The sequence below is a fragment of the Dreissena polymorpha genome, chromosome 2 (assembly GCF_020536995.1).
Source record: "Dreissena polymorpha isolate Duluth1 chromosome 2, UMN_Dpol_1.0, whole genome shotgun sequence".
Classification (NCBI taxonomy): Eukaryota; Metazoa; Mollusca; class Bivalvia; order Myida; family Dreissenidae; genus Dreissena; species Dreissena polymorpha.
The window spans coordinates 59,087,948-59,152,930 of NC_068356.1; the positions used below are offsets into that span (position 1 = coordinate 59,087,948).

At 32.5% G+C, this 64,983-nt stretch overlaps 1 protein-coding gene across 1 annotated transcript; it reads left to right on the forward strand.

The window, feature by feature from the left end:
* Nucleotides 1-13,296: 13,296 nt before the first annotated feature.
* On the forward strand, nt 13,297-54,760 carry LOC127867201 (uncharacterized). The gene is made up of 11 exons (XM_052408245.1): nt 13,297-13,578; nt 18,596-18,737; nt 20,546-20,654; nt 20,986-21,044; nt 22,240-22,342; nt 22,680-22,738; nt 24,109-24,208; nt 26,539-26,570; nt 27,938-28,005; nt 46,618-46,723; nt 50,229-54,760. Exons 1-11 carry the CDS (start codon nt 13,297-13,299, stop codon nt 50,309-50,311), a joined length of 1,143 nt encoding a protein of 380 aa, XP_052264205.1. The 3' UTR covers nt 50,312-54,760.
* Nucleotides 54,761-64,983: the final 10,223 nt, after the last annotated feature.

Sequence of the window (64,983 nt, forward strand, 5' to 3'; positions counted from 1 at the left end):
TAATGACGAGTTTTATTAAATATATACATACCCTTACTATGAAAACGGTTTGCTATAATCACCATAGACTTCCGTTCGACAATCTGTCGCTCTGTCCACCTGTTTGTTCGTCAGTCCGTAGACATAAACTTGTTCAAAAGCATTTTTTTCTACATTTTTCAGCGTACACCTTGCAAACATATTGGACGACGCATGTGTATAACTATTCATTATAAAGGTTAGGAAAATATTAAAGTAACAAGCCACATTTGTAGACGATACAGACCATGTCTGAAACAATACCAATTTAGTGTTCATTCAATAGTTTACTTTATAATATTAAAGTTGCTGTACATATAGGGCACACGTTTAAGTTATTGCGTCATTTAATGACAATTGTTAACACGAAACACATTTACAGAACATACACATATCTGAAATAAAATTAATTTCGGTTTCATTAAATAGTGTGCTCACCCATTTAATAAAATATTGAAGTTGCAGTGAATACACGGCATACTTTACGTGCTTGCGTAGTATAATGGCAACGGTCGCACGTTTGTAGATCCCCTTTTTATTGTATTATTGTATGACACACCACAGACGATAAACCAATGAGGCTCATATCTTGTATATACGTTTAAACAAGCACATATCTCTATACGACACATATTATTTAAAACAGCATATTCAAGGGATCTTAAAACACAAATGTACAAGGAAAAACGTTGAAAGAGCATCTTTTATATAACGAAAATAAGTCAATGAATTACACATATTTCCACACTACAATAATAACGAATGTCACACATTACCTTTTATTGGATCGTTTACAAATGTTAACTCATTTAATGTATCAAATAATATCTATTAAGGGGTTCCATAAATAGGGCGTACCAGAGATGCAAACATATGCCGATGTTTAATTTATTTATGGTAACGCGAGTCACTAATTCTAGTGTTACATTCTATGTGACTTGTAAAAATATCCGGACTGCTTCACTTTATTACATTTGCTGAATAAAAATAAAAAGTGTTATTTACAAATAAATAATACGAATCGGTAATTGTTGCATTTTTATCGTAGATAGAAATATATGTGTAAATATTGAAGCAATGTACGAAATTGTAAATTTGTATTTATAGTTTTGGAAAAAAAGTACCAATTACATCATGTGACATCGATTCATTTTAAAATTATATTTGTCCAATTTCATGAAAATAGATTTATGCATTTAATACTGGCTGGTTTACGTGATACCTACCTACTGCTTCAATGACTAATGTATAACACAATTAAAATGAGTATCGAATCTGAAAACTTAATGAACAAAGCTTATGTTTTTTCCTGTTTACTCTCGTATATAGATTGTCAACAATAAACATATTAATTCTTGTTTCCAACTTAGCTGCATATCTTTCAGCAGTTGCGTATTTTTGCTTGAGTGACATTTCATTTCCATTGATTTTATTCACTGCAAAGTTGAAAGTCTTTTGTTCGTCGATCGGTAACGTATAAAAATAGCCAAAAGTGCCTAATCTAACAAGAAGGACAACTCACTCGTGATAAATCACAAGGTTATCTATGTTTTGCCCTATCGAAAGCAAAACCTACTTCAGCGAACATAAACATTAAAAGAAAGCTAACAAGTACAAATTCTGTCGGCATACAGTATGTGAAAACAATCTGATGTTCGAGGACACACAAATTTGTGCAAACATACTAATAAAAGACAGAAATGCAAATTTGGGGATATTCGAAAACGTCATTAGGAAGTTGCCCTCTTTGTTTCTGCTTATTTTCAATTTGGCGAAAAAACAAAATATCTACATTGTAATTACAAAAGGTAATGACAAATAATTTGAAACTAATTATTAATACCAAGCAAGCAAACACACATCTTGCCGCCATCTCTATGATCTCGTTCTTATATCGGTCCGGTATCGGCAACTACATATGGGCTGTTATCGATTTTCCCATCGGCATATGTTCGGCCCAATATCGGCAAGATTATCTATTGGGCCAGCGTCGGCCAGTTATAAGTGATGGTCGCATAAATAAATAGTTAAAAAACACAATGATAATTGCTAATACTGTGAATAATCATGAAAACATTCACAATTTCAACAGTTTACTTTTGAAAAACGGGCATTTAAAAAGGACAATTAATAGCAATTTACTAACATGATTCTATATTTTCACTACAATGAAGTTTTTCTCGACAATATATGAGTTTTTGGTTGATCGCATATAATATCAAGAAGGCCCATTGCCCAACTGGGCAAAGTTGTACATCAGTGTTACAAAGAGAAAACATATGCACACACATGTATCATACATTATTTGCACAAACAGTTTAAATATTTCAATTATAATATTTATAATAACGAAATAAAAAGCAAAATATCCCCCCCTGAATTTACTATGGACAGCAATTTAAAGTAGGGCATTACAATTTAATATTTCGAATGGCAGTTTATGATATCAAGATTTTTTTTTATATATTATTGAATGTTCAATGCATTCACACATTTATAGTTGTCTTGAATTATCGTTTATTTCAAAGTCTTATTAGAAACCTTAATACTAATATTGTCGAATACTTCTAATAGTTGTTAAACACATTGCTTGTATGACAATATGTAACAAGTGTATAGAGGATATTTGTTGGATTTAGTGAAATATCGATTTTAATTCACGAGTGATCATTGAAAATGATATGTTCAAGAGTGGCGCAGCGACGATTAAAAATATATATGTTTTTCTATGATCACGAGTCAATTAAAATCAATATTCCACCAACATTTTTTTCATTTTATGCTTTTACATGATTATTTATGTATTTTTGCCATCCCGAAAATATATAATTCCCCGTTGGGCGCCCCATGTATGTTCATCGGAAGCTTAACCGAATGTTTTAATAAACATTCCATGCAGAGTAATCGCTCTTATTAACATTGGCGGTGTCACAATGGGGAAACGAAAGATATCTTAAAATAGCTCCGGTCAAAGAATTAATGAACATTATACTGTTATGTTTCACTTTTTATAACAGTGAAATATCAGATTTAATTCACTGATATTTTGCTATAAACCATCGGAAAGCATAAAATATATCATAATATTCTTTATAGCAATGACATGCTTATATACTGATGTAAACGCCTTCTGGTAGGCAACACATTCTATACAATAGACAGTCTTAAAGCAAACAAAGTTACGATCTTATTCAACTAATAAAATAATCGCAACCATGTTTACTGTAGTATTTTCACGCCTCTTTCAGACGCTCTATCCTGCACGAAAAAATTAACAGTCGTACTGTTTACTTCACTAAATTTTATAAGATAAAAACATAGCTTTTATTGCATCCTTGTTGGGACAGTTGTCGAAGTATAATCTGCAGCGAGTTTGTTTTTGCAATTTTAAAATGGCAAACAATGCATGAAGTCCGCGTTTGGGTCCTTCTTTATAATAAGTAAGTAACACAATATATATGCGGTACATAACAAACATAATTAAAATAACAAGATATATGCGGTACACAACATATCATAGTACATTTAATTGATGATACAAAGGTAGTAAACAATCGAACCTGAAAGTAGTGATACATATAACAGCCCCATTTTTTAAATAGTCCTTGTTTTTTGATGTAATGAGCTCGATAAATTTGTATATATTTGCGTTTTGTCTGTAATAAAATAGAATATAGTTTGATCTCAGTTTCGTATATAATTTATATTTAATAATAAAATAAAAAACTTTTTCAAGAGTATTATCAAAATAACCTTTATTCGATCTAATGGAATAGGCGTATGTCATGCCGATCTACCTGTCTCAATATTTAATCTATGTGATGACATACATAATTTTGATAATTAATATACACTTTTTATATGGCAAATATTCGAGGTTGGTTGAAATTAAACAAAACAGCGATATATGTATAAAAATGTGTCCTTTTGAGGCAAAATTACGATTAAATACAAAAATAAACAACAAAATGCTGCTGACATATTCGATTTATAAATTGTAATTCGTTTAAAAATAACTTTTAGATCCCATAAACTCTCAAAATCAACGAATAGTTCGTACAATATTTCAAAAAAAAAATTAACACGTAAACAATCGGTGTTACTTTTAGCATAACCAAAAATGACAACACAAGATGTGGTCTGGTAACATAGATTTAACGAGATAAAATATTCTCGTTTTTATTTTTAATCGATCGCACTGTCCGTCTGTCCGTCCGTCCGTCCGTCACACTTTGCGTTTAGGTTTCTTAAATTGCTAATAACTTCTATGTCGCTTCAGATGTAACTTTCATATTTGGTATGCATGTGTATATGGACAAGGCCTTTCTATACGCACTCAAATTTTGACCCCTGTGACATTGACCTTTCACTTACGGTCTGCGTTTAGGTTTCGAAATCTACGTTTAGGTTTCGAAAAATGCTCATATCGTCTATCAAAGCGTTTATAGGGGACATATGTCATCCTATGGTGACAGCTGTTGTTTAATATAACGTGTTTAAAAGTATCTTTATGCTATTGAAATGACTTAACGCTCTAATATTTAAGAATATATATATGAAATGAAAGAAACAGTATTCTAATGCAATACAAGTCAAAATGTTTAGTGCATTAGTTAAGATTTAAATTGTAAACAATGTTAGTTGTAAATATGAACACAATTAACAGTCTCATAGAAAGTTAACTGATCATCGTCATTTTCTTCGGCCATGGCTGATGTCATCGCTGATAGCTTGGTTCGCTTTTTGTGCCTACCCTTAATGTCACTGGCATTTCGGAGCCATTCTTGTATGAAAAACTCTGTTTCACTGTTCGATGTGGTCGCAAAGACTCGCTTTACGACTGCTGAAAAAGTACACGTTTAGGCTTATTAATTATCATTTACATGTGCTTAAATATCCTAATATTTACTAATGTATTAAAACAGCAAATTCACTTAGTGTTCCAAGGACAAGTATTATAGTTTACGATTCAAATAGTCAGTGTTATTACATGTTCATGTACGGTTTCAAAACATCAAATATTATTGCAGTTTGATTCATATAGCCACCAGCCAAAAACACATTATTTAAATGATCTGCATGAAGACCTGCATCCTGCTGCATAGTATTGTATGCTGTAAAAGAGTTGTCTTACGTAGAAAAGGGAAACACAGCCTCATCGACTGAAAGCACATCTTTTCGTGCCATTCCCAGTTAAAATCTTGAGCCAATTTGATTGCAAGGACCCCTGGCATCAGACGCTTGGTCTTGAGTTTTACAAAGGACCCCAAACATTGGATAAATAGTCAACTTGCGAGAAACAAATATATAAAAGTTAAAAAAAAGTTATTGTACAAGCTTTGAAAACTTTGAAATAGTCAAATAAGAAGATAATGTTCATATTCGTACATATCATTTCATAACACGAGTCCGACAGTACATACCATCATCCGTAATGTGGCTTTATTAAAAAGCCTGTGCTCAACTTTCCCACTTCCTCCACATGCTTCACCGAGAGATCGATTTCTTCAGGAAGTTCCTGGCGCTCACATGTCCGTGAATTTGTTGAATCAAGGTGACCAACTTTTTCTTTATCTCCCGCTGGTCTTGTTTAACCACCTCTAAGCAGCGCCATATCGATATATTCCTCCCTAAAATGGTTGCATTAAACTTACCTTTTTAATTGTTTCTATATGCATGTTACTTATTTCATGAACTTGTAAAGAACCTGTTGAAACACTTTTTCTCCGTTTTGACCAATTAGAAGCCACTGTATCATTTATGTTGCATTGAAACAACGAAACAATACAAGTCTTAATATTATTTTAATTCTATGCACATTCAATTTAAGTGAGTGTACACATACAATATAACAAAGTATGGACGCGCGGTAAATTGTACTTCGCGAATATATATAATCAAGTTATAACCCAAATTTTTACGTTTCTTGAAGTATATATGCGCATAAATCGACGTTCATAAATTAAGTTTAATATTATATTAAAGCTTACTTCTTTTTTTTCACTTCTGTATCTGATCTTATAAAACAAGTTTTAACCAAAAAATCATTTTTGATTTAATGATGTTGATTATTTGCAAGTCATAGGCACTGCCATGGGTAACACATGGCAATTAGTTATTCACCATTACTTATGGGCAAATTTGAAGAGAAGTTGTTAGAAAATTGCCAGCTTAAGCCTATTATATATGTTAGATATCTTGATGACATTTTCATTATTTGGAACCATTCCGAAAAAGAGGTAATACATTTCCTCATAGAAATTAATAGTTTTCATGAAACAATTAAATTTACATACAATTTTTCTAAGAAAAGTGTTGTTTTTTTAGATTTTAATATTTCTAAGGATGAAAATGGTTTCATTCAAACAACAGTTCATGAAAAGAATACTGACAGAACAGAACAGAACAGAACATAACTTTATTCAACTCAAGTTACAATTGCAACACATGAGTATACGGAAAAATATAGTCATATAAACATAATTTTCACATGACATGGTTAGGTATGATCTACTTCGAAAAATAACTAACATACATTTTTTAAGGTAATAATTATTAAAGGAATTGGAGAGGGAGTGGGTGTCCAGTTTATTATTTGACTAGTTATTGGACTTTTACCTTGCGTTATACATTAAATGTAAAGCAGCCTCAAATATTGAAACAAACTATAGGTTATTGAAAAGCGCGTGGGGAAATGATTGACGGGTGTAGTAGACTTGGTCACGTGATTTAATCGGGTCAGCGTATACTGTCATCAATATATTGAATATTCTTCATGCTATCCTATGTCTTGTAAAGCTAATATTCCATTTTCACAGGCTAAACGGTATAGTAGGATCACTTATAATAATGATACCTATACAAAAGAACTGGCACATCTCAATGATATTTTTATTGCACGTAATTACCAAAACAAGGTTATAGACAAGCGCTCAAAAACCGTCAATGCTTTCTATAGAAAATGCACTAGAAGTTAGTGTTAAAGAGTCAGCTAATATTCAAATCATCCCATTTGTATGTACTTAAAACCCTTCGCTGTCCAATAATGTGAAAATTCTTAACAATTACTGGAATCTGCTTCAGTAATCTCTTAATGAGAGTGTGAAACAAGTATATAGTCATAAGCCATTAGTGGCTTTCATAAGACCCAAAAACTTACCGGATATCTTTGGACATACAAATCTTAATAAAAATAGAAAAACCCATTAAGTTATGAAGTGCAACAGAAAACGATGCACACATTGTAATTATATTACAGAAACAAATAGTTTTACCAGCTTTACATTTGGTAAACAATTTGCTATTGAGAATAACTTAAAGTGTGCATCATCTAGTGTTATTTACTTAATAACATGTAAAACAAATCTAAAACAGTATGTTGGTCAAACTAATAAAAATGTAAAGAAAGAATGAATAAACCATACATTTGACATTAAACAGTTTCCAGACAGTCTACGAATGCATCAGATAATTTTAATTCCGCTGGATATGGCATTGATATTTTTTTGTTCCTATTGCAAACATACAAAATAACTGGAAACGCATTTTAAAAGACAATTCTTGGATGCATTACCTAGGAACTATAGCTTCCATAAGTATGAATTATAAAGTTCTCCTCTAATTTTCTAGTTTTTAAGGTAGTTTTTACTGGTTCATTTAACATATTCGCATTCAAACTGCAGTTTTCCAGTAACTTTGTATCATAACTGATCATACTTTAATAATCAAGTTAATAAGAAAACATATACATAGATCAACTATATGCTTTTTATAATGATATTATATATATTTTTGGTAATAATTTATGATATTAATTTTAACGCCAAATAGTATGTTACACTTTGACGTTGTTGCACTTGAAGTCATGTGATTGCGACGTCATTTCCTTTACTTTCTTACAAATGTTTTACTCCTGATGAAGGTCTTTGACCGAAACGTTGAGTAAATTGATTTTAAAAAAGATCGAAGTTGTTTCTCTGTTTTCTATGATTACATATAAAAGCTTACAAATACTTAACTTTAACGTAAAAACCACCCCAAGACAAAACTCAATACACATGTTTTTGTTCGAAAATCTCATAAAATTTGCCCCCAGAAGGTAATTATGAACCGCACACAATTATCATTTTGGAACAATCACTTGTAGAAGACATCGGGCCGATTGCCGATGTACCGTTTTGCTATCGATATATATCCGTAACTTGTGTGCTGGTATGGCACTCAAGGCCTCCCTATTGATAATAAAGATGTTTTATTCGTTTAATGCTAATTATTGGACTTTGCAATATGAGTAAGTTAATGACTATACTATTTATTTAGAGGCAGCTTATGTACCATGTATTTTCTGAACAGATTCTAATTCTATCTTTATACGAGTTTTTAGTTCCTAAAAGTTCGACAGGAAACACGACACACGACATTCATACGACAAACACTGATTCGACGACGCATGGCTGTCATTACCGTTTTTTCGATGTAGATTCTCGTTTGTCGCGTTGCAATTTCTTGTGTCGCGTTATTTGCAGTGCGTCGCGCTCTGGCGAATATAGGTCGACGGTCGACAATAACAAGATAACTGCGCGATATATTGTCTATTGTATTTGTTCGCTATCGTGGACAATGTCTTGAATCGAGCTCCTCATTTATGAGACGACAGCCGATAATTGTACAAATTGTACTATTGTTCCGCGTTTTCTTATTATATACGTTCATTGACAGCGAGTAACCGTATATTGTTCTTAGACGCGATCATGTACGTGCTGTACGAAAGAAAGGAACGGTGAATTGTCTAATTAAGATAGAACTGACGGGAAAAAAGTAAGTGCGTTTGACGTCTCGACCAACTAAACTTAAATTCTAGATATTCAACAAAGTTATACCTAGGAACTCAAAGCCAAACCGTTCTCCTTTTTCTTTAGCTGTATTTTATTTATATACTATTTTGAAATGCCTACTACTTGAGCTTTACTTTATCTATAGACCAGTGGATATTGTGAAAACCTACTGCTTTAGCTGTACAAAAAATCAACTACAAAGTGCACATCTAAAATACGTTCAGTGCAATACATGTCAATATATGAAGTGTTGGTAATTCGTTGTACGTGAACATAATTTTATAAAATCGTTAACTTCGCAAAGATGCAAACACAATTGAAGTAATTATTGTAAAACCTAGACATACAAAAACATAACTAACTTATCAAACAAAAACCCGAATCAATTTTGTTTTACAATTTAACTAGAGAAAAGAACAGGGCTGATAACACACAGTTCTTCCTGTAAGAATCGCATGACACCGTTGTACAAACAAAGAGGTGATTTGGGAAATAAATTATTGATTTAATATTAAAGTCAACAGCATTTAAATTTCAAGATAGGAAGGTTTACAAACTAGATTCGGGTTATGCAGATTTTCGGTGATCTTGCAGATCTTCTTATCAGTGTAAAATATTTAAACAATTTACCATATGATTAATGTTGGGAAATACCTACTACTAACATACCAACTGTTTTAAAACTTACTGCCTCCATGCCTAGCTGTACGCCTATTACTGACTGTCTGTATGTGTTTCTGCTTGCATGTTTGTTTCTCTGTCTGTATGTCTGTTTTTTCTGTCTGTGTTGTTGTCCCTCCGACAGTCCGTCTGTTCGTCTGTCTGTATGTGTGTCTGTCTGTCGTTTTGCCTGTCTGTTTTTCTGTCCGTCCGTCCGTTAGTCTGTCCGTCCAGTTCGTCCGTCTGTCCGTCTGTCTGTCTGTATGTCGTGCGTATGTATGTATGTATGTATGTATGTATGTATGTATGTATGTATGTATGTATGTATGTATGTATGTATGTATGTATGTATGTATGTATGTATGTATGTATGTATGTATGTATGTATGTATGTATGTATGTATGTATGTATGTATGTATGTATGTATGTATGTATGTATGAATGTATGTATGTATGTATGTTTGTATGTATGTATGCATGCATGCATGCATGCATGCATGCATGTATGTATGTATGTTTGTATGTATGTATGTATGTATGTATGTATGTATGTATGTATGTATGTATGTATGTATGTATGTATGTATGTATGTATGTATGTATGTATGTATGTATGTATGTATGTATGTATGTATGTATGTATGTATGTATGTATGTATGTATGTATATATGTATGTGTGTGTGTGTGTGTGTGTGCGTGCGTGCGTGCGTGCGTGCGTGTGTGCGTGTATGCGTGCATGCGCGTGCGTGCGTGCGTGCGTACGTATGTACGTATGTACGTACGTATATGTATGTATGTATGTATGTATTTTAATTTAAGCTATATTATAAAAATGTTATTATATCATATGTAAATAAACACAAGTTCATCGGTCTTGACAGTCTTCTACAAATGTTCATGTGTTTTATATTCCGGTTTTCACCCGCTGTATATAGTATTAGTCTTATATTATACTGATATGGTCCCTCGTTTTATATATGGGGCTATTACGATACCTGTGCCGGGGACAACACTTAAACAGCAAAATCTTGGTTTATTGACTACTTAACGTTATATTGTATCCAGCGTAATAATTGTTATATATTTATTGCGTGTTAAATATTTTGAACATAATGAAAAAATGTATATATTGAATAGTTGGCCATTGAATATGAGTTCAAATAACCGATGGAATATAATTTTGACCTTGCTACCACCTAGTTCAATAGTATATGCTACCGATGAATATTATATTATATCCAGCGGAAATGTAGTTAATAACAGTATATTATTACAGACTTAAAATAACACGATATATATATATATAGGCATTTCCAAGCATTCGAGCAATCAATCAAGTTTGTATCATTCCCTTCAAATTCCGGTGGTCCATCAAACCAGAGCAACAATTCAGCCGATAGCTCAATCAAAGACACAAGAGCCAGTTTGGTCATAACACTAAAAAAACCTCTGGGAAGACGAATAACACGACTATTTTAAGAAGGCTGAAAAATGGTGATGTTTCTATTTGGGTGAGCCTCTTAACACCGCAAGAAGTTACTCTGTCAGGACCAATAGAGTGGCTTAGTTCTGTTATACTTCGATTTCCCCTTTTTATGTTGTTATACTGGGATTTCACCTTATTGTGAACTTATCGTAGCTAACTTGATTAACCGGTTAAATGTTAAACATTGATTTCCCCCATGTCGTAATCCGGGATCTTTGATGTATATCATTTCAATGTATATTGTGTCGGGAATTATACTCGTTGGCAGTTCATTGTGGTATGATGCGTGTGAGAGATTTTAAACAACACAGTCTGTGTGAGGTAGTCCATTTTATTCTCTGAAAAAGTATCAGATCACGCACAGCCCAGTTCGCCGTGCGCGTTTCTTAAATACTATTCCAGTGACACGTGGAAAGACTTGCGATTCTGATTAGTCGGTTCTTCGAACGAACTCTCTTAATTTGGAAACCACGTGATATTATATTTGCATATACTTAACATCTGTAAACTGACCCTATCCTGGTGCTTCCGTCTTTCTATGACTAAGAAATGTTTTTATACCGAAATACGTTTACCTGCACTCCACCGAGGTTATCTACCTGTTGCGTGTTAAGAAATTTCCACATAAATTGAATCGAAAACAATTGATTTTAAACTAGCGGTGTTTTCGTTTTACCAAAACAAGGAAGAAATTATTTAACGGATAATCTTCAATAAAATTAATTCCTTTATTGCAGAAATCAATTTTGATTAAACGTTGATTGATTCATTCATACATTGATCTTTCATGATACCAACACATGTACTATTTACATAGGTTTTAAGCATTTTGTTTTACGTTTATACACGAAATATGTATGAAACTTACTGTTCATTTGATCTATGTATACTACCCACGCCTTTTAAATATAAACAGTACTAGCATTTAATTATAAATGTTGTTTACATTTAAAGTGACTATAAGTTTAATTCTAATGACTGTTGCCCTTAATATCTGAACAAGATTAAATCATTCTATTGAAACTGTGTATATCTACAGATTCTATACGATTTAATAACAAAAAATAAAAACATGAATTTTGTTTGTATTACAGTTTAATGGAAAAACAAGCTATGGCTGCAAAAAAAAACAACAGACAGGTAATCAAACGCACAAATCATTAACAAAGTAGCATGTATTGTTCCGAATGAGACAAAGTTAAAAATACATTAAGCATTATTTTACGTTTGGAATGAAATATTAAGTTGGTTTCCATACATACGCTTGCATATTTCCAGTAAAGAGTACTAGAGGTAAATAAATCTTGTTTTACCTCGAGGACTAAACGAGATATTTATTTAATTAACAACTGTTATTGAAATGAAATATTGTATGGTTATTTTTTATTGAAAGGAAACAGTTTTCAACATTAACGAGATATATTAAACTAAAGCTCAATCCTAAAAATAACATGTTTTTCGTTTTAAAGGTCAATGGATCGTGTATTGATAATATCGAGTTTGCTAGACAATACATGTCTTTGTCCCAGCTTAGTCACGGAAATGTATCAATCATTAGTATATAACTGATAAACTTCAAATACGAGCTAAACAGACGTTTCTAACAAAATATACAGCTATCAGTGTAAGCATATTTCGGTTTAGTGTTAGTTTTTAAACTGTTAAAGGATATACTTGTTCAGTAATATAATATGCCTTTATAATACAAAATTTGTGAAGTTTAATATCCTCCATTTGGGGAAGATGACTCTGTTCACTTTCAATGTATTACATGTAATCGAATTATTTAATTATTTTACAACGTCGGTTTTTTAAAGTTTGTTTTAACAGTACATTATCAAGTATAGCATGCATATATGATAATGATATGGACAAAAATTCGATTCATAATTAATTCTACAGTCAAATTTAATAATGATAAGCTGTTGGTATTTATCAAAGGAGGCAATTTTTGTTGGACAATTATAATATTATTAACTTTTTACAGCATTTCAGCTCTGAGCCATTTGCTTCAAACCACAGTGGTCCTGAAAGTCAGTTAAGCGATGCAGTCGCTAGCTCAACTAAACCCAGAAAACCCACAAAAATGCCTAAATTAAACATATTTGGACTATTTGGAGCTAATTGGAAAAATGCAGTACGATTTTATGAAGAAACTCAATTAAAAATAACAGCTGATTCCGGCTGTTTATCAACACTCACGAGAGCTATTGGATCAAATGAAATCATAGGACTTGTGTGGGCTTTTAAAGTGCCGCTTTCTTCAAAGCAACGCAGCCAACTTATGCTTTACCACATGTTTGTTGTATTTGAGACAAACAAATGGTGGTGGACCATAGAAAAACACTCTGATGTTATAACAATTCAGCGCAGCCGTATAGCGACGAACGTCAAAGAAGTTTGCAAACAAAAAAGTCGCATTAAAGGCCATCGTCGTATGTTTAGAGGTCGTGGCACTTGTAGCGTAAATGAACTTCTTGACTGGTTGCATGGCCAGCTTAACAAAAAGTACAATTTTATGAGACGCAATTGTCAACATTTTGCAACCGATGTTTTCATGAAATTAACGGATACATGGGTAATGTATGGGCTTTATTAATTAACAACATTTCTGCATGGATTTTTTCTTCATACAGTGGAGTCATAAACTATTTGAATATTTTTATATCTTAATATATTCTATATAAAACAGTATTTATACCCATTGTTTTGTAGAATCGTATTATCTTCATCGGGGCTAATTTATTGTTACACCAAAATGTCAAACTTTTAGTTTGGGTATTTTGGGAAAGTAACTAATGTTCGTCACCTGTGTAGCCAATACTTATATTTTCGGGATCGATATATAGAGAATATATGGCATATGACTTTTGAAGTTCATTTGGTGTTAGACCCGTCTTATATGGCGTACGAAAAGGTGATGCTTACCGAAGTATTTCAGGTCCTTTTAGAAGCATGTTGTTTGCACTATTTGCGTATGATTGAACATTGCAGAGCAGCATTATAATTTCAAACATGAGCGTAATAAAATTGTGCTATCGGTCAGGGATAATTTTGGAAGTGGGCCGTGTCAATTAGTGGTATCGGTCATGGGTGCTACATGTATAACCCTTAAAATATGTGGTCAGTGCCTATAATGTAATTTTGTACTAGTGTCATAATACATTATATTCTCGGGTAACCTTATTTGACACTGTCCGAGGGTTTTCTCAGAAAGTAAAGATACACAGATGGAAATACATGCATGTTATCCTATGTTATCTATTTTTTTAATTTAATTGTGTATAAATTAAAAAATACGGGTCTCTGGCGTGGGGATTTGAAGGACTTATATCAGCTTCGGAACAATTACAGAGATCATATGCAAAGACTGTTTGTTGAACTAATATTCCTCTTGACTTTCTCATTTAGCATAAAGCCATTAAACACATGATGTATGCCTAAATCAATTCACGGCCGTTATAAACAGCCTTAAATTGGAATTTACAATAAGTAACCACGCATTTATAATATTTAACATGTTGAAAATCTTAGGTTTGCCAACACTGTTTTCAATAAATTATCAAGTAGGTTAAAAACAATTTTGAATTCGAACGGATAAAATGTTTAACAATTTCGAATTCGATGAAATGTTTTCAGACCGCCTACCCTATCAGTTTAAACAGTCAAATGTTTACTATCGGATGAATCTTTTTAAGATTATAGTAACGCATTCGCTTGTTAAAGTTGATGTATACCATACTCTTTGGCAAAGTGATCATTTGTACATGTGTGAATGAGCAAATATTAGTCACGCTTGTACTGATTATTGTCTAAACCCAATTACTTACTGATATTCTCAGAACAGCGACGTCGAATCAAAATTGATTTCTGCAATAAAGGAATTAATTGTATTGAAGAATATCCGTTTAATAATTTCTTTCTTATTTTCGTAGTACGAAAACACCGCTTGTTTGAAATCAATTGTTTTCAATTATTATTATGTAATAATGGACTAGATGTGTTACATATCTTGGCTTTATACCTCTGATGATGAGAGAAGCACCAGACGTATTTCAAATATTTATTATGACATTTAACACAAATTTTCATCAGACTCATTTGACACCTGTTAAATCGGCGGACTGACTGTTGTGATATAATTGTTTTCAATGTTTTTCCAAAATTACTTCTGCAAATGTGTGTCAGTATGTCGCCCGCATAAATCACACGACTTACTTATCATTTAAGTTCATACGAGGATGTTAAATGTAAAATTTATAAACTGTCAGTAACTCATGCTAGATTAAATGTTATAAGTAGGTTGCTAAAATGAGAGATAAACATTTGTACACAATAATACAACAAAACACACACAACAAAGAACTAGGGTCACCTCAGAATGATCGATTAAAACTATGTTGTAATCCAGTTTTAGTGAGCTCTGAACCTCACACTTGACCCAGAATAATTCATTTAAGATTTAAGTTTAAATACAAGTTTTTCTAAAAGCATCACAATTCAGATTAAATGGCGATAACAGAAAATATGCTCCAATTTAAAAAAAACATTTAACTGATAAATGTGCAGATAAAAGAACAAAAACCATAACTATCTGAAACACGGAGAAATTAAACTTAATACATACACTAAGGAAAAACCGCAATGAGCTTCAAAATGGCAAAATTATGTTTGTTTATTTCAATTAAAAGACACAATTAATATTACAAGTAAATTGCTTTAAATTAATAACATTTTATAAAGAATTACCGCACTGTTATTTAATATTACGTTTTGTCTTATTTCTAACTTCCCTTTTCATTTAACAAATCTTTAAATTCATGTTGAAATGTTAACCTTTGCTTGATAAAATGTCATTATCAAGAATAAGATTGCTGTCTGCATTGTATTTTTTATTTATTGAGTTCAAATGTGAAAATATAGTTAATCCGTCTCAAGATGTTGGCTTGTTCGATGTTTAACTTTACCATACAATGACATGTGAAAATAATAAAAGTAACCTACCAGTAGTGCTCACCTATACGGGCTAGAGTCTGTATAATTACGATTTTGACACAGTAGTAAGAATCGATATAAATCTGTAAAAGATGCTTGATGGATTGGAATCAGTAAATGCAGTTCTGAGACATCGGGAATATGTTAGTTAAAATTCTAGTGTTTATTTGCGTTAATATGTTGCTGATAAAGTCTCCACACTATTCGAGGATTACTTTGAGTGAAACATTAAGTTGGTGTATTATTTAGGTGACCAGTTGATATAAGTTTCATCATAAGATATAAAGAGTATATTGAGAAGTGTGCTTATAATATTTGTTAGTTTGTATTGTTATGAAACGTCAAATTAAATTGCGAAGTATTAAATACTTTAGAACAAATAATGCAAGTCTCTTGAAACTTTGTAAATTTCTTTTTAATACAATTATAATTTAAAGTTTTAGAACTGTAATGAACTTTCACTTGTTTCGAAATCGCTGTCGCTACATATGTTTTTCGAGAATCTTTAAATCTCCAGAAAATGCGTTCAATATCAAAGAATTATTGAGGTCTTTTATAATGTACTCAAATCATCTGTGGTCTAGAGGTAGTGCGCTGGTTATTACATCATTAAGGCCCTTGGTTGATTCCCGCCGCAGGAATAGCATTTTATTGAATATTTTGTGTTGCGATTATTATAAGATTTGATTATTCCAAAATTTATTATAAAGAAACGAAAATACATTTTAAGAAAATTAATAACAGTTCGAAAAAGACCATTTATTTCCATAGTGAAGCTATCCAAGTCTTAAATATAGTTGAATATGTATTTTGATTTCCACTATTAAGGTAAGTAGTTCTAACCTGTTCTGCGTAGGTGCCAATTACGTGTTTTATTCGTTACGCTTTGAGTTGACTATGAACTAATCACCATGTTTACATCAATATTCAAACATATGTTTGCTAAATTGAACTATTGTATATGGAAAATAGGTAATATTTATAAAACATTCTTAGGTGATCAATGGGCACTGAGTAAACTAAAGTATTTCGGGCCTGATTGGTTTGATCGCAAATGCCATTCTACAGGTCAATCTTACAGCTCACGATAGTTCAATATGAATAACGACATGTTTCGAAATTTCATGCAACATCCTAATTCTCAAAGGTAACATTATCATGTGTGGCAATCGTGATTGCTCTTGCTAGTGTAGCTAGAACTTAAAATGCGTTCATTCAAAAATGAATATCAAATTTTTTATATTTATAATGATTTTATTCCTTCTGCCCTCTTTTCCAATGATTTAAACAACAGACTCATGACTTGAAAATGTTTTTGCTTTCTGATCTTCCGAGTGGAGAAACCAATACATGTTTCTTAAATTTTTGTTATTTCACCTTTTAAAGATATATACCAAATAACTATTGCTTGATCTATATTAATGTTTATTTGAGAGAAATGTGTAAACAAATGGTTCAGAAATGGGAAAATATATTGAAAATTCGAAACTTGGATTGTGTGAAAATCTGTAATTGTTCGGTTTTTTATCTTAAACTTTGAGTTTCGACACCAATTACATTGTAAATGAAAAATATCGAATAACAGAAAATCCAAGCTCCGTATTATAGTTACTTGCTTTATAAGACCTTATTGCTTTTACAGTTTTCTGAAGACAATTTAATGAATTATTTTGTTGAACAGCGTTGTAATACAAATTTAGACCACGATGTTCGTCGTGTTTTACGCTACTAAAAAATGTAAACAATAATACACGCAATGAATTTTTGGTATTGTTCCATTTTCCATAAAGTTAAAAGCTTGTAGCATAGCTTGTTTTATTCGTCGTTGTTACGAAATTAAGTCAATCATGGTTAAATATAAATTGCTCATCAGAGTTAGGAAAGGCGGTAAGTGAAACACCGAGTATAGATGGGCGTCTATAATCGATCCTGCTGAATAACAAATAGACGTGTGGACCAGCTACGGCACATGATCTTGCTAAACTATTGCATTTGTATAATACAATATAACTATGACAACACGCCGCAATTAATACACTTGTGTAATTACATGATTTTTATTGAAATATACACTTGTATCGGTGAAGGTAAATTATGCGACTATCTTTCGGTAAATGTGTAAATGCATGTAGATAATTCACATACATTGGTATATACAATGGTCTTGATACGTGATCTCTATAATTTAGCCACAATAACTTGCATAATGATGTAAAAATATATATCCAACGGTATGTTCATATGTTGATCAAGAGCTGAATTGATGCGATAGGCTTACTGTATATACCCATGTGGAACGTGCACTAATTAAGTAATCCATTAATTATTGAATCAAACACACAAATAAACAATGATTGAATTACGGAATACAACAAATATTCCATTAATTAATCATCGACCGTCCTGCTCCTCTGATCGTACTGGCAATGTACCTGTTTCTTATTTTATGTGACGTCTGTAATCATGCATTTCGTTAAATTTTTTTATCTTTTTTTTGCTTTCAAATCCATGTATATCTTTAAAGACAACGTTTTTTATTTTTTATATTTATTCAGCGAGGTTAAATATGTTATGCCCACACGTCATCATGTTGTTTTTAGCGGGGATCGACGGAAATCAAAGAGTTTTTTGCAATACTCGTTAATCGAAGTGAGGAAACTTTAGACTCCATTTCATCGTTCTCTTCAAAATCCGGCAGCGAATTTCAGTCCACAACCTACGCCGACCTTCGAACCGGAACAGGTAACAGACAAATATCATCATAAACATTTATTACTTTAACAACTGAATACTGAAAACATAAATTATAGACACGCGTTAAAGCTATTGCATGGCGTGCAAAAATGTGCAGTTTTATGAAGGGACAACGCCTTCCTAAGCATTACTATCTCACAAACAACTTAAATATATATTTAGATTGTCATAATTTAAGAAGATATGTTGCTTGCATAATCAATGTATGTGTAATTGCCTATTTTCAACGATATTTAAGTCATATGCATATGTTGAAACTATCGAAGCGTTACAAACTTTAAAAAGTTATCCATGTAAGTTAAGGATTATTTTAAACCAAAGAGGAATTGTGTGTGATTCCTAGTAATGTTACCTTTGCTGGTATATACATTATTTATGTTATAACTGACGTATTGATCAACATTGAGACAAATGCATTTTTCCTATCTGTGGGTAGGATGCATAGACACATTTTTGATAACTATTTTTGTTGACATTGCAAAAATGCTTCAACCAAACAGAACCAATTAGAATACCATGAACATCATGCCTGAAAAAAAAAATATTGAAATTTTACAAATAATTACACAATAATGTGCTAGTGGAATTAAAGAAATCATTTTAAAACAAATATTGCTCATTTTGAAAAACAGTATGCCTTTTTATTATTTCCTAGTTGCATACATTTACACATACTACACATTAAATATTTTATGAGGTTATATAGCGTAACATGTTACTACTCATAAGATACGTGTTATATTATTAAATAGTAAACATCTTACTGTAGTTTGAATCAGTCTCAACTGTGCAGATCCATTATAAAGAACTTATTCATTTAGACAATGAGAATTGCGGCAAAAAACTGCTTGTTTCATAGGCTTACATATTTTTTATTATTTTCTCTTTTGATTGAGTACTGTGTTGAAACATGTCGCAATCGGTGTTCGGCCAGTTTTTTTTTCTTTTTCGTTGTTTATATAAAATAAAATGCATACAATCCTGAATTAGGTACGTATATATGAGGAATTACACATTAAAAATAAAAGTTTTTATACTGCTGTAATAATTTGATATGGAAAAAGTGTACACTTACAGCCTATGCTGATGGTAAAAGTATCGAGCTTATTTGAACTAAGATCTAGTTATTGTTCACATTCGTATATAGATCTTAGGTCTTTCCGCAATATTTCGATATTTTTGTTGTATGTTGTGATTTTTTTTTGTTATGGTTTGCTTTTGTTCTTAGAAGCAATTTCGAATAAATGCATACTGTCGAATTACATTATAAACAGAAAACATAAGAAGTTTTCAATTGACACTTGCATGCTAATTAAACTCAATTTCAAAACTGAAATATCGTCTATGCTTGATATATTTATAAGAAACGATATTGAGTATAGGCTCAAACAACTGAGTTAGAATCGTGTGCATTTCATGTATGAAACGTGTGGAAAATTAAGTTTAATACCAATACTTTATATTAATGGTAACGACGTTTATGCATACACTTAACGTTATTGTCCAGACTGTTTAAACACCATTGAAATAACGAAATATCCAATTGAAGTCTTATAATAACCGCACAAAGACTATATCAGCTAGAATTATAATACAATCAGGCGACCTCGAACTTCTAAACGGTGGCACACGAATCATGTTTTCAGTTCTATTGACGTGTGCGAAAAACTATGACGTTATTGGCGCGAAATTAACATGCGCGCAAATCAATGACGTCATTTGTTTATTAACAATTAGTACGTTTATGAACAGTTACATTTTAAATTGCATAAATTACATTGATTTTCATTTTGCAGGCTTTCATCCGGAAGCTTCAAGTACCCCGGTCCCAAACGACGAAGATACTCATGATACTCATGATGAGCATGATGATATGGGGTTACTAAACCTCAACGAAATAGTGCGGTAATTGTTTATTTTCTTATTTGATCCGCACTGTAAGAAGTTTATCTTCCAATCACATCAATTTAAGAATTCTCAATCTCAAATCAAGAAATCTGATATCAATTATCTTCAATAGCAATTAACTTTTGATTCTAACTTTTAATATGGTCTATTGTCGATAAGACTGCAAACTGTTTCAATTATTTCCGTTTTACTTTTATATATTGAAAAATAAAAAAATCAGTTACATCTATTAAGCTACCAAACAGTATATGTCAAATTATTATTGTTTTTCACATAACCTTTTTAATCTTTAAATAAATATATAATTAATATAAAAAAATATTTATAGGGAAATTTCAGAGGAAAGCGAGACACCCGGTTTAGATGGAATAGACGTAGCTTTGACGAGTATGTTTGCATTTCTTTTATATATATATATATTTATATATTTATATTTTTATATTATATTTATCTATTTATGTATATATATATATATATATATATATATATATATATATATATATATATATATATATATATATATATATATATATATATATATATATTTATATTGTTATCTATCTGTGTATTACTTCATCTATCTATGTATCTGTAAAAGTATATGCCTATGTATTTATATATCCGTGTATTAATTTATATATGTAAACATGTATATATTTATATTTATTTATCAATGTGTCTGTATATCTCTTCGTCTGTGCGACCGTCAATCGGTCTGTCCGTTTGTATGTCTGTCTGCCGCCCGCAATTGAGAAAATGATTGATAACAAATTTACAGTACGATATCCACCAGTCTTTTAAATGTCTAGTACCGGTATGTTATTTGGCGTACAATTTTTGGCACATACCGTTTAAATATTCAAGTTGTAACATAGTTGACGGAGAACACAATGACATGATAAACTTAAACACAGTCCAATTCTGATTTCCTTATGTTTTATTTCTGCTTCTTAAACTGAACACAGCGTTTTCCAATGTGAGTACAATATATAAGATAAAAGCGGAGACCCCCAACGGTTCCGCCCGCGAAAGCAAGCAATTATGCGCCTTCTATGTTCGGCTGCGCGCCTAAGGCTGGCTATTTACTAAAACGAAATGCATACATCAAACGGTAAAACTGAAATATCTTCTATGCTTGATATATTTATAAGAAGTGATGTTCAGCATAGGCCCAAACAACTGAGTTGGAATCGTCTGCATTTCATGTATGGAATATGTGGACAATTAAGTTTAATATCAATACTTAATATTAATGGTAACGACGTTTATGCATAAACTTAACGTTATTTTCCAGACTGTTTATACAATATTGAAATGAAGAAATATACTACTCAAGTCTTATAATAACAGCACAAAGACTATATAAGCTAGAATTTTAATACAATCAGGCAACCCCAAACTTCTACACGTTGGCATACGAATCACGTTTTCAGTTCTATTGACGTGTGCGAAAAACTATGACGTTATTGGCGCGCAATTAAGATGCGCGAAAATCATTTACGTCATTTGTTTATTAACAATAAGTACGTTTCTGAACAGTATCGTTTTAAATTTCATAATTTAAATTGATTTTCATTTGCAGGTCTTTATCTGGAAGATGCAAGTACACCGGTCCCAAACGACGAACATGATACTCACGATGAGCATGATGATATGGGGTTACTGAACCTCAACGAAATAGTGCAGTAAGTGTTTATTTCCTATTTGATCCGCACTGTAAGAAGTATATCTTTCAATAACATCAATTTAAGAAATCTCAATCTTAAATACAGACATCTGATATAAATTGTTTTCAATAGCAATTAACTTCTGATTCTAACGTTTAGCACGGTCTATTGTCGATAAGACTGCAAAATGTTTCAATTATTTCCGTTTTACTTTTTACTTTTACACATTGAAACATAACCAAATCAATGACATCTATTAATCTACCAAACAGTATATGTCAAGTTTTTATTGTTTTTCCACATAATCGTTTTAGCTGTTTAAATAAATATATAATTGCAAAAAAAATATTTATAGAGAAACTGCCGTGGAAAGCGAGACAGTCGGTTTAGACAGACTAGACGTAACTATGACGAGTATGTTTGCATTTGGTATATATTTCATATATATCTTGTTATCTATCTGTGTATCACTTCATCTATCTATGTATCTGCAAAAGTATATGCCTATGTATTTATGTATCCGTGTATTTATTTATATATGTAAGCATATCTATGTTTCTATTTATTTTAAATGTGTCTGTTTGTCTATCGGTCTGTCTGTCTCTTCGTCTGTGCGACCGTCCATCGGTCTGTCCGTTCGTATGTCTGTCTACCGCCCGCAATTGAGAACATAATTGATAAAAAAAAATTAAGAGTACGATATCCACTAGTCTTTTAAATAGTAAGTACTGGTATGTTATTTGGCGTTTATTTTGTTAACACATGCCGTTTAAATATTCAATTTGTAATAAAGTTGACGGAGAACACAATGACACGCTAAACGTAAACAAAGTCCAATTCTGATTTCTTTACTTTTTATTTCTGCTTTTTAAATTCAACACAACGTTTCCAATGTTAGTACAATATTCAAGATAAAAGCGAAGACCCACAACGGGTCCTGCCCGCGACAACAAGCAATTATGCGCCTTCTATGTTCGGCTGTGCGCCTATGACTTGCGATTTACTAACACGAAATGCATATATCAAACAGTAAATCTAAAATATCGTCTATGCTTGATATATTTTTAAGAAACGATATTAAACATAGGCCCAAACAACTGAGTTGGGATCGTCTGCATTTCATCTATGAAATATGTGGAAAATTAAGTTTAATACCAATACTTAATATTAATGGTAACGACGTTTATGCGTAAACGTAACGTTATTGTCCAGACTGTTTATACACCATTGTCATAAAGAAATATACTATTGAAATCTTATTATAACAGCACAGAGACTTTATAAGCTAGAATTGTAATAATATCAGGCAACTCCAAACTTCTACACGTTGGCATACGAATCACGTTTTCAGTTCTATTGATGTGTGCGAAAAACTATGACGTTATTGGCGCGAAATTAACATGCGCGCAAATCAATGACGTCATTTGTTTATTAATAATATGTACGTTTATAAACAGTAACCTTTTATCTATGTATTGGATCTCCAGAGGGAGGAAATTATTAAAACTTCACACATTTACTCTTTTATTAAATATTTCGGCCAAAGGCCTTCTTCAGTAAACGATTATTAAGACGACTTTACATAGCGTTTTCTTCTGTCGATAAATAAATAAATAAATAAATAAGTTGTTTGTGAGATAGTAATAATATAAACGCTATGTAAAGTTGTCTTAATAATCGTTTACTGAAGAAGGCCTTTGGCCGAAATATTTAATAAAAGAGTAAATGTGTGAAGTTTTAGTAACATTTTAAATTGCATGCGTTAAATTGATTTTCATTTGCAGGTTTTTATCTGGAAGATGCAAGTACACCGGTCCCAAACGACGAACATGATACTCATGATGAGCGTGTGTTGGGGTCACTGAACCTCATCGAAATTGAGCAGTAATTGTTTATTTTCTATTTGATCCGCACTGTAAGAAGTATATCTTTCAATCCCATCATTTTAAGAATTCTCAGTTCCCTATCCGCTAGACAACATGTTTCTAATTCTTTAGGGTTCGTTATCTTTTCCTGACTTGGTCTTGCATAAAAAAATCAAATGTGCAACATAACCATGTAAAATATCAACATCAAGTGCGTGCAATTCTCTGACCTCGCCTTTTAATTTCAGGAATCGTTTAAATCTGTCAACATCGTTTTTTTATGTTGCTTTATTTCTTGCTCTTAAATACGCATTTTAATAGTGCTAATGTCCATGTCCTTAAAGTCTTCATTGAGTTAAGGAATTGGAATGATTAAGATCTTGATTAGAAGTGACATCATCAAGTGTGTCGTCAAGAACCCCTGGGGCTATCCGTACAATTAAATAAATTCTGTGAATGATACGTCTTGAACAATTTGACCTGACCTTTGGGATTCTCTCTTTCCGCTGTCTTCATCCCGTTTTTCCCGTTTGCTGCTTCGTTTGTAGATTTAAATGAGTCGTCTTCCATTTCATTAGATTATCCTATAAAATGTTAAATGTTATATTATCAATATTACCTGACATTTTTTTGTCTTTTAAGACTTATTTTATTTTTCTGTATTTAATCATTTAATCAGTTTCACTTGTTAAATGTTTAATTGAAGCAGACGACAGAACTTCAGTGTGTAATAGTGATTTTTATTTATTTATTTATTTATGTCAATGAAACAAATTTGATAAAATAACAACAACATCAACATTTTCCTTTCTTTTTCATTTGGTCAATACAAATCTCATTAAATATTAACTGCTCACATCGTGTACACTACGTTTGACCTTTAACTAGAGGTGAAAAGCCGAAAAAAGTAGTCCCTATGTACATGTGCTAGCCGTTGGATAATGGCAGGGTGTGAAATAAACCAAATCTGTATATAACAAGTCGTAATTTGTTATATTAAATCATCTAGCTTTACGATTAGAGCTTTTATCTTTTGTAAGATATGATACATTTCTCTTTTCCGGAGATATGTGAGATGTTTGTTTGTGTTTAAGAATATGTATTGGGTCAACCTTTTTTAATATTTGTATTGCAATTAAATAATTATATCGTGCTAAGATATATGCATGAATGTGCGCATGTACTTTGTAGTTTTATATACAAGTATGAATCAATGTTTTGATAAATAAACCATAAATATTTGTGTCAATTATCACTTTGACCCCGAAACAATTGCTAGAAAAAATGTATTTTAAGTGATCCTAGTAGAGTAGAAGGTAGTTTTAACTTATCAAACAATTACCAAAATTGGACTTCCGGAAAGTGTTGTTTTTCTTAATTTCCTTTTCGGAGTAAAACAAAAGCAATATGAGCAAATCTGTATCCTCGACCACCAACTGTGTTGTGCTATGATGGGATCACTCCACTGCTGCTTTAACAATATCACTGTCTTTACACCCTGTTGACAGAACGACAGGACATCCTATTTTAGTCAAAGCTGTGCTGATTAGAAAAAATATGCCTGCCTTATTTTGTCACGCGGCAAAAAGTTTCCCTTTTTGCATGAGCATTATGTCCTTATTATTGAGGGACATAACTTGTAAACAAATTCTTTTATCAGGCACAGGCTTAATCAGGACACGTATGCTTAGACCCAAATAGAGCAATGTAGTTATAATCTAATAAAGCTTGAACACTATATGCTGTCTGAAAAGGTGGTTTTGTTACGTGTGGTTTTATAGGATTTCTTTGAGATGCTTTGTCAATAAGGCTTATTAGCCTCTTCAGCCAAGTTAAAGGTCTATACTCATGTCAAGTCAAATTACACTGAAGCAATTGTCACTTGGTAGTTCGATGTTTAAAAACATATTGGAAATACCTTACAATAGCACACTTTCTCAATCAGAACGTTTTAGTCAGCAGATATGCACATGTGCTATTTGTGTGTAAGGCCATTTGGACGAAATGTTGAATTTCTATGTTGCGTAAGAGACTAACATAATTAGTTATTATCTTCTTTGGTTCTTTGCCCCTGTGACCTGGGCAAAGACACCGGAATTACCAAATGTGAGTGGATACTTACATGAACATAGTTATAATCATAAGCAGATTTTGGTGACCATCTCGGTGGCCATCTCGAATGTTACCACTTTACGGAAGTCCGATTTTGGTTAACTTTTCATATGTTATAAATGGCCTCCTGCCCTATCAGAATTAGTTAAAATACCTTTTGTAAGGATTTTATGGGGGTTGATAGTGTGTTCTTTTTTCATTTATCGACCCGATAATAAGGATACTTTTCATTTATAGGAAAACTACCGAGGACATTGAGGAGTACTTTTGTAAGTAGACAACATCACTCTGAAAGTATGTTTACATATATTTCTATCAATCAATTAAGTTCATGTTAGTTTAACCGTTTTATTGTAGCTCGATTGCATAGAAAGCCTGAGGCTTAATTGAAACGCTCTCGAGTCCGTTTTCTGGGAGTTGAAACAGTACTTGGTGAACGCTCCCACATTAGGGGTCGAACCGATCGATAGGCGGACAAGTATCCACTACACCACTGCGACCGAAGTTCATGTTCATCTATATATGTATTTTTTTCTATGCATCTAGTTTATGTAGCAAATGCATATGATATGTGTATATATGTAATCATGTATACATACATATATATGTACCTATTTATGTATGGACGTGTATTTTTTATGTCTTTCTGTCCGTCTGTCCATCTGTCCGTTAGAATGACATTTTGTCTGCCTACGTAATGGAGAAATTGATTATATATCAACTGAAGAGTTCTTTTTTTCAAGTACCGGTAATTAATTATGCATACATTTCAAGAAAAATGTATGCAGGTGCAATAATCAACTGGCCGAAGCCCTTAATACATGCAAACAAATTAGGTTTACGGTAATCGGCGCTTATGACTATATAACAACAAACAATTCCACCGGTGATGAAACGATTGGGCAATTATTGATCGAACAGCGTGTATATATACTAAAGCTGTTGAGCCCTCTTTCACATAGCGATATTTACACACACTTAAGTGTCACTCCAGTGTGTGTGATCAACACCAAAGTGCGTAACGCACTATAGTTTTAAACACCGACGTGAGTTATCATGGGAACTAACTTTTGGATCAATCAAACTATGGCAATAAACACCTAAAAGCGTTCGAGGTTTGGAATTAGTTATTATGACAACAACAGTTTGAAAAAAATGGGCAACACTTATTACCTGCTCTTCCATATAATTACTGAATTGTGGTTACCGTAGTTAAATCTTTACTTTGATGTGTTTTTTTTTCATTTTTATTTACTGCATATGTACCTTTTTTGACCAAACATATGTCCGACGCAATATCAAACAATTTCGTTAAACAACGAATGTATTTAATAAGATTGATTAAGAAAGTGGGATTCATAATCGATTTATTTCACAAAATATGTGTTGTACTTTGTCTAACAGTAACATTTACCCGACACTCTCCTCAACGAATTTCAATACAATGTATTCAGATAAGTTTAAAGTTAGTTTCAAATAGAATAATAATGTGTCGGACACACATTATTAAAACGTTAAGTGGTGTTATGTTATATAACCTCTTTTTATTACAACTAGAGTGCAAATTTGAGGCGTTGGTTTGTGAAATCAACGCCTGGGTCGTTCACTTCTAAATGCGGAAATGACATACCTTCAGGTGACGAAGATGAAACCACTGGAGATGTTCAAAGTATTCCTGCTCGTGCAGATGAGCGTACTGAACAAGTAAGTCATTTACAATTATTTTAGGTTAAGTCGTACATTCGATCAAGGATATTTGCAATAGAACCAATGTTTGTTTAAGATTAAATTGGTTTTCAACTATTCCGGAACTATTGCGGAACTTCAGCTTTAGTTAATTTAGATAGCAGAGTTAATTGTACACATTACCAACATAATATTGCTTCATCAATAACCAACCGTAATCTATTTGTGTTTTTAAATGCCCGTTTATTTGTACGAATTGCGGCTATGGCATGAAATTTTAGTACTCATGTTTTGACGACATTGCGCCAGCAAGAGGGATGTTTAAGGTAAAGCAAATCCGAGAAACACCCGTTGTTGTTATCGTCCTTGACGTATGCATAGTATATTTAACTGTAAGTAAAAAACAACATTCCACGAATATTTGGATTATGACTTTGTTTACAAACCCTTTCCTTAACTAAGTTAAACAAGAGTGCCAAAGGCCCTCAGGCGGTCGCATTCCAATAGTAATGGAAACTTCTATAACACCTTATAGACATCACATTTCACAAAAACATGTTTGAACTCAGTCCAGAAATAATTACAACACAACATTGCTAAAATAGTATTGCTATGTAGCCAGATCAGGGTAATTGTCCATTCTCACTGCGGCCATGATTGTTTATGGACTCAAACCATATCTCACTTGTCAAATAAATATTAATACCAAATGTTCAGAGCAAGTGCCACGCAGATTAAGGGAAACAAAAAATAATAAGCTTTGCCTTTAACAGGTGTTAAATTGCCGTAATAAAACGGTTGCTTTTCTGTCTAATATAGTATAGCTTAAATGATTAACACCATGAGGGTAATTAAAACTATTTTGGAAGATTTGTTTCTTAGAATTATTGACATACTTTCAGTTTCTGAAACTTATATGAGCTTGCGTTGCATGTGCGTAAAGTGTCATCTCAGATCAAACTGTGAAGTCTGGTATAATGGGAATCAAAACCTACAAACTACTTTTATAGCCAAAATTTCAACAACACCGAGGAAAAAAGCAGGGTCACAAAACATCATCAAATTCTTGAAAGTAAAGCCAAGAATCAGCTTTATCTCAGAACATTTAGTTTCAGAAATAATGGCTGATTTGAAAATAATCTAATCATACATTTTGTCAAGCTGTCAGATAAGCATGTTTGTTACATCGACCATTTTACAAATTTATTTTTGGTATTTTTGTCTCACGTTGGTCACACATTCTGTTTGTAAGTTTGGCTGGACTGTCTTACTGATTTCTGGATTTCTGGAATTTAATATTACATTTCTTGTTATATTTACTCGGAAGCATTGGAATTACCCTCACAAAATATTTCAAATAAGGCTTGTATGACTTATAAATAATTAGCACTTGGTTTCTTAAAATAATGTTTTTGTTTAGGATTTATACCTGTTTCCGACATTGTCAAGTCCTGGTATCAAAAGAATTAGGTAAATGTTTGGATTCAATAAAAGTCAGACTATGCATAGACTTCCGAAGAACGCCAAAGATAACATACACTTTGTATACCTCAAATCTCATCAAATAAGCACGCTGTAAATTAAAGTCGCAAAACTGTCATAAGACTATTATTCAAATATTAGTATAACAGGTTACCTGTGCTGTCAGACAGTGTGTATGGAGAGTAACGCTTTTTTCTCGGAACAGTACAAACATTATGTCATTGTTTAAAATTAATATAGAGCACCGTGTTCTCAGGAGAGACGAAAAGTCACACAAACAAAATAAAAGGGATCTTTTCATGGTTTTGTAAATTGACAAAATTGAAAAAAGTTGGTTCAGATTCGCAAATTTTCGGTTTAGTTATGATATTTGTGAGGAAACAGTATTACTGAACATTTGCCATGGTCTAATATAGCAATCATATGCATCTTTTGACGATATAAAAAACCTAAAAATTATAAAGCGTTGCAACGCAAAACGATTGAATAATTTGGAGAGTTCTGTTGTTGTCGTTTAAATTTGTGAAACTACGAAGATTACTTATATAACGTATACAATACGCAGTTTATGTATGATTGGCAGGATAGCTCAGTTGGCTAATGCGTTTTTTCTTCAGGATTCCGGGAGTCACTGGTTCGAGTCCTGCTGCAGTCTACTTTTTTTCCTTTTTTAATTTTATTTTTGATTATTTACTGGAGCTTTTAAAATGTAATGTTTACAATTATCATTATAAAGCAATTAATGACAAACTTCAAAACATGCCAAAATCTGTGAAAAGGCCCCTTTAAAACATAAATATGAGTGTACGAATTGTATTTATAAGCCACACAGGTGGTCAAAATTACAACATCGACTGCCAAAAACATATAACTGTATTGATCTGCCAAACACACATGAATACTTACTGTGTTTGAACAACAGATCTGTTAGCCTACAGTGATAAAAAGTTGGATTTTATTACATGTAGATATACCTAAATTAATTAGTATTTTTAAAGTAATATTCATGACATTGAAAATAACACAACCATACATATATATTTTTAATATTTATATCGACTCTGTTGATAAACTGTCATATGCCTATGTTTTCTTAATCACATTTTATTAAAAAACAATAAATACATTTTCGAACAGTTTTAAAGACAGTGGGCAGATATTGTTACTGAATGGGCTGAAAATTCAAAATCAATAAACCAATAAATATTTAACATCATGAAGGTATTAAGAGAGTTCTTTTCACATAAATGGCCTAAATTCAAAATGTAAAATTACAAGAGTATAAAATACTTTCCTATCCCTTTGTGTAGACCTATTTAAACAGTATCAGTATGAATTCATGTAATAAGTTACTATACAATATGTTTAAATGTTACTCTGAAATACCCACATGCCAAACAAAGTGGAATAAATACTTTTCAGATTATTCCATACAATGGAAGGTAGTCCATGAACAAGTGTTTACAAAAACGAATAATACATATATTAAATGGTTACACTCTATGATTATCTACATTATATTTGGAACAAACTCACTCGTTTTTCCAATTCGGCTTGTCGGATAGTAATATATTCACCTTTTGCAAAATGTCAGAAGAATCAATTACCCATTTATTCTGGGATTATAACATTGAACAAATACTTATGAAAGATATCTCTGATAGCTTAAAAAACGCGCATATACAACAAGAAATACATTGCATAATGTTCCTTCCTGGAGATACAAATTAATATGGCAACTGCTTTATTCTTTTCCTTGAAGTTAAAAGTACATTTTCGAATGCAAACGGAAAGTAGTTATTCAATATTTTCAGGGATTTAAGGCTAGCCTAAGACTAGCTTTAAATATTTATGCAAACACAACACGTGAATCGAGTAAAGGACTTTTTTGGTCAGTAATAAGAGTAATATATAATTAATAAATTGCATCAATAACAACCAAAATACTGTATTAAACTCTCATTATATATGAAATGTGCACATTTTGTTTACTTGAACAAATTTCACTATGTTGTTCACATATTGATCATACATTTAAAATTGAATGTTTTGAAAACTGCACTCTTATTGTAAATCCAAACTTTATTATTTATGAACACTAGCAAATGATACATAATTGGGTTTTACTTTTTTTGGAACACCTAAACATAGTGAAATTGTTGTGTTAAATCTAAAACCTTTTTCGTTGAGAAGCTTTTATCATTGTGTTGTACATAAAGAGTATGTAAGTAAAGGAAAACAGGTAAAAGGTTAAAATAATGTATGGTATTAATTCAAATTGTGTAATGAATTTAATAATATAGTAAAAACACATTACACATGGTAGATTGATATAAAATGTGCATGTCTTTATAAATAATGTTTTGTTTTTTTTTAAATATTTTTGGTGAACAAGAGTTGTTTTGAAAACATGTAAACACTTGAAGCAAAATAGACCCTGTTTACTATTGACCTTTGATGTCTGTACTTAAAAATTAGCAGGGAGCACTCTTAATGAAATGTAACTAGCATACTAATTTACAGCTATGTTTAGTGTTACCAATTGCAAACATAAAAGTTGTGATTGAATCTTAAAATGACTATCAAAATCAAATATTTAAAAACGTGGTCATTACCAAAAATATAATTAACTCAATAAATGTTATAATTTTTAATTGTTAACCTTCTTTAAATGAGCAATAATGGTACTGAAAATGTATGACCTTCAATTATAATAACCATCATAATCACCGTAGAGGTAATGGACAATCCGTTGATCAGTGAAAACATAAACAGGATGCCGATGCCGAATTTTGCTTGACTTTATTTCAAACTATATGTTTATGCAGACACCTCTGCATTATGGGAAATTCATGGGTTAACTTTTAAGTCGCACCACACATATTTTAATATCGAAGATTACTGTAAGTTACCACGTATAATAAGTAGTTATAATACACAATTTTGTGTGTCTTAAACATTGATACAACCTATCATGGCTATTAGTTTGCGAAAACAGCATTGTGTAATCGTTGATTTGGGGCCATTGTCCAAACATCAACAAGTTGGTATCAGTAGATATGATCAGGATAGAATTAGTTATTGACAAATTTTGTGCCTGTATGTCATACATGATGAAATTCACACACGCCAAAAGCCAATATTATCAGGATTGTCCCGCAAAATTTCATTTTACCTAGTTATTCATACATATCAATGAAATAATGAAATAGTAGTCGCAAATACCTGATAATACAGACTTAACTCATTTTATTGATTCATAGGACAATTACACACGCAAGCTTCATTGCAGACGTAAATAGCAGTCAAACCAAATACAAATATTTTATTTATTGGCACACTGTAGTAATGTATCCAGCTGTTTGTTGACAAATAATTGAGTCTAATATTTCAAATCCTACATCACAATTATGATAAGATCATTTTTGTCAGTGATTTCTACTGAAACCTCAAATATACGTAAAAAACAAATGTTATGCAAATCTTAAAATACATCATAACAGTGTTTAACTGTAATTTTAGCTACTTGAATCATTAAATTATTTGTGTGTTGTTTGCTGTGGTGCCTAGATAAACAATGGTATCGGACACTACATACCTCAATTATCTTATTTTCTCAAAAATAGGTATATAAGAGAATGTACTAAGCCCGACGATCAAGTAACTGGGGGTCACACACAACTGTGTATATATAAATATTTTTTTTTTCAAAGAAACATCATTTGTTATTTTCAAAACATGCTGAACTGTGTAGTTGTCGATACCGTGTTTAGAGTTTTATTAAACATTATCGACCAAAAATAAAATGTTGGAGATAATAAATATTTTCGCCATAAAACCAAGAATACATTACTAGTATTGAAATTTGCGCATTTGTTCACAATACTTTAATTAAGAGAAACAGAACATAATAAGCTTTTCCTTTAACAGGTATTAAATTGCCGTGTTTAAAAGGTTGATTTACTGTCTATTAATTATAGTATAGCTTAAATGATAAACACCAGGATGGTAATTAAAACTTTTTTGGAAGATCTGTTTCTTTGAATCATAGACATAATTTCAGTTTCTGAAACTAATATGAGCTTGCGTTGCATGTGCGAGACGTGTTATCCCAGATCAAACTGTGAAGTCTGGTATAGTGGGAATCTTAACAAACAAACTACATTTATAACCAAAAATTTCAACAACACCGAGGAAAAAACATCATCAGATTCTTGAAATGAAAGCCGAGAATCAGCTTGATCTCAGAACGTTTGGGGTCATAAATACTGGCTGATTTGAAAATAATCTTTTCATACATTTTGACTAGCTGTCAGATAAGCATGTTTGTTACATCGACCATTTTACAAACTTACTTTTGGTATTTTTGTCTCACGTTGGTCACAAGTTCTGTTTGTAAGTTTGGCTGGACTGTCTTACTGATTTCTGGATTTCTGGAATTTTATATTAAAATTGATGTAACATTGACTCGGAAGCATTGGAAATACCCTCACAAAATATTTCAAATAAGATTTGTATGACTTATAAATAATTCTTATGTAGCACTTGGTTTCTTAAAATAATATGTTCTAGGATTTATACGTGTTTACAACTTTGTCTATTAATGTTATCAAAAGCATTTAGTGAATGTTTGGGTGCAATAAATTGTATACCTCAAATCTCATCAAATAAGCACGCTGTAAATTAAAGTCGAAATATGCCATAAGACTATAATTAAAATATTAGTATAACAGGTTACCTGTACTGTCAGACAGTGTGTATGGAGAATAACGCTATTTCCCGGAACAGTACAAACATTATGTCCTTGTTTAAAAATAATATAGAGCACTGTGTTCTCAGGACAGACGAAAAGTCACACAACCAAAATTAAAACATAAAATGAATGTACAGATTGTATTCATAAGCAAAAAAGGTGGTCAAAATTACAAACATGACTGCCATAAACATAGAACTGTTTTGATCGGCCAAAAATACATGAACACTTACTATATGTTCACTTACAGTGATAAGAAGTTGGATTATATTGCATGTAGATATACCTGTATTAATTCGTATTTTGTAAGTTTATATTTATGACAATTTAAATAACATTACCATAAATATATTTTGTTAATATTTATATCGACTCTATTGATAAACTGTTATATGCCAATGTTTTTCAATCACATTTTATGAATGAACACTTAATACATGTTTGAACATTTTTAAAGACAGTGGGCAGATTTTGTCACTGACGGGCTAAAATTCAAAATGAATAAACCAGTAAAATTTTAACATTATGAAGTTATTAAGAGAGTTCTTTCCACATACATTGCCTCAGTTCAAAATGTAAAATTAGTACATAAAGTACTTTCATATCCCTTTGTGTAGACCTATATTAAAATTATCATTCTAAATTCATGTAATACGTTACTATACAATATGTTTAAATATAACTCTGAAATACCCACATGCCAAACAAAGTGGAATTAATACTGTGCAGAGGATTCCATACAATGGAAAGTAGTTCATGGACAAGTGTTTACAAAAACGAATAATACATATAAAACATGGTTATACTATAGGATAATGCACATAATATTTGGAAAATACTCACTTCTTTTTAAAATGGGCTTGTCGGAATGTAATATATTCACCTTTTGCAAAATGTCAGAAGAATCAATTACCATATATTCTGGGATTGTAACATAGTACGAATTCTTATAAAATATACCCCTGATAGCTTAAACAACGTAAATATACAAATGGTAATACATTGCAAAATGTTCCTTTTTGTAGAAACAAATGAATATGACAACTGTTTTATTCTTTTCATTGAAGTAAAAAGTACATTTTTGAACGCAAAAGGAAAAACGTTATTCAAGATTTTCAGGGATTTAAGGCTAGCCTAAGATAAGCTTTAAATATTTATGCAAACACAACAAGTGATTCGAGTAAAGGACTTTTTGGACAGTTATAAGAGTAATATGTAATTCATAAATTGCATCAATAACAACTAAAAAACTGTCTTTAACTCTCATAAAATGAATTAAATGTGCAAAGTGTGTTTACTTGATCAAATCTTACTATGTTGTTCACATAAAGATCATACTTTTTAAATTGATTGTTTTGAAAACTGCTCTTATTGCGAATCCAAACTTTGTTATTTAACAACACTAGCAAATGATACATAATTGGGGTTTACTTTTTGAACGCGTAAACATAGTTAAATTGTTGTGTTAAATCTAAAACCGTTTCCGTTTGAAGCTTTCAGTATTGTGTTGTACATACAGATGATTTAAGTTAAAACAAGTAAAAGGTTGAATGATGTATGATATTAATTCAAATTGTGTTATGAATTTAATAATATAGTAAAAACACATAACATAATGGTAGATTAATATAAAATGTGCATGTCTTTGTCAATTATGTTGTTGTTTAAAAAAATACTTTTGGTGAACAAGAGTTGTTTGGAAAACATGTAAGCTCCTGTAATTGAAGCAACATCGTCCCTGTTTACTATTGACTTTTGATATCTGTACTTGAAAATCAGCAGGGATCATTCTTAATAAAGTATAACTAGAAAACTAATTTACAGCTACGTTTAGTGTTACCAATTGCAAAAATCTAAGTTGTGATTGAAACTTAAAAATGACTTTCAAACTAAAATATTTAAAAACGTGTTGATTACAAAAAATATAATTAACTCAATCAATGTTATAGTTTTTAATTGTTAACCTTCTTTAAATTAGTAATAATGGTACTGAAAATGTATAACCTTTAATTACCATAACCAACTTAAACACCGTAGAGGTAATTGACAATCCGCTGATAAGTGATAACATAATCTGGATGCCGATGCCGAATTATGCTTGACTTTATTTCAAACTATATGTTTATGCAGACACATTTGCATTATGGGTAATTCTTGGGTTAACTTGTGAGTCGCATAACACATATTTTAACACCTAAGATAACTGTAAGTTAACACGTATAAGTCGCAGTTATACACAACATTTGGTGTGTCTTATACATTGATACAACGCTATCATGGATGTTTGATTGCAAAAAAAACAATATTGTGTAATTGTAAATAAGGGGCAATTGTCAAAACAACAAAAAGTTGGTATCAGTAGATATGAACAGGATATAAATAGTTATTGAAAACTTCGATGTGTGTTATACATTGATATTACGCTATCATGTCTGCTAGATTGTGAAAAAAATCATTATTAAATCGTAAATAATCACAATAGTCGCATTTTTGTTTAATTCGATAAAACTACACCCTATGAACTTACAGACTAAAGGAGCCATTTTCAAAACAACAAAAACTGGTGAGAGAGTTGTTTTTGAGAGAGAGAGAGAGAGAGAGAGAGAGAGTGAGAGAGAGAGAGAGAGAGAGAGAGAGAGAGAGAGAGAGAGAGAGAGAGAGAGAGAGAGAGAGAGAGAGAGAGAGAGAGAGAGAGAGAGAGAGAGAGAGAGAGAGAGAGAGCGCACGTTCTTCTTACTGTTTATATTGCTAATGGTAACACAGATTGACTTTGGACTGGTAGTACATTACAGTGCAGTGTCCAAAAAACCTTGTTGACGTCAATACATAACAAGTAAATAAACAACACGATAAACAAGGCAAAGATGAGGGAGCTGTCTTTAACGAACGTTCGCGGTTTCCTCGTCTGCGCTTTAAGATATATAGGAAAATTACACCAATAAATAAATAGATAAAGACTAATAATACTAAAACGACGGAAGGGTTCGTCTCCCCCCCCCCAATACATATGTCACTTGGCCCCTTTCGACCACTATGGATAAGCCGTAATCCTTCTTTTACAACCAAATAGCGCTCTAGGTAACAAAACCCAGGGTTCCGCGAGACCCTCGTTTTCCTTCTCTTAAGCTGTAATCAGCTACGACGAAGAAGGTAGGGGAAAAGCACACAGACAACATACTTTCACACAGGATCGGAAGTTCATTATTATATTTACTAAGGTTCACCTTATATAGCTAGATGGGAGATTAACAAAATGTAAAGTTCTACATATGTTTGTTTTTTTGGGAGGAGTAACTTCAATTGGGTATTTTAAGGTCCCATTTGGGAAAAAATACTTTTTTCCATTGTGAATGGGACCGATACCGGACCTAATTTTGAATGAAAAACACGCCAAAAATGTCAGCTGTCAATCATGTAGAAATGCACAAACAAAGACAAAGACATTTTTGCATATTTTATTTAAGCATTATAGTTTTTGTCAATAACTATCTCTATGCTGTTCATATCTACTGTAACCTGAAAGCGAGACAGTCGGTTTAGACAGAAATGGCGAAATTACTACGCGTATGTATGCATTTCAGTTTATCTTTCGTATATATCTTGTTATATATCTGTTTTACTTCATCGATCTATGTGTCTGTAAAAATATATGTCTATATATGTATGTATCCGTGTATTCATTTATATATGTATATATGTCTATCTTTTACTTTTATCAAAACCTTTGCCATGGGTTCTTATAAGCATTGTCTTTTACTCCTAGGACAATTAAAAATATTTTTATCTGCAATTTGTTCCCCCAATATATATATACATATTAAGGTATTTCATAAATAAGTGCAGATGGATTAAAACTGCAAATCTCGTCTACTAATTCTTTTTATAAAGTCTGTATTATATCTCATCATGATAATGTACACACATGCATTAAGTCCCGTTTCCCAGAGCAAGGCTCGCCTATTTAGATTATATATGTCTACATGCTCTTTTGAATCATGATGCAGTTTTATATAATAATGTATGCTAATTGATGCATTTTCTTCACCACAGTGAAACAATATTTTCATTGGCAAACTTGATTTCCCTTTTGTTCTTCACTTTCTCACTATGCAGGTTTGTTTTGTAATGTTCCACTGGCATCAGCATGAGCCTCACTGGCTTAGATGGAACAGTAACATTATTATTCTCATCCTTTTCGAAAAAGCTTGGCAGAATGTGTTCAAACCAAAAGCAGCACAGTTTTTCTTTCACGGTCTCCCAAAATTCCTCATAAAAAATTATACGAATAAGAATATGTACATAAAGAGTGAACACAAAAAAGTCGCAAAATGTTTTCTGGCATATGGTCATTTGTCCTTGGATTTAAAATACTAGCGGTGATTTAGGTCTACACTAAGATTAACATCTTTTTTAAAAATAAAGTGAACATTTGTTTGTGTTGGCGATTGTTCTTTGATACTTTAAGGACACTTAATTTTACAAAGGTCAGATCCGCAGCATATGTAGACGGTTTCCATGTCGGAACTTGCTGCCAGAAATCTGTTTTTGTATCCACAGCAAGCCCAGTGTTAGTGGCCTTGAACTTATTGTTTGTGTTTTTTTTTGAGTTGTTAAATATTCTCGTTTTGCTGCTGGTTCCATAGCAATTCCATGTTTCAAAGCCTTTGTTTGTATTAGGGGTTTCTCACCTAAAATGGCCTCTTTCAATTTCGTCACATCAGTAGTTGTGTCTTTTATAATGGTATCAACCCGTGTGAAAACTCGTTTGAAGATACTTGCTGTAATTCTTCCCCTACGTTGCGCATGCCAAATCAGCGATTCTGATTGATTGGCCGTTCCAATTTGTAAAGTTTCAATTTCGGTGTCAGTCAAGGTCAATTTTAATATGAATTTATCTGATGTTAACGTTTCTTTGCTTAGCTCAATTATTGTTTTCGGGAGTTCAATGGTTTTATTCTTGTGTCGTCTTCCCTCCTTTGTTAAACTAAAGCAGGAGTCTGGAATATCAGGGGAAAGTAAGGTGTGAAGATCTAAGCGCATTGTGGCACCATCTTTAGCATCTTCACTTTGTTTTTTCGTAAGTGGTGTGAATGCCTGTTTCATTGTCTTGGCCATAACATCAGCTTGATGGTCTGTGGAAGATTTTAGATCATGGCTTTTTCCATGGGACATCTTTTGCTTTTGAAGAATTCAGCAACTGTTTTCCTTTTGGTACAACCAAAGTTGCTGACTTGCTGGTTCATGCCATTTTGGTCTCCCCTGTTTTCACAGCATGTTTACAACGGAACAAGTGTAATGCAATGTGATTGCATGTGCCATACATGCCTGCTGTACAGGTACAATATGCTGAAACGATTTCACCTCCAGGTATTTCACTCTGATCTTTCGGAACACATACCCAAACATTGTAACTTGCATTGTTCACTCTTTGTGAAGTTTTAACTTTTGCTTTCAAAAACACTTTCGTCAGATATTTGGTGTACTTAAACTTCTCTGACCCATTCATTATCGTAATATCTGTATGCTTTTACAAGCTTATATTTGTTCATGAGTTTATGCAAAACAGCACGAGGGGATATATCGTCGATGTAGGCTGAGATGTCTGTTATATAAATAGAAGGCCATAAGTTCATGCCAGCATTCTCACCCTTCCGCCCAAATTTTAGCATCGTGAGGTCTGGCAATATTCCACCATCAACACGTAGTTAAGCAATGTACTCCTCTAAGTGACGCATCTCTCTACACTCAGCCTTTAGATCGACCGTAAGCTGATGTTCCCATGCACAAAACGGTTTGAAAATATGTAATTAAGAATTTTTAAGTAAGTTTTGTTAAGTTCAAATATATGTATTATTTTCATTAGATCTAAGGCACAGTGGATTGATGAAGATGAAAAACCCTCAAAATATTTTTGTAGCTTAGAAACACAACATGCATCTAGTAAAAGCATCCCTTTTACTGAAAACGACGAAGGTCAACGGCTATTTGACAATCATAGTATTTTAAAAGAAGCTGCCCAATTTTACAAAACATTGTATACAAAGTCTGTTTTTAATGACTCTTATAATGTAAATGATGACCTTAAAGGCATAAACACAATTAAATTAAACAATGCACAATCTCAATCATCAGAAGGCCTTCTTACACTTAAGGAAATATCAATTACCTTAAAAAATATGAAGCATGACAAAAGCCCAGGATCAGATAGTTTCACAGCAGAATTTTTAAAAGTTTTTTGGAAAGATTTGGGCCACTTTATAGTGAGAATCCTCAACTATGGTTTTACCTCTGGATCCATGTCAGTTACTCAAAAACAAGATATAATCACATGTATACCTAAAGATAATAAACCCAGACATTTTCTGAAAAACCTTAGGCCATTAACGCTTTTAAATGTAATGTACAAGCTTGCACCTGGGACTATTGCTAACAGATTAAAAACTATCCTTGATACTCTAATTTCTAAAGATCAGACAGGATTTATTAAAGGCAGATATATAGGTGAGAATACCAGACTTTTATATGACATTATGAAATATACAGAAGATAACAATATCTCTGGACTCTTGATGACCATTGACTTTGAAAAGGCGTTCGATACCCTTGAGTTTGATTTTATAGAAAAAACATTAGATTATTTTAATTTTGGTACAACATTGAAAACATGGATTTCACTTTTCCTACATAATACCTCGACAGCTATTCAAATCAATGGGTTTTTATCAGAATATATTACAATTAAAAGAGGATGCCGACAATGAGATCCGATAAGTTCCTCAATTTCTTATTCTTTGTGCTGAAATTTTGGCAATTAAAATAAGAAATTGTAATGCAATTAAAGGTATAGTGATAGACAATATTGAATATAAAATTTCTCAATTTGCTGATGATACGTCTCTATTACTGGATGGCACGATATTTCTCTCAATGCTACCCTTGATCTTTTAAATAACTTCGTCTTATGTTCTGGTTTAAAAATTAATTATGACAAAACAAATCTTATATGGCTCCAAAAGTTTAGCATACACTCAATAAAAACTAAATATAAACTAGTCTGGGGCACAACAATCTTTAAAGTTTTAGGAATATTATTTGATGTTGATTTAAAAAAAATGATAGAAATAAACTTCTCAGGTAAGCTTGAAAAGCTGCAAAATATCATAAATTTTTGGAAAAGAAGAACTTTAACACCTCTTGGAAAGATAACTGTTGTTAAATCACTATTACTTCCCCTTTTTACACACCTGTTTATAGCTCTTCCAAGCCCAGGAGAAAAAGTTTTAAAACATATAAATAGCCTGTTTTTGAATTTTGTATGGGATGGACCAGCAAAAATTAAACAAACTATTAAATCCTATGAAAAGGGAGGAGTTGCCATGACTGATATATATGCTTTTCAAAAAACTATGAAAATGACATGGTTAAGGAAAGTTGTATTAAGTGATGGAAAATGTTTCCAACTAGTATATTCTATTTTTGATGTGAAGAAAATGTTTAATTTAGGACAAAATTATGATAAGTTTAAAAAATAGTTTTTGGAGAGATGTCCTTACATGTTACATCGAGTATATCAGTAAACAAAATGTTAGTAAGTGTAATGATATCCTTGATATGCCTTATTTTATAACCACAATTTTAAGATAGGTATGAATATTGTATATAATAAAAATATGTATGATAGGGGAATTAGATATGTAAGAGATATATTGTGTACTTCTGGAGAATTTATAAAACAATCTGTTATAGAAAATCTCATTGGTTTTAAAATTAACTTCCTATTTTATGAAGGTTTAATCAGAACTGTGAAGGCATTTATCAGATTATCAGGACTTCCATTCATAAAAAAGCTAAATATACATTGTGCATTTATATCATTTTATTGAACAGCATAGTATTTGGGGTAATCAAAACAAACTTGTGTATAAATGTTTTAGCTTTAATACAGAAATACCCACTTGCCATTCAAAATGGAATACACTTTTTAATAACGTTGAATGGACAAATGTGCATGCACTTGTTTTTATTATATCTAGAGACACATACACTCAGTGGTTACAGACAAGGATTGTTCACAGAATCTTAGGAACCCAATCTTTGTTATTTAAAATGAACATTGCTCATGATAATTTATGTTCCTTCTGTAGTGAAAATGAAGAAACCCTATTACATATATTCTGGGACTGCATTTTTACAAAGGGAAATGTAAATTATGTTGTAGAATTTTTAAGATCACATAATGTGCAAAATGTACTGAGATTTCATGTCAAACAATGTTATTTGGTTGTACAAATATTAACATGACTGATATTAATATTCTCATCCTGGAAATTAAAAAGTATATTTTTGTATGCAAGAGAAAGGGTCTATTACCTTCAATAATAGGGCTGAATAATTATCTTAGCAAAGCATGGGAAATCCAATCTAATACAAAATATATAGAAAAAGAAGAACTAAACTGGCAAATTGTTAAACTTTTTGTAGATCATAGAATAGTATTATCGTAAATTGTGTTGTTTGCTTAAACTATTTAATAACATTATTAAATTTGAACATTTGATTAATGTGTATAATTGTCTGAAGTCCAAAAGTCTGATTTAAGTTTATAATTTTCTGAAGTCCAAAACTTTTCTTTTTTTTTATCATAACATGGCATTTTTTTGTATGTGTCTGTGTGTGTGTGTGTGTGAACTGTATGCATGTCTAAATATATAAGGAATGCATAGATTTTATTTACCTATATTGTATCAACCTATTTGAATTGTTGAAACAACGCTATTGTATATTAACATATTAACATGCAAACATACAATAAATTGTGTATTGTACGGAGGTGAATAAACGCTATAAATTCAAAAAATAAAATAAAAAAATAAAATAAAATATATGCATTATTCCCCAACAGAAGTTTAGGGATATAGTTTTTGCACTGTCAGTCCGTCTGTCAAAAACTTACATGGGCTATAATTCAGACACTATTTAAGATTTCGGCATGAAACTAAATGGGTATATATATATCAATGAGGAATGCTATGCTCAAGAACCAAAACCCTCATATTTCTCAGTTTATATTTTTTTCTTTTTGTAATGTTTGTATGAGGGACAAATACATCATGTCACATCAATTTCTTTAAATATAAAAAATTGGTCGAGTCGGAGCTAAAACTTAGATTTTGAGGCTTTGCAGGTTTGCAGGGATAATAATAATATGAAACTACCTGTTAGCTAATGCGTGCCACTTTTGGTGAAACAAACCTCTCAATAACATAATGCTGGCTGTTTTTTTTAACAGACTAAAGGCTTTTATGTTTTGGGTTTTAAGATAAACTATATATGTTTAAAATTTTGAAGATAAATCGTATCCTTACACTCATTGAAGAAAAAACGCGTTTAAATGGAAACGTAAAACAACGACCACCCACCCCGCCCGAACCAACTTCCCCTCTCCCAAATCAGGAAGTAAAACAAAAGTGACTGATTAAATAGTTAAAAAAACAATACAGCTTTTAAGTACATTAAATATCTTTCGTGTACAAATAAAATGACCGTTGGGTACAAATCAACTTTATACGAAAAATAATCTTATTATACTCACCTCGCACCAAGTTCATCAAACGAGCCATCCACATCAGCATTTCTTTTTGACAGAAACACTTTTGCGCATGAATCCATAATTTGAATTGTTCAAGGTTCATATCACTTAGATCGTCCATCTTGACAAAAACATAAACACATAAACCAAAATAATTACAGCATTTCTCTAGGATTTTCATAGTGACAATAAACATTATAAATGGCGGGTTTCGTTGCCTACGAATTAACTAAAATATTAACGATAATACACGGCAGACCTGGGCCGGCCGTTTGTTATCGTCTTTAGCCGTAGAATGGTCCTTTGGACAAAGCTCTCGGGCCGTTATGGCGGCAGCGGGGTGATGACGTTCGGCCCAGCTTTTCGTATGTTATTAATTAACTCGTACAAGAAATTTGCGCTTTTAACTTAATACTTACATATATTAATGATGAAATAATGATGAAATTATGAGATGGCCAATGTACGGGGTGGGTGGTTAATAGGAATGGTGGCGTTCGTCCAGGAGGGAGCGATGGATTTATATAAGGGATCTATGAACGAAGTAGAATAAAATATGTGAAATATCAATTTAATATTATAAAGTTTTCACTATTTCGCATGACGCAGTAGACGAGAATGCAAATTCAGGTCAGGTTGTATCGAACAATAAACAAACAACAAAAAAACACAGATTTAACAAACTACTTGAAATGAATAAATAATCCTAGCGTTGTCTTTTAAGTTTTAATGTCGTTATTTCTCAATCATAACAATATATTAACTGAAACAACAATAACAAGATGATGTGCATGTATATGACGTTATATACAAATACAAAATCGTCCATAATAAACAGCTGAGGTTTTGGTATAACTAAATTGTTGCATATGATGGTGACAAAGTGAGAAAATAGAAAATGAAGACAATTATGTTGCATTAATGATCTGATGATGATCATCCGCTGATTAGATAAAGATGATGGGTATTATTACAAATTATTTGATATGGCATTGTATTTCTCTTTGGGTAAGGTCGAAGGCAATTGCACTGTTGATTTAAACACCAACCTAGGGTTCATACTTTTATAAGGTACTGCATAGAAAAGCCTTTAACCGTCCATGTAGAATTTCACTAAAATGAGATTGCAAGAAACAAATTACCTTCGTGATACAAATCATCAAATGGCGAAAAAAAAAATATTTTCAACCATTTATAAGTGCAGTCACAGTAAATGAAACATCGCCGTAACTATAGTGCAATACTATTAAACGTCTTTGAAATAATATAGACAAACTTTTTTTTCTCCTTTATATACACTTTGTTGTTTATCACAACATTCGTATGGGCTACTACTATTTGTTACCTAACCCTAGTCTTCCGACATCAAAAATATAGTAATTAGGCTGCGCCCGTTTTTTTCAATTTACTAAGTTACGATACAAGGTTCGTACTTATCGTACTGTGAGTTATATGTTTCATGAAAACCGAGCACTTTCAAACACGTACATAATGTAATGCATCTTCCATAAACCACACACTCATTTTGTGTCATTGAAGGCCTTTACAAATGAATTGTAGATCTTTCAAGTGGAAAATGACATACGCACACAAGTGCGCAAGCTTATTAATATGAAATATGTGTTACATTATGTATACGAGGTTTACTGCATTGTATGATTATTATCGATTTGTTTGTATTTTTTTAAACCTCGAAGATATACACAATACATGATGCAGGTTTACAAATATCTTTTAAACGCATTGAATGTTTTTTTTACTTTCAACAAGTTTTATGCATTTGTTCAATAAATAGTTTATAGTGAATTAAAAATGCTTTTATAATTAAATTTGCCAGTGTAATTAAACCAATAATTCGAAAAAATAGAATGCTGGTTTTGAACAATATTCTGCATATTTATTATTTCGTAGTTGCGTGAATTGCACATAATGCGCATTACATAGTGCTAGGAGGTTGTATAGCTAAACATATTACTACACTTAAGATACATGTTATATAATTAAATGATTAAAGGTTGCCTGTACTTTGAACGAGTCTCAAATGTGCCCATCCTTTGTAAAGAACTAGTCAATACAATAAGATTTGTGGCGAAAAAACTGCTTGTTTCATATGCAAACACGTTTTTAATCGATGCTTATTTTTTTCTATTTATATAATTTTTGCGTTATATGCTGATACATGTCGCAAGAAATTGGGTCTGGCAAGTGGTTTCTTTTTCGTTGGTTTTATCACATTTAATGCAATATATCTTGAAAAAGGTCAGTATATATGAGGAAATATACACTCGCCCAAATAATATTGTTTTGTGTAAAAGTTAACTGTTTATTAAACTCAACACTGAAATATCGTCTATGCTTGATAAAGTTATAAGAAATAAAATTGAGCATGTGCTTAAACAACTGCATAGGAATCGTCTGCATTTCATATGTTGAGTTTGTGAAAAATTAAGTCTCATTCCAATAATGTTATATTAATGCCGACGACGTTTATGAATAAATTAAACGTTATTGTCCAGACTCTTTACACACCTTGGAAATAAAGAAATATACTATTCAAATCTTTTAATAAAAGCACAAAGACTATATGAGATATAATTTTAATAGGAACAGACAAGCTCGAATGTCTACATGGTGGCATACGAATTATGTTATCAGTTCTATCGACGTGTGCACAAAACTATGACGTCATTAGTGATCGGTGCGAAATAAAGATGCGCGAATATTAATGATGTCATTTTTTTAATTTAAAATTAGTACTTTTATGATCAGTAACGTTTTAATTTGAAAACGTTCAATTGATTTTCAGTTGCGGGAGCTGATGATGATGGTAACACGGTCCCATTTGACAAGCATGCTGAGGAGGGGTCCGAGGGATATATCCCGGATACCCCGATTCTCTACACACGAGTGCAGTAATTGTATATTTCCTATTTTATCCGCACTGTAAGAAGTGTATCTTCTAATTACATCAGTTTAAGAATTTTCAATCTCAAATAAATACATCTGATATAAATTGTCTTCAATAGCAATTAACTTCTGATTTTAACTTTTAACATGGTCTATTGTCGATGAGATTGCACAATGTTTCAATTATTTACTTTTAAATATTGAAACACAAAAATTCAATGAAATATATTTATCTACTAAACAGCAATAAGTATATGTCGAGTTATTATTGTTTTCATCATAACCGTTTTAACTGTTTTAATAAATATGCAATTGATAAAACAATTATTTGTATGCCGAATACCAAGGAAAGCGAGATAGTCGGTATAGACAGAATTCACGACATTGTGCAGAGTATGTTTGCATTTCCGTTTATCTTTCATATATATCTTGCTATCTATCTGTGTATTACTTCGTCTATCTATTTATCTGTAAAAGTATATGTGTATGCATATATGTATCCGTGTATTAATTTATATGTGTATACATCTAATGTGTCTTTTTATTTATCAGTGTGTCTATTTGTCTATCGATCTCTCTCTCTCTCTCTTTTTGTCTGTGCGACCGTCCATCGGTCTGTCCTTTTGTATGTCTGTTTGCCGCCCGCAATTGAGAAAGAAATTGATAACAAATTAATAGTTCGATATCCACCAGTCTTTAAATCTCAAGTACCGTTATTTTTTTGGCGTACATTTTTTAATGCGTGCCGTTCAAATATTCACTTGACCGACGCCCTTAATACAGTTACACATATATAAAGTTTGCAGAAATGGAATCTTATGACCATCTTAAAATAAACTTTACAAAGAAAGAACAACCATCGATGACAAAAAGAAAAAGCAATTATAAATCGCGAGTGTCTTTACACGCTTTAGCTGACGCCTCTTTTTATATAGCCGTTTTTCACCGGATTTTATGGCGTAAATCGAGCTCTGGTGTTCAACAACTAAGCACGTGGTCTACAGCGCAATTACTCAATTGCAGTAGTTGAATTATTACTTTGTTGAGTTGTTTTTCCTTTTATAAACGGTACTCTTTATTTTGACCTAACACATGTCATACGTAATACCGATCAAGGTCTTGAAATAAGGTAATCATGTTACAAGATGCATTACGAACGTACTTTTCATTATCAATTTTTTAACGAAACAATGCCTTGTTTTTGTGTAACAGTAACAATAACTCGACGCTAACCTAACTGCATTTCAATGCAATGTCTTTAGGTTTTGTTATCTATTTTAAGATTTGGATATATTTTATTAGAATGTTATTCCACTCACTTCATAAGGGAGTCGGAAACCGTACTGTAGAATAGATTAAGGACATTCTTTGAGATTAAGTTGGAGACTGTTAGTTAACAAAACGCTTAACCTAATACCAATTTTAATCAAATGCTGATCGCAATAAAATAACACCGCTCATTTTCTGTTGTTGAATCTTTAAATCAATTCATTGATATGCAATGTTTGTATCGAACGCTAACCAACGATTTACGAAATCCAATGACTTGTCGGAGCGATTTAGTTAATTTGTAATTCTATCAAAACTGTCGCTTGTGCATGACAAGCACTTAATCCGAAATACGTTTTGGATTCGTTCGATGCTTTAAAACATAAATGAACTTTTAAATACCCCTCACGTCCAAATGATCGTCCTTAATATTCAGAGAGTAAAGCTTAAACTGGTGTGTTTCGTCACAATAATTACGTCAAACGATATACGTCATAAATTTCGTTAAAAATTGAATAAAAATAGAATAACAAAAAGCTAATTCGGAAATAAATACTAGTCAAGGAGCAAAATAGGATTACATGTAATTTTAACGATAACACACGCAAACCTGGGCCGGCCGTTTCTAATCGTCTTTAGCCGCATAATGGCTTTTTGGCCAAAGCTCACGGGCCGTTATGACGGTAGCGAGTTGATGACGTCCGGCCAAGCTTTGCCGCGTGTTATTTTCTATCTTTTGCTAGAAATCTGCGCTTTAACTTAATACTTATATGTATTAATAATGAAATTATGCGATGGCCATTGTACGGGTGGGTGGAAAATCGGCACAGTGGCATTCGTTCAGAAAGGAGCGATGGGTTTTTATAAGGGATCTAAGAACGAAGTGGAATGAAATATCATAAATATCTAATCTATTTAATAATATAAAGTTTCCACCATTTCGCATTACGCAATCGACGAGAATGAAAACTCAGGGTCAGGTTGTAGTGAAACAAACAACAACAAATTTAACAAGCGTTTCATGTGTCCGCTGTTATTTGAAATTGACCCTGGGACTAAACTGCTTACCCACGGGTAAAGAAACCCAAATACAAAACCGTCCATAATAAACAGCTGATGTTTTGGTATGTTGAAATTGTTGAATATGAAGGTGATAAAGTGAGAAAAAAGAAGATGAAGACAATGATGTTGACGTTAATGATCTGATCATCCGTCGATTAGATAAAGATGATGTGGATGATTACAAATTATATGATAATTATTTGATTGCTCTTCTTGGATAATGCCAAAAAGCAATCGCACTGTTGTTGTTTTTAAAACCAACCTAGGGTTGACAATTTTATAAAGTACAGCATAGAAACGAGCTTTTAACCGTCCGTGTAGACTGCGGCCTCTTCTTTTCGTAGAATTTCACAAAATTAAGATAACAAATAGATTACCATCGTGATACAAATCATCAAATGGCGAAAAAAAATATTTTATCAACCATTTATAATTGCAGTCAAATTGAAGTAAACACCGCTGTAAGAATATTGCAACACCATTAAAGGTCTTAGAATAATATAGCACAACTTTTTTTCCCTGAATACACACTTTGTTGCTCATCACACCATTCGTGGAAGCTACTACTTTTTGTTACCTACTCAAAGGTTTACGACAACAATAATATGGTAATTAATCTGCGCCCGTTTGTTAAGTTTACTTAGTTACTATACAAGGTTCGTACTTATCGTACTGTAAGTAATATGATTCATGCGCGCCGAGCTCTTTCAAATACGTGCACAATTAAATGCGCTTTTCAAAAACCACAAAATCCTTTTTTTGCCATTGAGCTTACGTCCTTTAAAAATAAATTGTAGCTCTTTTAAGTGGAAAATGACATACGCACACAAGTACACAAGCTTATCAATATGAAAAATGTGTTACATTGTGTATACGACGTTTACTGCATGCTATCATTCACGATATTAACAGTTTGTTTTTCGGTAAGACACTGAAAGGCACATGCCAATATTTTAAATTAAACAACATTGTTTTGAATATTAAAAAAGTACCTATTCATTTAAATGTTTAATGAGAGCTTACACAACAAACATAAAACTTTTCGGAATACTTTGACGCACATTTTTAAGATGTTATAAACCAATAATCAATGCGTGCATTTACATATTCGATTTATGAGTTCTACATTCTTTTTTATTTATTTATATATCCAAAATTAATCTCGATGTGCTTCTTCAGATTCGAATCAAGTGGATCAAAAGAGGCAAGAAGTGCAAGAGGAGGAAAAGCAAAATTCAATGAGTCAGCTGCTAAAAATGTAGCTTAATTATGTTTTTCTGCTTAATACGACCATATCGTCATTGTGTTAAGCCTTTCACAATTACCTTTTCAAACTGTTTCTAATCTGTTTATCAACAACATTCAAACTTAACGTTTAAAAACCTCTTGTTTGATCACTTAATGGAACAATCTTGGAATAACTTTGCAATTATTTCAAAAGTGTGTTTATCAAATATATCTAAACATCTTTAGTGATTGACTTTTCTGTTTAACCTTTTTTAAACTGCATTTCATTTGCCAACTTTTAACATAAACTTGTGTCTATAATATATTTCTTATATATGTACCATTTATCATTATTTTTTCTTTCACAATCAGTTTCTGTCTGCATTTAATTGACGTTTTACTTATACATTTATGTTGCTAGTAGTATATTGTACGTAGCTTTACTTTCATGTGTGTAGAAATCGCGTTCTTTGTTTTTGTTGTACTCTCATCTTAGAATAGAAATGTTTAATTACACATCTGTTATACTCTACGTTTTAATGAAACCCATTATATTACAACAACATTTTTTAAGTTAAGATATCATAGACCTTGACAAAATAATTTATACGACATGCGGATTAAGGCCCCCCCCCCCCCCATCGTGTCCTTTAGAATGTTAGGGCTTTATATATGGGAATAAATAACAGAATAAAAAATGTCACACATTTATGATGTAAATAACTGCAAAAATGTTTTGGTAAAATGTTACTTTTTAGCGTAACAGAATGTATGCTGGAACACAAATTATCAATATTGTCATATTAAAAGGTCGCAATTGCGTTACAAAGGGTTATTATTTTACTTAATGAAATGATAAAAGTTTTAACACTCATGAATTAAAAAAAATTATTTAAATGAAACCATTTGCTATTGGGCGTATCTGACTTTGTGTTCCAGCTATCTTTTACTTGTAAATTAGATAGTTTTTAAAATATATTCTTAGTTTATATAATTTTATGTGTACTTTTTGTGTATTTTCATTCAAATGGATAATTTTGAAATGACATGAATTGTGAAATATTATATATCAAAATAATATTTCAGCACTGAAGCAATACAAAGCTTTATTATATGATTTAATGACTAGAATACTTATATTTGTTGTGTGTATATATCATTTAACGATGAAAAACACAATGGCATGTAATAGGTGTTCTAGGACGACGTAATAAACACATACATGATATTTGATACTTTTGCATTATTTTGCACGTCTTTTGTATCAAATGCTACTAAGTTGAAACGTATGATGCAAACATAGAAACCAAAAATGTAAATTTATTTGCCATTTTATAAGACAAAATCACTGCATAAAATTAGAAAATAAATTTCTGGCAAATCACATGCTGGGATATAAAAACGCATCCAACAGAATGGAAGTAAACGTGTGTCTTTTATATGTTGCACTATGAAAAAACAAAAAAGGACCATTTTTATTTTCAATATGTCAGTGTTATATATATACCTTTTTTATTTGATATGTAGTATAATATAAACAAATATTAAAAAAAATATCCATCTAAGCTCAATAACAACCAGTATATCATCAACAATAAATTGTGTTTATTAGCGTCTTATGTATTTTAATCGAATGACACCATATTTATTTTGGAACAAAAATAATTGTTAAAGGATGTTTATGAAAGAATGTTGTTATTTATTACATATATAATTTTATTTGGAGATTTTAAATGAAATAATATATCCCTTCTTTATTAAATGATATATAAGCAGAATATTATTACCAGAAAGAAACTTGAAATGTAATTTTGTATAATAATTTATAATTGATTTTTTTATGATAAATAACATCATAAACAAGTTTATCCTGGTATGATGTATGTTGGGATATCAAAACTAATCGAAATTATCGTAAATTAACAGGTTTCTTTTCTTTGTAAAACGTTGTTACGACACAACGTACCCTTGGTATCGTAAATAATTATTTAGTCTTGTGTATTGTAGATTTGGTCACTTTTAAAGATTATCCATTTTAGTATTTCTGTCTGTGCATGATATTGTTAGCATAACTTATGTTACATTTATGTTAGCACACGTATAACTTATAAAATTATATCATTGAGTATACTAATCAATAAGTTGAATGGATCAAACACAGCATAATTTTGTAACACCAGTCTCTTTTACAAAACATTAAGACGTTATAGTTTTTGTTTTTATTATTTTCCACAAAATATTCACTTTTGTTTTTAAAAAATAATCTTAGAAATATAAACTTAGTTAATATAAGTTTAAATAGATTGCATTTGCTGTACTGTTTCATTTACTGAATAGTCATTTATCCTTGATTTGGCATGCATTTTACAAAGATATATATCTAAACAACATTTGAACACTGATGTAATTCTTAACATGGGTGATACTGGCCATGATATTTTGTGTGTACTTAGCCTTTTGAAAGTGTAATCTCCATGTATTGTTATAATTGCATCTAAATACAATCAGCAGAGTTATAGACAGGATGAGACCGGGCTTTAAAACAGAAGAGAGAATGATGTAAGTAACAACACATATAATTAAAAATTATGCATGCAATTGTATATATTATATATGAACTGTATTAAATACGTAGAATTAAGTGGAAATAGGGAAACTGCAAATTAAAAACATGTTTGATAATTTTTAAACACATACACTTGTTAATTTTGCGAAATTAGGTACATGCTTTTAAAAACGAATCAACGTTTGTTTTATTAGACGTTTGTCTTTTTTGTCTGTAGCACTTGATTTTTAACACCAAAATGTAAATGTACCATTTTATTGGCATTTCATGCAACTGATAACTTTATATTGCTTGTTATAAACTAATCAAATATAAATCATAAAGATTAATTTTCTTAGATCGGGTTATGCATGATTATCATAACATATGTATGTTGGAACACAAATAACTGGTCAAAATTATCAATAAGTTGCATTTACATAACAAGGAATTATGATCTAACACAATTGTATTTGGTAATATACTATGAAATTATAGTTATCTGCTATCATACTTTTGTGTTTTGTTTTCCAACAAACATAAACATATGTAAATATATCAAAGAATGTGTGGATTGTATCTAAAACAAAATAAGCAGGCCATGATTTTTGTGTGTAATTAACCTATTGAAAGTGTAATCTCCATGTAATGTTATGATTGTATCTATAAAAAAGCATAGTTATATACAGGGTGAGAACGGGCTTTTAAGCAGAAGAGAAAATGATGTTAGTTTCAACACATGTAATTGAAAATTGTGCATGCAACTGTATATATTGTGTATGAACTATTATGAATTAGTCGAATTAAGTGGCAATAGGAAAAGGGCAAATAAAAACATGTTTGAAACTTTTGAAACACAAACAATCTTTAATTGTGTGAGATTAAATACATGCTTATCAAAACGAATCCACTTTTTGGAATTAGACGTACGTCTTTTGTCTGTAGCACTTGTTTTACACCAAAATGTACCATTTTTATTGGCAAATAATTAATGTAACTGATAACTTTATACTGCGTGTTATATATTAATCAAATAAAAAGCATAAAGATTAATTTTATAAGATCGGGTTATGCATGATTATCATAACATATGTATGTTGGAACACAAATAACTGGTCAAAATTATTAAGGTAATCAATTAGTTGTATCAACATAAAAATAATTATGATCTAATACAAAATGACTTAGCAATACATTTTGAAGTTATAGTTATCTACTATCATACCTTTGTGTTTTGTTTTCCAACAAACATAAACATATGTAAATATATCAAAGAATGTGTGGATTGTATCTGAAACAAAATAAGCAGACTCACTTTATTGAGCTTGAATGTAAAGCTGAAGGGGGAAAGGTGTAGTAGAAATACAATGACAAAATACAAAACCTTATTGTTGAATTAGGATCAAATATTACTTATGTTATTATTAATTTTAGCCAAAATGTTAAATATAAAAGTAACACGAAAGAACGAAATATAGGATTTAATACTCTTTTTGCTATTATTAACTTTGACTAAAATGTTAAGTATAAAAGTAACGACAGAACGAACATATTAAATGTTTACATGTAGCAATAATTAATTGCTTTGGTCTATATATAAAGATATTTAGTTTATTTATCATATTCTCCATGTGGGATTTTTATTAAAAGTTAGTATCTTTTTGAAGATATGCAAAAGGCATGAGTTTATCACGCTGGTTGTAGTGGTCAAAGTTATCAGAGCGGGTGTTAACGCTGTCTCTTGAACAAATAGGTTTTATTGTGTTTGTGGTGCCTTTCTTCAATATTGAAATGATTAACTGAAACAATGTAATTGTTAAAGCATTGAATGGCGATATGTTTATGTAACTTTAGCATGCAAAAGTACATGATATTGAGCAAATATTACAATATTATCTGTAATGATAACATTTTAGAAAATAAAATGAGCTGCTTAAAATTGACTTACTAGTTAGAACTTCTCACAAACCAACAGTTACTTCGACATTTAGTCGCTTTATTGCTAGAATGCTCTGTCTCCTACATTTTTACAAACGGGTGAATGCTGTACTGCACCATCTCCGTCACTTAGAGCAAAGTAGAATTCACGCTCAGATTAGCCTATCAATTGCCAGAATTTATCTCCATACATAAAATTTCAAATAACATAAACACATAATTTACTAAAGTAAATATTTAATTATTTTCATCATCTCCGTTTGCTGATAAACACTCCGGTAAATTTTTGTCCACATACGTGCATAAATAAGTGATAAAATAAAGGTTTAACCCTTACATGCGTTTTCCTCCAAAAATCAAAATGGTAGTTAGAGCACTAAAGCAATCAAGCGACGAAATGTGTACAGCTATCGCTAATCGCATTTTCTACCTATAAGTTTAGCATCACAATAAAACACACGTCAAACTGCAACTGATGCACCGGTCAGGCTGTTACGATTTGGTTACGATTGTCCACGGTTTGCAAAATATTGGACATTCGTGGCATATGCGTAAATGCTGCAAAATCTAATGGAAACAAAGTCGATCGGGAACTTTTTAGACATTCATGACAATTCGTACAACGGCATGATTTTTCCAAACCATATGAAAATCATCGTACCAGCTTAACTTCGTTTCGTGTCTTTGATTTCAGTATGCACATTTTCACAATATGTGAATAGAATGAGCAAAACATATACCGTTTATTTGCATAATTACATACTACAGACATGTATCGGTTAAGTTAATAGGGGATTCGATTCTTCAAATCACGTATTTTGTAACCTTTAGGGCATCATAAGCGATGGATTACAATTGTTTGCTTTTAAGAGGCTTTTTGATGTTCTATGAAAGGTAGTGTTGTTTTCATCTGGTTTGCTCTTTGTGGGTTTATATTATAACCGCAGCAACAAGCAACGACACCACATTATGTGAACTTTATACAGAAATCACTTTATATACCTTATGCACAACGCAATGATATAACGCTGTCGACACGTCCGCTCATCTTCATGGTCCAGGAAGAAAGGACCGTCCTCTCGGGAATCCACGTCAACGCACACATGCTAATCCTTTAAAATAACATACACTGTCCACACTTATCCTCCTGGTAACACTCCAGGGCAACACATCCATTCACGTCCACAGCTAGTGCAAGACGAGAGCGTTAAAATGCGCGTTGCTATTCAGCTCTCTGCTGAATGGTGCTAATTCCCCATCATGCGACATGTGAGTGTTTCGAAAGCTTGTCACCGGTACCACACTCCTCCCCCATCTTTTTTTCTCAGTTTGAGATGACGCTCCACTTGAAAGGTGTCTTGCCGTCACAACCGAAGGAGAATTATCTTCCCTCGGGACCAGTGCCCTTTATTTAATCACGATGGCGCTCCCGTCAAACAACGTACTTTCAGACAGTTGCGTCCTAGTTTTACCGTCGCACCCGAAGAAGTACGCCAAAAAAGCCATTCTATCGGGCCCATGACCACTTGCTGAAGCACGAGGGCGCCCACGCCATACGACGTACTCATGGATCGCAGCGATCTAGCGGATACGGTGACCATGACCTGACTCCTCAAAGAAAGGTCTGCACTCCGACCGGCTTTCGTTCGACCAACCACCAAATTTAGAAGTCTGCATGCCCACCGCATCTTAAATTCATTCATCTCCATTAAATGTCCGAGAACCCCTTTTTACAACCAAGAATCCTGAAACAGAACACCAAGCGATATGCCACCACACGACCATCTTACCTGTATATAGCATGGACGGCTATAACCAAACCAATACTGCACATACAAACAAAAAGAATGCATCATCAACTTAAGTGTCTAAATATGCCACTAAACTCGAGTGTCTGTATATTCTTATAACTTCAATATTTTCAAAACAGGGTATTGCAACTCCTGCCCCTTTCTTGTCCGCACAATGAATGGTAACCACCATCACAATATTTAACACATAAATTAATTACCGATGCTGCATGGGACTTTGAACTGCGCTATAAAGCTGTTCTAAATGTTAGAACACGTTCAAGTTACAATAAATATTTTTCGCAATTTTGTATTTGCATATTCAGAATTTTCAACGAAAATTACTTCTGCTAAACATGTACATGCTTGTAATTATTGATGATGCAAACTTTTAACACATATATCAAAACTCAAACAATTTGACATTGAACATATACCAAAACAGTGTTTAATTAAGGAGGGTCTACATATAACCCATCGAACCCAGTGTTTAAATTACAAGATACATTCCGGGCATGTCGGTGTCTTAATAAATTTGACTGTTCAATCGAGTTTTGTGTAACATCTAAATTTATAGAAAATTCACACGCCATCGACATTAAGTGGAGAGAAACAGAACTTACATAAAGCAGAAAAACACAAACAGAAACACAACCTGAAACACTATTGCACCCACCCTCATCCTTTACACATCGAGGCGGTACAACTTCTGTGCCTTTGCGACTCTGACCGCCAGCTCTCCTTTGTCCTCTCACCCTTGTCCCTCGACACATCCCTCTAAAACTTGACCGACGCCTCGGCGATTTTCTTCCGACACACACCCGACACACACCATTCGCTTAGATATATCCCTAATATCCATCGCTGGCATCGCTCCCTAAAGCCATTCAGAATCACACCTGAAAGGTCTTCGTGATTCACCCTTCCATCTAACAACTGGGGCGACTCCGTATCTGGATACACTCTTCCGGCGGTGAACCGCGGCGACTCCATAAACAGATGCTATCTTAAGGCGATCATCCGCGACGACTCTGTAACCGGATGCACTCTTCCGGAGGTCAACCGGGGCCAATCCGTAATCAGATGCACTCTTCCAGCCCGTTACCGATTTCACTCTTCCAGCGGTCACCCGCTTTGATTCTGGCCGGATCCACACTTTCGGCGATTGGGGTAGCCTTATCACCAGCGGCCCTTTTGGCCATTTCTCTTTTGACCTGATCAGCAGCATTCCTTTGAGCTATTACGGCCGCCCTCGGTTCACTCTGTCAGCCGCCAATTGCTCGGCTATTTCGGCCGCCTCCTAGTCGACCCTGTTAGCCGATGTTTTCCTAACCGCCTATTGCTGCCTTCACGTACTGGACCGCAACCCGCTGCACGAAGCGCATACACGCACCCAAGACGCCTATGGTCTTCCTCAGCGCTCTCTTCGGTACAAACCGACCATCACATTTTCACGGACGACTTCTTGCGCCAAGGGAAGTGCGTCATGCTCATCTTTGGCATGCCGTAGGCCACCATTTTCGAAGCTCAAAACCTGCCAATCGAAAATAATAGTAGCCTCTGCCATAGTAATAATTACCCTGCCCAGATTCAAAAAAGTGCTGAAACCAAGTAGCATAGCAATATATTTCAGAGCTATAAAATAACTGCTCATGATACCAGCACTTTCCAATCTTTAAGCGCAGCGGGCCGAAAACGAAACCTTGCATCGAGGCGTCCCTGCCTGTCATCAACATCTTCATTTGATACAGCTTGAAGGTGGCTGCTTTATTTGCTCGTTTATCCGATCAGAGACAATAAAAACTTCTGCTGCCGAAATAATTACTATCTCAAACCATTACGTTATCGACATGGCCCTAAAAACAAAACTTCAAAGCTATACTCTACTATGTATTTTCTTTTTTATGATTTGCACCATTTTTTTAGACTCAATCATTGTTATTTGTATTCCGGATCGGGATATCAATTGTGTAGTATATTGTAATGTGTATTAAATAAATAAGTACTCATGCATATATACATTAAAGGGTCCTTTTCACAGATTTTGGCATTTTTTTTAACTTATTCATTAAATGCTTTATATTGATAAATGTAAACATTGGATCATAAAAGCTCCAGTAAAAAATAAAGAAAAAAAATAAAAAAAGGAAAAGAACATTGCCCGGAGCAGGTTTCGAACCAGTGACCCCTGGAGTCCTGCCAGAGTCCTAAAGTAAAAACGCTTTAGTCTACTGAGCTATTCCGCCGAGTACACATTTTGGACGTTTTTTATACCTTATATAAGCAATCTTCGTAGTTTCACAAAATTTACCGACAAAAACAGAACTCTCCAAATCATTCAATCGTTTCGCGTTGCAACGCTTTATAATTTTTAGGTTTTAAAATCGTCAAAAGGTGCATATAATGGCTATATTAGAGCATGGTTAATGTTCAGTATTACTGTTTCCTCAAAAATATCATAACTAAAACGAAAACTTACGAATCTGAAACAACTTTTTTCAATTTTGTCAATTTACCAAAGCGTGAAAAGATCCCTTTAACGTGTGTACTTTTCCGAAATATAAGTCCTTGAATAAATTATATTTCACATATAGACATGAACGATCTAAAACTATTTACGAATTAAATTGCCAATGGTGTCTTTTTAAACACGGATACGGGTTTTAAACTCATTTTCTTCAAGGCGATTACATTGTGATTACATTTTGATACGCTTTCATCTGATGTTGAACATATTTGAGTGGCGCGTAATTAGTCGAACGAAATTGACGATCTTTCTGGAATAGGTTCCAGTGTCATTACATTGATGCTTTGTTCACAGACAAGTTGACCTTGATACAATCACAGACAAATTAGGTGCAAACATAAAGGGGGAATTTGATTTACATAGGACGTTTTGTGTTTGCAAATGCATCGCGGAAGATGACATTCGAAACTGATTTGGAAAACACGACAGAGGATTATTAAATTGAAGTGTCACAGTTTGAGAGAGCTTGATATAATTAAAACAAATAAAGGAGTTACAAAAACGATAAACGCGTTTTTTTTCAAGAAGAATTATGTGTTACTAATGGATATTAACAAGAAATTTGATAAATTTTGGAAAACGCAAACGACTGTTGATAGTAGTATTAGAATGGGGTTGTAAAAAGGGGCAGTATACTTTATCCTTAGTTATAGAAATATACAAACGTAAATCGCTAGTCACATCAAGAAGAGATAAATCTGCTGATCACATTGCGGCTCTTTATTAATGCAAGTGACAATATGCTCAAAAGGTTTACACAGGACAAACGCACATGACCAACATAAACACAAATAAATAAAACTCGGGTCCCTCTTAGAGCGTTTAATAAGGTTTGCATTTCTTTAATGAGCGCAAGATTGTAAAATTAGCCCAGATCTATTCGCTTTGGTGGCATATGAACACATTCGCCTAACATAGGCACAATTAAACAATATCAATGTCCTTAAATGGATAAATCTATGTGCACAAAGAAAAAGTCATCAAAATTCATTTCCGAAAACGTACTTAACTAGAAACCACGATTAAGTAAAAAAAATGTTCATGTATATATTGACAACTACAGGTGGTGATCAATTGACATACATGATTTCACCAACATCGGATATAATTCCTGTTCAATAATTTACGGCACATGTGCCATTTTAAATATCGTATGTGAATTCGTTATGGTAAAATGGCTATAAATAATTCCCTAACTTCGTTCTCCAACAAACAGAATTAAGTTAATACCGAAAACGATTTTCCAACGAATGCCAATAAGGAATTGTGAAAGCTTAAGATTTGTCTTCAAACTTGTATTTTTCAATGCGTGAATAATCTAGATACATGTCTCTATTGAGGCAAATTAGTATTCTTATAGAAGAAGTCTATGCATATTTGCCAGCGTATTCAATTACTGTTCGAAATCTATCATACGTAATGTCGATTAATAGCTCACAATAAGCCAACGACAAGCTACACAGAAGTTATAATATTTTATTCCTAAGGTTTGGCAGAACATTTGTCAAGGCTGGTATACATACACATAGAATTTAAGATACCATAGAACGGTATGAAAACATATAACTTTACAGACATGTTTATATAATCCCGCGACACCTGAAGGACGTGTGCTAATATAATATTGCCGATTTATTTCAAAACGCCGCAGCAATATTAATAAGGTGTAATATAAGGTAAAAACAGTCTGCAAATGTGGCAAGTCGCCTAGAAACAACCACTAACCATGTTATATGTGCCTGAGACATTGAAAAATTGTGGAAACCTGTTACATTTGGCAGCCTCAGCGGCTATTGTCTTTGAACCACCGGATGTTAGGTCTCATCCTGCAGAAGTTGCGATTAAAAATAGTCATATAAAACAAAAAATATAAATTTGTTCCCGAATTGAAGATTCAAAGTTCATGGCGAATGCATTGTTTTCACACCTTTTAGGATAACAACTGGTTGATTCCGTGTACTCTATCAAATGGTCTTAAGAAAGCAGCCTTGACGGGACACTGTTTTCCGGATCTGCAACTTGTTGATTCCGTGAACTCTAGCCAATTGTCTTAAGGAAGCCGCCTTGACGGAATCCTGTTTTCCGGATCTGTGAGAATTTTACTGAAACTATATACAAACACTGGCCAGCATCCAAGTAAATTAATTTTGTGGAGGGTGGGTGGGTTTTATTTTAACATTTGAACAGTAATCAAAGCAATGCGACTTACACCTCGTTCGTGTCCCAAAGCTAAAGAATGATTTTCAGCAAACATTCAGTATCTATAGTACTCGCACTCTCTTACACGTCGGTTCATTACATCAACGTATGTTGAGGCATGAACGACAACTATGCTAGGAGAATGTAGGTCACAATATACCAAAAGATTTCCTACACAAATTCAATGTAAATGCAATACCTTTAACGAATAATAAAGTCAAACTTTTGCGCATAGAGACCCTCATAGCCTACCTTTTCTCGAAGAGCAAATAATTCCAAGCCGAATTGATTTTAGCAATAAAAAAGATAGGTCACGCGGTATGCAAGAATAAACTCGTCACGAATCAAAAGTCACTGTTTTACGGCCATCTATCTAACGGCTTCTATCCAGTTCATGAGGGTTTCCCGCCATCTGTCAAAGTCTTATGTAGTCTCCAATCTTCAGATAAAAGAGTGAATTTCTAGTAAACAACAATGTTTTCCCTGCCACATGCTCACAGAAATATTCTAAAATTAAGTCGTGGCAAGTGACCCTACAGAGAACCGTGTCTTCAAATAAATGATGTTCACGTTTTTAGAGAGTATAGCATTGCACTCCAAAAAGATTAAGTATATTGTAACCTGTAGTTCTCGGAGCGTTGTGTAACTCAAAGACGAAAGTAAAGGCAATACAAATGTTATATCTGACTATTTAAATCCGCTTACGTTGGATAAGGAGTTTGTTCTTGAACGACCAAACATTATTAGATAAACCACAGCATGCAAAGTGAGCACTTGATGCTACTGGTCCTTAAATTAGCTCGGTAGGTAAAAATTGTCTTCAACGGAAACAGTAATTGGGGCCAATCATTCTTACCTAAGCCAAGATCGCTCATTTATTGTCAACGAAAATTCGGCAACTCTAAGACTCGAGGCGTTAAAGATGGCGTTACGTCATGTGCAGCAATGCAAATAGTCAGAACATCCGGAGCAGCGTCACGTTATCAAGTCTCGAGAATAACTACGGCATTAGTAATACAACACTGAATATGTGGATCACTACGCCATATACTCGTGTATAAATATTTACCAGAACCAAAACAGTTGTAGCACTTAAAAAAAGGTGTAAGAGCATATATTTTTCAAACGGATTAAATGTTCAGACTGGTTCATTTACATTGACATTATAAAATGCCTTCGGTTACTATTCGTCATTTTAACTATCATTTTATGAGATCAACTTTATGCCAGATACCACAAAAATGTTCTCAGTACTTAAACAGCTTGCATTTTAATTCTATGGCTAATATTTCGTACGCCAAACCACCTTATCCAAAACCAAATTATACACAATTGAAGTAAACCAAACTTTGCGATTTATCCAGAACGCTAATAAAAGTAAAGGAGTGTTCAACTGTTTATTCGTCATTCTGTAATATAACATTTCATGTGGACCATCAGAATAAAGTAATTACTGCCAAACAGAAAAATTAAAAATCTTTCAAACCCCATCTCCCCGCTTGTGATTTATAGAAAATCAAATCATTTGAAATTCGTATTTGAAGTCTTGGTGTTGGGAAGATTCCCAAAGTACTCACAGTGGTTGCATTCCTTGTGTGTTAACGGTATTTATGTATTTGATACACACACATGTATCTTCGCGTAGGTGGCAAATGTCAATACGTTACAATGTATAGACACCTACATGTACTGTTTTGTAACGCTAGAATATGCATGTTTATATGCGTTATCATGTACGTTACTGATGATGCCTAAACAATGTATGGTATCAATCAGGCCGTGGATAACGTCCCGAACGAAAGTCAACACAAAATTACGCAAATTAATCGTAGTTTGAGTTTCATGTTTCTATGTACATGTATACATTTTCGGCCGAATTAAAACCATGAAACAAATGTTTAGGTATTGAAAGTTGAAGAATTTGCTCATAAATAACTTTATTTAAATAAAATATGACCCAACATTGTAAACATGGCCTATGCCGACCGTATATTATCTAATTTTAGGTCGGACACATTTTCATATTCGGTCAGTACGGTACATAACAGCACGAAAGTACACATGCTGAGTCATGTAATTCAGTAAAGTTTACTGGTCTCCTCGTCATAACGTTGATAACAGAAAAAGAAATCACTTTGCCTATACCACGGGACTTTTTCGGATCTGTGTTGGGAGAATAAAACGCGATCCAGTTAACATTTTTAAGGATCTCTTTTTAAATATTTCACCATTTTTAATGGGATGACGTGGAGAGCCCGCTCATTTGTTAGAGTTTTCTATAGGTATCATGATCGTTTTTTAACAAATAAGTGAAACCGCGCGTTTGAACGGTTAGAAAAATGTCGGATCAGTGTGGGGACTTCAGATTAAAAACGCGCGGTATACTTCAATTTCATTTCGGACTCAATGCATAATACTTATTCTGATCAATAAAATAAAACTCGTTTCACATTATTTGAATGATTCATTTAACTAGCAATAATGTATATTTGCAGATTTTATTTTTCAGTTACAGTATTTACTGAAAGTATGCATACAAAAGCTCCATATGTGGTGTCTCGAAGGACAGATTAATGCCTTACAGCTTAGCAGATTAAATTTCCAACGTTAAAGATCTTAATGACATGTTACTATATGAGAATAAAATTCGCTGGTAACGTTAAAGAATTGGTATAGCGAAGCGTTTTTAATTAAGAAATAGATTCGTCCAATAGTTTCAGTAATTTCCAGAAACATTTTATTCTTCGACCAAAGGGTCATATTAATTGTGCAAAACACACAGACAGGAACATTAAGTCTGATGAGAAGTGACTGCTGTTTTAACCCCTTTTTTACTCGTCTGGGTATAATTGAAGAAAATAATGCACTATGACAGATATAACCGAGAGAATCAGAAAGATTTCGCGAGTTATTAACACATTGTCGTTTTTTATAACATGCTATCAAATTGGGCAGCTTTTATCTGCGACATCAAATAAAACTCTAGCTTTGCTATAACTTACATCGTTTATGAGTAATTCCATTTGCAGAAATCTTTAGATGTATTGCATGGATATGGATAATTGAATAGACTGGCAGGAAGACGACTACAATATTATGAAGGAAAACATTAAAAGTCATTCGACGGCGTTTAAAGCATAAATAAGGACTTCAATCTTGAGAATACCGCATGGAATTTGTGGTGCAGAGACGTGTCTCTGGTTTCCGGGCGGATTTATATTTGGAAACAGGTAATGCGTTATCAGGCAATCAAAACACGCTTATTGTTATTACTAATTAGTTTGGCGAACGCTTTAGGTTATTTAATTAGACTAAGTGTTGATATAAACATGTGAAATTCGTTGTGGCCGGAATCATATTAATTGAGGATGAACACGTTTCACTTGTTTAACTGTATACGTACACTTTCTTATAATGCTTAACTTGTTGTTTTTTTTACTTTACGCTTAAATGAAAATTTATCTGAACGGTACCCCATAAAACCAGAAATGATTTGGTATGACCGTTCGAATACAATAACTTTTCCAAATTTATTTAATTTGGTTGTGCTTTCGTAACAACAGATGAGCCACTTTTCACTTGCCATAAATGAAAGACTCATTATCAACTAATGATGAGATATCTCTTTTGCTGGATTTTAACTTCAACTTTTTGTCACATTTAAAAATCACAGATTCCTTGTTGAGTTGCATTCTGTAGGTGTTTTGC

What these genes read in the sequence shown, in the direction of transcription:
- LOC127867201 (XM_052408245.1), top strand. Translation starts at nt 13,297, where the DNA reads ATGTTTGTTGTATTTGAGACAAACAAATGGTGGTGGACCATAGAAAAA. An exon ending in CGACCTTCGAACCGGAACAG is followed by an intron (nt 18,738 to 20,545) that starts GTAACAGACAAA and finishes TTCATTTTGCAG; the next exon opens with GCTTTCATCCGGAAGCTTCA. An exon ending in GGACATTGAGGAGTACTTTT is followed by an intron (nt 26,571 to 27,937) that starts GTAAGTAGACAA and finishes ACATACCTTCAG; the next exon opens with GTGACGAAGATGAAACCACT.